The 72089-nt window shown below is 40.9% G+C and overlaps 2 protein-coding genes and 1 long non-coding RNA gene across 3 annotated transcripts in view; all 3 read right to left on the reverse strand.

Annotated features, from left to right (window-relative positions):
• Positions 1–9100, reverse strand: part of LOC145451596 (uncharacterized) — a 16603-nt gene extending 7503 nt beyond the window's left edge. Inside the window, exons 1-3 of the mRNA XM_080329805.1 lie at positions 8910–9100; positions 8173–8338; positions 4977–5083 (exon numbers count right to left, since the gene is read on the reverse strand). Of these exons, the coding sequence (XP_080185931.1) occupies positions 4977–5083; positions 8173–8338; positions 8910–8985 (349 nt within the window). The 5' untranslated portion in view covers positions 8986–9100. The remainder of the gene's footprint in view (positions 1–4976; positions 5084–8172; positions 8339–8909) is intronic.
• A 10083-nt stretch (positions 9101–19183) lies between these two features.
• Positions 19184–51987, reverse strand: LOC145451588 (cytochrome P450 26B1-like). The gene is made up of 8 exons (XM_080329798.1): positions 47369–51987; positions 45592–45699; positions 45330–45521; positions 37485–37688; positions 35287–35459; positions 31556–32012; positions 28253–28392; positions 19184–20421 (listed from the first exon to the last, which is right to left on the reverse strand). Exons 1-8 carry the CDS (start codon positions 47579–47581, stop codon positions 20193–20195), a joined length of 1716 nt encoding a protein of 571 aa, XP_080185924.1. The 5' UTR covers positions 47582–51987; the 3' UTR covers positions 19184–20192.
• Positions 51988–54044: 2057 nt separating this feature from the next.
• LOC145451605 (uncharacterized) lies at positions 54045–55124 on the reverse strand. Its single transcript, XR_013918963.1, has 2 exons — positions 54733–55124; positions 54045–54243 (listed from the first exon to the last, which is right to left on the reverse strand). It is a non-coding gene; the product is annotated as an uncharacterized LOC145451605 (long non-coding RNA).
• Between the last annotated feature and the right edge of the window lie 16965 nt (positions 55125–72089).

Consider the following 72089-nt stretch of genomic DNA (forward strand, 5'->3'; position numbering starts at 1 on the left):
GTGACGTCATAATGAGTGATACTCGAATACTCGACTCGAAGCGTAATACGTGATTCAGAATCGAATCACTCAGGTACTCGATTTTGCCCAGCCCTAGTGTTGGGTACTATAGCCAATAAGCGAGACCCGCAGAAAAGTCGTTGCCACAACATGACTTTATCATGAAAATCTGCCTATATACCTTTGTATTAAACAAATTGGTTTGAATTCATGAAAAGATTTGTCTAAAATTGGTTTATCTGTAAAATACCGCCAGAGACCTGGGACGCTTTAGTTTTGGGGTGTGCAACCGGCGTTGCCGGACTATGAGTCAAATGTATTTCGAGGCCAACCCCGTCCACGCCGGGACACATGAACACATGAAGTTTTGGCCAACATCCGGCTGGGCAAAGCGCGGTGCCAAAAAGATCGGCGACGATGGTTGGCCAAACCCTCCGATATTGACATGTGTGGTCGTCGAATTGATCGGTACCGAATAGCCCCATCCTTGCAATCTGAGTACACCGTATTACAAATCCAGAATAAATGTGAGGCGCAGAAAATAATGCACCCCAATTTGTAATCTCGTCCGTCAGACAAGTAGAGTAGAGCTGCGTTACATACAACTGTTTTCTGCGAGTTCTCTATGTCATACATGCCCCTAAACTCGTAACATAGTAATCTTATGAATACGTTCTTTTTGGTGGGTGCGGCCTGGGTGGCGAGATACCACTAAAACTCATATTTGAGTCGCAGTCTAAAAACCCTAACCACAGAGCTAAGATAACGTCGCAGACCGCATCATTCACTTACCGACATCAGCGTCCCAACCTGTCCAATCACTGTCACAAGGCCAAATTTAGAGAAGTGAAACAGAGACGATTTTGTCGTCTGATATTCAGCACGTGAAAATAAAGCTTTGAGATCAACAATAAAAATCGCGCCAGCGCAGGCGTTAAACAATTTTACATTTCATAACTTTTATTGAAAATATTGTTGTTCGTGGTGTCAGAGACTATTATGTTTGAAGATTACGGCGAATAGGTAAATCCATGTTTGTCTCCTTATGTAATTCTGTATGCAGCGGTTGTGATAACCTTTCACTCGTGAGATGACATGCAGGTGCTTTGGTCAACATAGGCGGTGGGACAGGTCTACTTTTGGAAACTACATACTTGAGTACTTTTCATATTAGTCATTTTTCTACTTTCATTTGGAGCAGTTATACATGTCTTGTGAATCGCCCCTACTACTTGGAATTGATTTGAAATTTACGGCTTTACTTTTATTTCTACTGGAGTAGCGATGGTGACTACGTTGACCAGTATGACGACCTCTGTATACGATCCTAATCACTGCTACAATACGGTGAAAATTAGTGTGCGGAATAGAACATTGCAGATATAAAGTACTGCAGCAGAATAAGGAATCTGATTGTATTCTTGATACATTTTCGATCGATAAATCCGACTGTCGAAAATCATATTGAATGTTCGCAGATAAGCCTGTAGTGTACAAGTACAGTGTACTATTCGTGTAGTATCTTTTATCTCGGTTCGGTAAAATGCTCTTTTACAATATTCAGCGTGACCAGCACTGTGTTAACTAAAGTTTTGGTGCATACTTCAAATCAAAATGAGAGAGTACTTAAACTACTCCCTACTGATAAGTTGCAACTGTGCTCCGTGATTGGTCCGATTTTCCGGGTGTCCTCCCTGCCGCGAACACATTTCCTTACCATTCAGAAGTGACTGCTTATTGGGGACAGTCAGATCCATAACACTGGTCAACACATATTTTTAGGCGGACAAAGTAAGAGTGGTTTTGGGGGTTCTGAAGGGCACTGATTCCGAATATGACCTTAGTTTTTTCAAATTGGCTCTTGTTGTGGAGATAACCCATGGAGCTGTTTTGACCAAAATCTCCCATTTTCGCGGTAATGACTAGATATAAAATCGGCTTAGTGGTACCATAAAGTTTAGAAATTCAATATATTTGTTATTTTTACACACCGAAGACTATATTAAATCAAAATACAGCAACAGCACTATATTTTGGGGTATTAGATTTATCATAGTTACAGACTTTCACGGATATCATGTACATAAATAAACTCCAGTCATGTATAGAAGTATTTACATAGATACTCATATAACGTGGCAGTAATTCAATCAGTTTTACGTCAACCACCTATTGTAAATTTGAAATAATCAGTTGGAATACAATATTATTGATATATTTTAAATCGAAATTGTTTTTTTTTTGTATGATTTTCCCCTGTAAGCTATTTAGTGCAGTTTCTGGAAAGGCTCTGGCAATGGTCTGACCTAATATGATCAATGGTTCATCTCATCTGCCCTGGTATCTTTCTATTGTTGTTCTGATGTCTTGTTAGAACCTCTCCCCTTGCTAATCAACATGATGATCGGGAAATATATCAAGATGACTGAACAGGAAGTGAACTTTTATGCTCATGTTTGTTTCAAGTTTTCGATATGCAGATACGAATTTTCGGACCAACTGTTTGTAGTTGGGTGCTTTGTGATCAGCTAAAAAGTTTTATTTACTACATCTTAGGAGAAATTACATACTGTGAACTCCTCCGAATGTGAAATTGGAATCTTTCATCGGTATTTGAATCAGCGATATCTAGAAACTAGATATCCCTGATTTGAATATACCAGATACCAGATTAAAGCTTCTCGTTTGATAGGGTTACTATAGGTATACCCAATTTGTTGACTCAGAGGAAAATTATCCATTTACCAGTAAAAAGAAATGAGACACATAAAAGTATTGTAGTTAAGCCTTTCAAGGATAAATTTTATAGTTTTATACTCCTCTTTAATCTTGGTAGAATGACCAATTGATACAGGAGAAGATGAATTTCCGTTTTGGAAAAGTACAATTTTAGGCTTGACAAACTGCTTTTTTGACAAACAAATATTTCGCATCATGCTATGTTAATATTGATAGAATGACTGAGAATGACAGGGCTGATGTCGCTGTTAGACCCAAATAATTTTTGGCTAAAGTAGCAAGCGTGGGAAGTTTGGAGTTGTGAGTGCGGGATATTAGGGTGGCGGTTAGGGGAAAATAGGGTTGAGGGTTAGGAATATTAGGGTTGGAGGTGGGTTAGGGTTACAGTTGGGGTCAGGGTATCCTAAGATTAGGGTTGTGGATGAGGCGATATTGGGGTTGGAGGTATATTAGGGTTGGGGCTGGAGGTATATTAGGGTTGGGGTTAGGGCAGGGGCGGGCAACTTCTCTGGTCGGCGGGCCGGATTTAGGAAAATTGAGTACTTGGCGGGCCGGATTGCTGAGTCGATACATTATTCGCCCATTTATCCACATATACAAGGAATAAATCGTATTTAATGATTCTATTTTAACGACAGCAATGTCACTTCAAAGCCATTTCTCGCCAATAATGACGGAGACAATGTGGATTTGAGAACAGCATTGTCATACAGGCACCACCAAGGTGGCGAGATAGCGCAGTGGTATAATCCACGGCTGCAACACCAATGGGTGCGGGTTCGAGTCCGACTGAGGTCGACTTCCCAATTCCGATACCTAAGTGTTGGAGGTTTACCTAGGCTCCTCCTTCCTACCTCATCCGCGTAAGCGGTGTCTTACAAAAGCCTAGAGGTGGGCCGTGCTATAAGTCGGCAGTAACGGAAAAATAAGAAGAATATCGGCCAGGTGTAAATGACCATAGTAGTCGACAAACACCATGAATAAACCAAACAAACAAACAGGCACCACCATGTCTGCTTCTCTCTGATCAATCTACACATGGAATCCTTAATTAAGATTTCAAGGCGTTCGATAAGCCCGGTACCCCTAATTTACCAAGATATCCATTCATTAGGGTTGAGTAAGTGACGGGATAGCGTCGTTGTTCAACTGTGTGGCCAAATTAATCTCGATATTGAATTCATGCGGCCCGCGTCCCCTACGAAATTGGAAAGGTGGCCTGCGACCTGTTTTGAGTTGGCGACCCCTGGAATATGCGGTGCAAAAAGCCTAGAAGAGTGCCGTGCTACAAGTCGGCGGTTACGGAATCAAAAATAAGAAGTACCAGCCTGGTGTAAATGACCATTGTAGTCGACAAAAATCATGATTACCACAGATGACATTAGGGTTGAGTGCATCGTAAATTCTGATAATGCAAGTCTTCTCGCTTCGACGAACTTCCGCGTAAGCTCCACTCTCGCAAAGCTCCTCAGTCCTCATACATGTATTGTATATATTAACATACAGTCACTAAAATTTGACGTAGTAAGCAGGTAGTGGGGACTCTCGGCAGACTGAGGACGCGGGCCACATTATCATGCAAGACGGAAACTGTCCGCGGGCCGGACAAAATTCCTTCGCGGGCCGGATCCGGCCCGCGGGCCGTTTGTTGCCCGCCCCTGGGTTAGGGTATTCCCAGATTATGGTGGTGGGTGAGGGAATATTAGGGTTGAAGGTGGGTTAGGGTTACGGGTGCTGGCAGATATTAGAATTGGGGTGAGGGATACGATACTTCCAACCCTAATCTTAGGATACCCGCATCCTAATACTATCCCACCCTAATCTTCGGATACCCTAAGTCACCTACTACCCCAATATCCCCACACTCGTAACCCTAATATCCTCCCGCCCTCAACCCTAATATACCGCAACCCACAATACCAATCCCAACTCCAAAACAATTTATTTTACCGTTTATAAATTTTGACATGTTCATAGGAAATAGTTATTGGTGTCACGGTGAACACTAGTTGGTCGTTGATCGTAAAACGATCTGGTTTTAATGACAACGTAGGCCTACTGTAATTGAAATTGTAATTAGGTAAAAATTTTATCAAATTACCATTACAATTACAATTACACAAAATAGAAATGCTTCAATACAATTACAATTACAATTACATGAAAAAATGCAATTATTGCATTCAGCTCACTTACAGATTACAATTGATCCAACTCTGATCTTAATGTATACTTACCTGGACATATCGTCGGAGATAGTAGTCTTGAAGAATCATTCCCAAACATATCATCGTATATCTCGATGTTGGCTTGCGTGCAGTCGTTTGGAGATAACGTAATATGACTGATGTATAGATCAAGACAGCATAAAGCGTGTTAGGTTGAGAACACAGTGTTGTTACGACCATAGGCGCCGAGTTACGGGGTGGCGGGGTGGCGCAGCCACCCCATGCCACAATTATGGGGTGGCGGCCACCCCATGCAAAATGCGTCTGCGCTGTCAATTAGCGAGTCCGTACATCGCGTAAATGCCAACTATTTACCATTAACCGACACGCGCGTGAATAATTTAATACTCAGCTTCGTCGGCGACAACGAGCTAGTGCTTATAACGCCCCAATAAAGTGTAATCCGTGATTAGTAATCACTAAACATACATTAGAAGCGACCTCGTTGACGGCGTCGATTTCGACACGTTGCGCTGAGAAACGCACCATCTCCTCTCTTGACGAGACGAACGAATTCACGTTCTACTTCTCTCAATTAAATTGTATTTGCGCTCACATTCGTTTACAGAATGATTCTTGAGTTAGCTTCGTGATAGTCTTTTTAATTGGAGCGCGAAATAGGAAAGTGTGTTTGTGTATGCCTGCGAATAGAAAGTCATTCCTGCACAAAGTGTGCATATTCATTAGGGGTCTTCAAAAATGACTTTCTTTCTCACATTGTACTGGCTACTTGATAAAATTGTTAGGTTAGCTAATTCAAGCCTACACACCAAATTTAGTTCAATTCCAGCCAGTAGCCGCATTGCTACAGGAGAACAAAGTTTTTATTTATTATATAAAAATTAATTACCAAAAAATTTCGAAATTTTCTGTTCACCCCGTGAAAGTGTTAGGTTGTCTATGGAAACGGTGTTCACGAAATTTGGTTCAATTCCAACTAGTGGAAGCGGAGTTTTGGATTATCAATAAAATAGTATTTACGGTGACCAATTCTTTAATTATTTATTATATCTGTGCCCACCGTAAATACTATTTTATTCAAATCCAAATTTTTGACGGCAATAACTCCGCTTCCACTGATTGGAATTGAGCCAAATTTGGTGGACATCGTTTCTATAAACAACCTAACACTTTCGTGGGGTGTACAGAAAATTTTCCTAATTTATTTTTATATAATAAATAGAAACTTTTTTCTCATGTAGCAATGCGGCTACTGGCTGAAATTGAACCAAATTTCGTGTGTAGGCTTGAACTAGGTAACCTAGCAATTTTATCAGGTAGCCAGTACAATTTGAGAAAAAAAAGTCATTTTTGAAGACCCCTAATATTCATTACTTTAACAAGGCTTTGCTCACTTTTATCGGGACATGCAGCAACGCAGCTCAAACGTCGTTATAATGAGCAAACAATTGTCGCGACGTCAGACTCGGAACCTTATTGTGCTGTACGCAAGTTGAGGAATTACTGATAGATGCGCGCTTTCTCGTTTGCTATCATCCGTATAGGCTACTAATTCTTGTCTGCTTTATACATTCGTATTTCCTCGATGTCACTTGTCATTGTCTGATTTGTTATTAATGCTGCGCATTGTGCAGTGCATGGCGTTGAATTATGTTGTCAAATATTGATGCAACAAGAGATTCTCTGTGGCGCAAATTCTGAATTTATTCGATTAGTTTGTGCGGGAACCTTCTACGTTCCAATAAACTTCATTTCTGGACGGACTCCATCGGGCGCAACCATATCGCGGAGCGAATTTCAAACTATCGGGATTTACATTCCCATTAATAAGGTTGCGGCATGCGCCCATATTGCTCTTGCTGCAATAACACCTTGATAATTAAAATCGCACCATTTCACGATCAAATTCGACTGGCTGATCGGGACCTACGTAGGCCGCAGCGCGTTGTCGGTATTAAAACACTACGTGCGTAGCTAGTGAGTTTCTCATTTAAAACTAGAAATCCCGTCCTCACAGTCATTCACAGTCAATTCACAATTCGTATTATCGATGCTGCGTACTGCAAATTAGCGAGAATCATTTGTATGCGAAATGGTTCATCGATATCTCATGTGTACTATCGTCGGATATTTGATTTAGCGCGTCCGCATGCAGGCCTGCTACACGTCCGCAGAAACACTTTCGCCAAACAGTAACAATCTCTAAGTGTAATATTGTTTGTGTTTATGTATCTTTTTTATTAAAACTTATGCCCGCGTCTAAACAAATTGTGCTCGTTGCCATGGCCGAATCTAGGTATTTAGGTATAACTAGCGCACCCTGTAATTGTAATTATTGCGGGTTTGCGCAATGTCTGCAATTTCGGTATCAGCGCAACCTTGCCGGCCGATTGTACAGTCCGATAAAATTGATCACTACTATATAATTCGCACAGCGTACTGATGCCGATTTCAGCAAACTAACGATCGTTATGAGATGTAAAAATTCGACCTCATCGCTAGAAACTTAGATTTCATCGCGCGCCCTGACAAACATCATCTCCTATCGCGATTTGACGACCAAATATACGTTCACCTCCTACAAATTGTAGTGCAATATTTGCATCGATGAGGGCCGCAAGCCGTATTTAAAATATTTTGTGAACCATTTTTGTCATAAATATTCTCCGAGCGCAAAGTTGAACAGTGTTTTATCGTGTGTGCCTGGTAGTTGGAATTTGTTCCTGTGCCCATAATATTAATACAATTATGATTTGCGAACGTAAATCGGGAAATGCAGCAATGCAGTCAAAATCGATGTTTTAATCAGCAACCAATCGTCGCGATGCGAGCTACTCAATATTATGTAAAAACCCATTGTGTTGGCGGTACTGATTGGCCGCGCGTTTGTAGTCATAATTCTTGTCTGTCTTTCGTGTTTCAGAATTGTTGCGCTGTGTTACTGCTCAGTCCAGCGATGAATGCCGAGCGCTCGGCAATCAATAACCTAATTTCGCAATGATCTCAGCAGGAGATGGCGTCGCGTGCACAGACGAATCTCGCTAATTGGTCGCGGCCGCGCGTGTAACACTGACATACGACTTGTTGAATTGCAACTGAATATTAGCATCAAGAACGGCCATTTCAAAAGGACGGGGTTTTTCGTTTCAAAAGGAGGGGGTTTCGCCACCCCCTGGCTACGCGCATGCCGCCACCCCATGCAAAAATAAAAGTCGGCGCCTATGGTTACGACTATATATCTCACTCGAAGACCAGTCTCGCAGTTTGTCGCGGTCTAAAGGTGCGGATGGTGAACAAGCACGTGATGTCATTGGAAATAGGGATGACCGCGTCGATCGGATCGTGAGACACGACCACGCCGCCTGGCACTTGTGTGGATCTCCCGCAGTCTCCTCCGTTCAGAAGTACGTCTGGAAATGACAATGATTTATCATGGATCTGAATCGATTAATTTGAAAATTCAAAGGGGAATTGTGATTTTGATTTACACATTTTGCGAAACTAGATTAAGGTTCCCGTTTGGGCATTCTGTTCCGAGTTATTTTGTTTATCCATTGGTTTTTGCATATTATGCAATAACTTCAGGATTTGAAGTATAGTACGTCGGCTCATCTCCGATAAATAGTAAGCTGAAATTTAAACATTCTTCATGCTGAGTGCAAGGAAATTGAATAAAGAATTACAGATTTATTTTAGAGGTTGGAATAATGTAATCCTTCCATCGTTAAATCACATGAAAATTATGCTTTAAGTAAGTGCTCGTTGTGTTCGCATCATGAAGTGCTACTTTCATTCGCATTGAGTACAGCAATATCTCAAAATTATGATTCGATTGGCCACGGCTGATAAGGAATGAAATCGTAGATTTTCATATACATGGTTAATTTCTAATCCACATAAGGAAACTGTAGCTGAACAGTCAAGTACGCGAGGATATCCATCAGAGTGGGGAAATTGATTTAAAATGCAACCTTGCCTTACTTCGTTGTATCTGTCCTTGTGCTATCCTCGAGCATAGCATAAATACTATGGCGCTCAGACATACTCCGATTTCCATTTCCGAACGTTAGTGTTACTGAAGTCTTGCTCGTAACGACTTCACAAGAATGATACAAAAGCTTTGAATCCAGTCAATCCCGAAACAACAATTTGTCGTGAAACAGAGTCTATACACCTCCGTTGATAACGACAAGATAACTTTAAGGTTTCGCATTATCCTCTGAATAATTGTTGTTTCAAGCAATGCTTTATCCGCGTATTGAGCAACTATACGTCATTGATCCAGGAAGTGGCATGACAATGTTTTCTATATAAGATGTTCTTACTGAATAAACAACTACACATATAGGGGTTATACAGTTCATAACATATATACTTTGATTTACCACAATTTTTCTTGGATTACAAATAGGCAATTTGCAGGACTTGTGATCGCGTGACTGGTTGCGCATAGAAACGATAGCAAGCATAACAATCAAGTTTCTGTCTTCAACGTCAATCTGTGCTTATAGTAAAGTTGCCATTACGTTGCAAAGTTGTAAACGTGTCAAAATCGACCGGTCAAAGTGATTTGAGACTTAGCTTTATTAGATTAATCTGCTCTGTAAGTGGTACTCTATTTGACAAAAGCTCATAAGTACGGCACGCGCGCGTCAACGAAGAACAACTACCATATGATCAGGACGGAATACAAGAAAACGCATTGCTCTATCATGTATGCCGGACCCCAATTGTGCAACAGCATCTCGCCGGCTATCCGAGAGTATTCGAGCATGTGCGCATTCAAGTCGAAATACAAGCAATTTCTGTTGCCCTAAATATGACTTTCATCGCTCATTTCTTATCGATAAATGTGTTCAATTAAAAGTGAATTTCTGTATTGATGATTTGCTCACTTATTCTAGTATAATCCCGGATGTCCTTGAATTTGTATTATCTTGCTAGCGCTATTTATAACCGTAGTCCGTAATTTATTTCTGTTATTCTATTCTGTTATGTTCGTACGAGCATCAATTTGTGTTATTCTGTAATCGCCATAATATCTCACCGGATTGATTCTACCTCATTGTGCTATTGATCATTATTTCGTGTTACCTCCTTTATTTGTGTAGCCTACTATGCGCAATGACCGTGGTGCAAATGGCCGTCAGGCGAAAAGCGCCAAATTTTTTGTTAAATAAACAACAACAACAACAACAACAAGCAATTTCTTCATCAACGTAAGTATGCCGGATAACTTTAAGAGACTCACTGAAAGGCTCACTCACTCTTGACTCACCCCGTGAAGCTTAAGTCCGAACAGGCAAAGGCCATAAATTCTACCATTTGCAAACATTTATTGAATAATGCGGTCTGTGCGAAAAATTATCGGGACGTCAGACTCCGTGTTGTCGGGAGAGGCTGTTCAGACTTTCATTTGAGTGCCTTGGAGGATTCGACTTTTCTCAAAATACGCCAACCAAGTCTGTGCTTACAGAAGGAGTTTGTGTACCATTTAAAAATAGTGCATTGAGTTTCTGAGCTATCCCTACCCCGGTTATTCAATTTCATGCTGGTGACGTCATATTTTGTGACGCGATTGTTGATAAACAATGTTCCTTCCAATTCTCTGCTAGTTACTGATGACTGCCCCTGACGAGTGTCAGCCGAAACTATTCGGGTTCATTTCAATATGGATATTATATTCAATTATATAAAAATTATGAAAATATTCCCAGACTAGCAGTCGTAGATTACACTTGTCAATACATATTTTTAGGCATACAAAGTAAGAGTGGTTTTGGGGGTTTTGAAGGGTACTGATTCCGAATAAGACCTTAGTTTTTTTCAAATTTGCTCTTGTTTTAAAGATGATTTGACTAAAATCTCATATTTTCGCTGTATTGGCAAGATTAAAAATTGGCTCAGTCGTACTATAAAGTTCAGAAATTCATCAACTTGTTATTTTGACACGATGAAGACTCTTTTAAATCAAAATACATCAACATAATTATATTTCGGGGTATGAGATTTATCGTAGATGGAGACTTTCGCGGATATCATGTACATAAATAAACTCCAATCATGTATATAAGTATTTACGTAGACACTCAAATAACGTTGCAATAATTGAATCAGTTTTATGTCAACCACCTATTTTAAATTCAAAATAATCAGTTTGAATATAATATTAATAACTTATCTTAAAGAAAAAGTGGTTCTTGTATTATTTTCGTTTGTAAGCAATTTAGCGCAGTTTTTCGAAAAGATCAAGCAATAGTCTGCCATAATATGTTCGTCGCATCTGCACTGATATGTTTCTTTTGTTGTTTTGATGTATTGGTGGAGCCTTTCCCCTTTCTATTTCCTCTAATCAACAATAATATCAGAAAATATATCAAGATGACTGAACAGGAATTGAGATTTAATGCTCATGTTTGCGCAGATACCAATTCTTCGGATCAACTGTTTGTAGTTGGGTGCTTTGTGGTCTTCCAAAAACTTTTATTTACTACATACTAGAAATGATTCCATGCAGTGAGCACCTTTCTTAATATGAAATTCTAATCCTTCATCCGTATTCGAATCTGAGTGCCATCAAAGAATCCAGATTTAAGCTTCTCGTTTGATATGGATACTATAGGTACACCCACTTTGTTGCAGTGTTGGGATCAAGTCACTAACTTCGAGTCACGAGTCATTGCACATTTGGACTCGAGTCAAGTCAAGTCAATCGATTTTCAAAGGTGACTCGAGTCAAGTCACGATTCAAGTCAAAGTGAATTTTCGAAGTATGAATGATGATGCAAAGTCAGTAAATTTTGCTAACTGGATGAAGGACAGATTAATTTATCTTGAATCAAACAGCGAATATATAGTTAAATATGCGTGCAAAAAGGTGTTGTATCGCTCACGCACACGTAGAACTGCTAATAAAATACGTGAATGATTGTATAATGTATAGCTAGCTACACACAGTCTGTTATCATCAGCTAATATAGAGGATCGAATACGAAGCCTCGAGGAGTTGAACAAATTGATGTCAATGATGTGGTACAATACACTACCCATCTATACATCCGTGAGAATACAAACAGATAAACTATATTTGCTCCATTTAAATCACACATGAGGGTTGGTTAAGGCGAGCCCTGCGCAATGTAAGCACTGTGCCGTCTAAGAAACAAAGATACTTTGCCATCAGATTAATCTACTGCTACTACGACAACTTACGATCAGACATGGGGTGATTACTTCATGGATTGCTTTCACAACTACATTCATTGCAGTAAAGAATTTATTAACTCGAAGACTTTTCGTGTGCCCCTTATCGAGAGTTAACGGCACAATAATAAGCATACAGAGAGAGATTCAAACGAAAACCAAATTGGCAAAGTATGACGTATTAATGCAATAATAAAAAAATTAACGCTAGGCAAAGTCAGCTGTACCGGTAGTCATAACAAGAGACGAGAGAAAATCAAATTATACAATAATACACGGAAGACAACACACAGACAAATAACGGTATATATTAATGGGAAATTTTGAGATTATCTAGAAACTCTTTCTGCCGACATAAATCCGGATTGGTCAATTTTATTATAGTTAGGCTTACCATTTTTTGGAAATCTAAAAAGGGGACACTTTTTCAGAAATCCGAGGCTTGCAACAAAACCGGAGAAGAATTTTCAAAAACCGGTGAATTTATCCCACTTTGTGATCGGTTTACTAAAATAAAAAAGGTCTTCTTTCCGCTCAGAGCTAAAATCACCGTTTTTCACTCCGAAATACCCGTCGGCCTTAAAAAGCGGGACGTTTGGCTGACTGGTCGGGACGCCGGGACAAGACGTTAAAAAGCGGGACTGTCCCGCCTAAAACGGGCCGTATGGTAAGCCTAATTATAGTTGACTCTAAGACAGACAGATGGAAGGCAGATCTGCATTTAGCAATCATAGTGAACATACTGTCATTGTAATGACTGGCACACACCGGGTAGTTCATTAAATGTTGACCAATTGCAGAGTTGAACGCTGAGACCTGGTTATAGGAAGTAGAGTCAACCGCTTCCTTACACCGACGAACAAGTGCAGAACGATCGACAGGTTTGGGCACATGTTGGTTCACTCGTTCAGCCAACCGCAAAGATGTGCGACCCACATACCGACTATCACAGTGGCATTGAAATTTATATACAATATTACTTGTTTCTAAAGCAGGAAGCACATCCTTGCGAGTTTGAGGCATGAGCGGTCTAGTCATGAACACCACTCGGGTATTTAGCATAAAATAGCACGATTGCACTGATGACCGGATTTCATTAGAAAAGCCGACTGACACTGACCCAAGCCAAGGGAGATGTAAACGATATGTATAAAAGACGAAGTGCATAGTTGTAGGGCGGAATGAACACTATACTCTAGTCCGAACGCTCGTGTGAATAAAACGGTCTTGATTTTGCGTTTGAAAACATATAGCGAGTCACATAGTCTGATAGAAATTGGATGATTGTTCCACAGAATGGCGGCTGAGGAAGAAAAGGTTCTCACGCCGTAGGTCGATGTTCTGACTCTTGGAACTGACAAGAGCATTTGCGACTGAGAACGTAGCGCTCTTCCGGGATTATACATTGTCACTAGCTCACGAAGATACGCTGGTGCACTTCCCTCCATGCATTTGAAGACGTACAGAAGAAGCTTGTATTCAGACCTAAATTTCACGGGTAACCAATGAAGGGATCTAAGAATCGGCGTTACGTGATCACGCTTCCTTGACCGAGTTACAAAACGAGCAGCGATGTTTTGGATCTTTTGTAGCTTGTCGATGCAATTTTGGTTTACCCCGTAAAGCAGAGCATTTCCATAGTCAAGCCGTGATATCACCAGCGACAGTATTATGGCTTTGCATGCATCCTCAGATAGGTAGTTCCTGATTCGACTGATCTTGTGGATATACATGAAACAGATCTTTGATGTATAGTCGATATGTTTTTCCATTGAGAGCATGCCGTGAAAGTGAATACCTAGGTTACGTACACAGGTCTTGGCTTGGATGGTGTCTGGTCCGAATCTGATGGTGAATTGATTGTGGTCGATGGGGCGTCTGGTTGGCGTAAAAATGATGAGTTCAGTTTTCTCTTTGTTCAACTTGAGACGATTTTGTGTCATCCAGAGACCGCTCATGCCTCAAACTCGCAAGGATGTGCTTCCTGCTTTAGAAACAAGTAATATTGTATATAAATTTCAATGCCACTGTGATAGTCGGTATGTGGGTCGCACATCTTTGCGGTTGGCTGAACGAGTGAACACACATGTGCCTAAATCGATTAGGTCAGTAAACAAACCTGTCGATCGTTCTGCACGTGTTCGTCGGTGTAAGAAAGCGGTTGACTCTACTTCCTATAACCAGGTCTCAGCGTTCAACTCTGCAATTGGTCAACATTTAATGAACTACCCGGTGTGTGCCAGTCATTACAATGACAGTATGTTCACTGTGATTGCTAAATGCAGATCTGCCTTCCATCTGTCCGTCTTAGAGTCAACTATAATAAAATTGACCAATCCGGATTTATGTCGGCAGAAAGAGTTTTTATATAATCTCAAAATTTCCCATTAATAGGGTTACTTGTCTGTGTGTTGTCTTCCGTGTATTATTGTATAATTTGATTTTCTCTCGTCTCTTGTTATGACTACCGGTACAGCTGACTTTGCCTTGCGTTAATTTTTTATTATTGCATTATTACGTCATACTTTGCCAATTTGGTTTTCGTTTGAATCTCTCTCTGTATGCTTATTATTGTGCCGTTAACTCTCGATAAGGGGCACACGAAAAGTCTTCGAGTTAATAAATTCTTTACTGCAAAGAATGTAGTTGTGAAAGCAATACTCAAGTTTAGTACTTCATGGATGTAATCCAGTGGTTCTTAACCTTGCCCCCAGCGCCCCCCAGGGGGCGCTGGCGATTGTGAAGGGGGGCGGAAGCGCTCAGGGGGCGATATGGGGGGCGCTGGGCTCAAGGGGGCGGTATGGGGGGCGCTGGAGAAAAATGGCTTCGCAGTAGATGATGTTGTGATAGGACATATCCTTAATGAGTATTCAGAGCAAATTAACACCGAAAACTTCGTTACATATAGCCTTCAAAATACATATAGGTTTAATTGTCCATGGGCGCCTAAATGACTGACACCGAATGTTCCTGTCTTGGCAATCTGAACCCCAGAAGACGAATTCCATCTGGCAGGGAAAAATTATATGTCAGTGAAGAAATACCAATCTGAAATCGTGTGCGTCTTTTAGCTTAGTACGATTGGGCGACAGGGATATTCCTGTTGGGCGATATCCCCGTTGAGCGATTCTATATTTTTTGATATTGCAGACACGGGGGTCACGAAATAACATCATGCAACGAAGTCATACCAACGGGTTCGCCCGCCCGAATATGTTTAATTATTAGTAACGGCCCTACAGTTTTCAAGAAACCTCACAATGTTCGCTTTAAGTTTTGATGAGTCTGCGCACACTCAACAACTCACTGCGCTGACCCTTGGACAACAGTGCGTAACGACTAAAAAAAGGTAATAACTTTGGATTTGTTGTGCGCAACGTAGATTTTCTGTGCGCAGAGACCGTGTCAGCACTGCGCACGTGCGCAGCTCAGAGGGAACATTGCACCTCACTCAGCTCTACCGGTAAATGTGTTTACGTGAGCAGAGAGAGGATAAAACTTGATCTCAATTTACATGCAATTCCCGATGATATTGACCAATTTAATCATTAATTAGTGAAATGCTTCGCGCGACTTGGCGAGAATAGCTGCCTCAGTAAATGGACACCCAATGTAGATACCTAATAGTCTATCAGCAAATAGCGGACAGCCTAATGGGGGTCTGGGAGTAAAGTCCCCCGGAAGTTTGGTTTATCACCTGATGGGGGCCCTGGACCAACGTTTCTTGTTTGGAGGGGGCTGACGAAGTGCTGTTACGGCCCTGGTAACGAATAATTGTACCTGCGGACACGCCCGAATATGTTTAATTATTAATTACGTGCCCTTTATTTTCCTATACAACAGCTCACTCAGTGCTACTGGTAAATCTGATTACGTGGGCTGAGAGGATAAAAAGTTTATAGCGACTTATATATGTAGGCTAATTACCAGCTATTCATTCATGCATTATAGAAAATTTTGGTACGTAGGGCGACCAGGCCACACAAACTTTGCTGACCATCAAAATCACGATATGGGGTTCGTGGTGGCGAAGCCCTCAGAGGTTCAGTTTATCACGCTATGGGTGCGCAAGGCAATCGTTTTAGGGGGGTTGACGAAGTGCTGTTACGGCCATCCATCTTACTCATTGTCTTTATTACATTCCTTACAATATGAAGTTGGGGGGGCGCTGGAGCACGATAATTTTTGAAAGGGGGCGCTGGAAGAAAAAAGGTTAAGAACCACTGATGTAATCGATTGCGATTACGATTACTTCTGAATCACGCGATTACGATTACGATTACAGCAAAATCAGGAAGTAGTCGATTGCGATTACGATTACATTGGAAAAGTAATCACGATTACTGACGATTACATTTATTTTGCTTCTTAGAACTATAACATTATAAGATATATCGGAAGACAACATAAGGCTTTCGATGAGGCTTAATGAGATAACAACTTTCTGTATACATAATGCTTCATTCACCTATCACGTCATAATGTACCAATTGCCCAACGTTATAGGGGACGATTTATCGCACCAAACGATTTGCATTCTTGCCAGGTCTGTAACTGCCGCTCCCCAAATACCCCAACATAAATTATGCAGTATTTTCGAGAGAATAAATTATTTCTTGAAAATGTTCTTCGAGCTTCGCGATTTAAATGTCTCTAGTACAGGGGTCACCAACGCGGTGCCCGCGGGCTACCGGTACCCCGCGAGGACCAAGTGAGTTGCCCGCGGTCGCAGTAGTAAATATCAAAATGAGAGATTTGAAAGTTGAAGTGGGTTTCATATGAGCAGCAGTTGAACATGGGTCAGGCGACCCTTAGAACATACGAACGCGGTCGCTCAGGGCGTTTCTCGTCTTCACCCACGCGGAGTATTTTAGTTAAGCTTTCCAGGGAAAGATTTGATAGCTTTTTACTCCTCTTTCATCTTGGTAGAATGACCAATTGGTACAGGAAAAAATATATTTTCATTGTGCATAAGTACAATGTTTAGGCTTGCGAACTGCTCTTTTAACGAACAAAGTTCTCGCATCAGGTCATGTTAATATTGATGGAATAACTGAGAACGACATGAATGTTCATCATAGTCAATTATCTATTCATGCGCAGTAGAAAAGTAGAAAAATTTAAGATTTACTTCCTACCAAGTGAAATATTCCAGGGTAAATACAGTGATTTTAAGTTTTTTTAGGTGCATAAATATATTCTTTTCTAGAGCCAATCTGGCAAAACCAATGTGATATTCGTAACCAGCAACCTTGAAAACCCCAGAAACGACTCCTAGAAGTTCTGCTAAAATTTATTTTTCATTTTGTTGACCAGTGTGATCGCTTTCTGACGCCCTAGTAGTGCTAGTACTATTCTGTGACTCACGAATATTGCTAATAATTTTATCTCAAATGGCTCGTACTGATATTACTTCAAAAATATATTCGATATTATTGGGGACATTAATTTCATTTGGAAAAATTTTGATGGATTAATCTCGGGTTGCCATTGACCCAACAAAACGATTGTAAGATATAATAACTCTTGATTAATATGTCCTGCCCGATATTGATTAATATGTCCGTCATTGTCAAAAAAAAATATGCCGGACAAATGTATATTCAAACAATCAAATGCTTAGCTGTAATTTCCAAACTGTACCTTCGTGACCCTGTTATATTTTATCTTCTTCTTGTCAGACTTGTACAAACTATCAATCTACCAACTGGTTTGTTGATAGCCAAATAAATTCTGTTATATTTCGTAGTTCTAGCTGCTAGTTCAAATTGCGCGTTTTGTAAATTCACGTGTCTTGTATCCCCTAGCTCAGGGGCGGGCAACTTCTCTAGTCGGCGGGCCGGATATAGGAAAATTAAGTACTTGGCGGGCCGGATTGCTGAATCGATAGATTGTTCACCCATTTATTCAATTATACAAGGAATAAATCGTATTTAAACAATGTATTTTAACGACAGCAATGTCATTTCGAAGCGATTTATCGCCGATAATGACAATGTGGAGTTGTGAACCGCATTGTCATAAAGCAGTAGGCCTAGTTCTCAAGGTTTTTAAACACGCCTCCTTTTTGATGGTGAAAAATTCATCGCCCCGCTTCCATATCATGATATCACAAGATATTAAAGACATAAATTGATGAGAGAGTTCTCAAATATGAAATTCGTACAATATACAGAGTAATGACCATAAGCTGAAGGTAAATCGTGCGGAGCGCGAAAAATTTTCAGTCAACTGTGACTTCCCGCCACCTTCAGATACTTTCCCGTCCCCCAGCTTGAGAACCGCTGTCATACATGCACCGCCATGTCTGCTTCTCTCTGATCAATCAACACAAGGTGCAATCCTAAATTATGATTTCAAGACGTTCGATAAGCCCGGTACCCCAAATTTAGTAGGTGGCGAGATAGCGTAGTTATATAATCCACAGTTACAAAACCAATGTGTTGTGGATTCGAGTCCAACTCCGGAATTCCTATCTATGAGTTGGAGCTTTATCTAGGCTCCTCCTCGATATCTCATCGGCATAATTATTAAGATGTAGGCCTATCTCCCAAAAGCCTGACTGGACGTCTGCCGTGCTACCAGCAGTTGGCGGTTACGGAATGAAAAGTAAGAAATATATACCAGGTGTAAATGACCATTGTGGACGACTAACACCATGATTACCACAAACAACATTAGGGATGAGTACATAGTTAATGCTGACAATGCAAGTCTTTTCGCTTCGACGAACTTACCGCAAGCTCCACACTCGCACGCTTCGCAGTGGGCACATCAGGATATAATAACACACAGTCACTAAAATTTGACGTAGTAAACAAGTTGTGGGAAATCTCGGGAGACTGGTGGGCCGCGGGCCATATTCTCATGTAAGACGAAAATCTGTCCGCGGGCCGGACAAAATGCCGTTGCGGGCCGGATCCGGCCCGCGGGCCGTATGTTGCCCACCCCTGCCCTAGCTGAATCTACGTATTAATACTGCTTCAAATATTCGTAATCCCCAAACATAATCGGTGGGCGAGACATTAAACCAGAATATGTACCAGACAGCGTGACATCGGAAACGACTATTTATTGGTTGAAGTCATTAAACAAAGTACAATTTAAAAGGCACAACTATAGGTAAATTTAAAATGGAACGCATACTTTATCGCAGGAAGACGACAACGCCAATACATAGTAAAATTCACAATATTGGAAAACCAAGCACAATGTTGCTTGGGTGGAAGTAGATTATATTCGCAAAAGTTAACGACGCCCGCCAGCGCCATCTACGGATGATTGTTATTTGCAATTCGTAGCCGATAGTAGGAGCAAATGTTTTGAAGGAATATTTGTGGGCGATGGCCACTGGCCACTGACCAGCAGACTTGGACAACTAAATATTTCTAGTTGTGTAATTTGACTAATTAGAGCGAAATGCTATAATCTAACTCAAATCTAATTTGTGAAATTTTTATATACTACAATCTTAATTCTGATCGAATTTGTGGTTTTCTTGAAAATGCTACAGGAGAAATGTTTTGTGCGAAATGAGCCCAGCTTGAGGTACACGCATTAGCCAATATGGTGCTGACGGGAATTAACTCTGATTCGCTAGGAAATGAACTTGATTTTGTACTTCTTTCGGATTTTATTACAATTTCCGAGATTTTGTGAATTCAGTAATTCTAATTCTAATCTAAGTTTGAAAAATGTGTAGTTGTTATTATATTTCTAATCAAATTTGGATACACTGAAAATTTTATAGTTATCCAAGTTCAGTCGCCAGGCGGCACCGATCGAGAGTTTGAGTTCGCTGTGTGTTGAGGCCAGCAGCGAGGTTGGATGTGGTTCAAAGCCTTTTGAGGTATATATACACAAAATATATCTTTACGATTACAGAAAAATCGGTGTCGAATACTGAAACCGTGAACATTTCACATCGCACCCAACTCGCTCGGCTCCGTAAACTGCAAAACGCGTTTTCACGCTGTGATCATGAGAAAACAGTTTAAAGAAAATAACTTAAATAATTTACTGTCTCTGTTGGACCTTAGGATACGTTTATTAGCGATATGGTCATTGATTCTTTTTCCTTTCTTCAGTCGCCGCGTGTCTCGCCGTGAGTTTGACCGGCAGGCCGTTGGTCGGATGAAGAAATGGGATAGCGAACATTTTCGGGGGCTTCCCGTCGGCGAATTCGACCTTGCGGAACGTCCGAACGAATTCGATGATAAACAGTTTGAATTGCATCCTCGCGAATTCCCGGCCGACGCAAATCCGTGGTCCTCCACCGAACGGAATCCACCTGAGAAAGATTATTTTTTATATTATTACCATCTCCGTGTACAGTCGACTTTGCTTAATCCGGACGCGTTGGCTCCGCCCACTTTTGGCTGACAGCGCATTGAAAATTCATTTATGTTGCGTATTTAATGAATTACAGCTGAGCTATACTGCGTAATCGGCACTGGTCGCATTAACACACGTGAGTTATACATTCAGGTTAGTCGTATTGTACAGTGCTGTATTCGATACCAAGCAATTCAGGAATTACCATATACTATGTACTATATTACAGTGAAAACACACATGTAGGGTAAACTGTAACAATAATTCTTCAAGAGCGCGGAAGACATTTTGAACCTGATAAAAGTACTCCACAAAACAGTGGGAAATTAAAAACAAAAATCTTTAGCTAGACATAAAACTATGCTGTACCATTCTGTTCTACAAGATGGACGCAATTGTACGGCAATAAACGCGACTATAAGGCTGAAACGGTCTTATATGATTTCATTTTCGCTTGTTAGTGGATGGATTGACTTTGTTTCACCAAAGCATTGTGTTAAAACTAACGAAAGGCTGTTTACTGTCTCATAACCTAATAATAAGAATTACGACCCTGTGTCCGAACTAACCGAAGTTTTTAACGTGCAATGTTTACTTTTGTCTAGGACCTGGGAAAAGTGTATGTTTTTGTTTATATTGTTGTTGTTGTTGTTTTTAGTGCTCATGGTTCTTCGACTACTATGATCATTTAAATCAAGACGATATTCGTTATTACGATTCCAGACCTGTCGACTTATAGCACACCCAACTCTCGTGGTGATGGTCGTTTCGAATCTACCATGATCGGTCAGGAGCAGGAGTCACTATAAACCCCACCTGAATTCGGTATTTGGGGCATTGTGACGTTGTTTCCATTACGAACATTTAATTTATTGTTGACAGTTTCCACGACTCACGAGTTTTTTTTTCTGGCTGCGCCACTGGAAGTCACCAAAATGCTGACAATTCAATAGTGTGATAAGACCGTGTAATACACATACATAGATTTAGCTGGATAGTTATAACGCACCGATAATGAGATCTGACGAATACGTGCTGGTGTGTGTTGGCTCTAGTTCATACGCTCCAAGACCGACTCAAATATAGTGATTATGAATTTACATCATATTATTAAATAATGCACTTCACTTATTATGATTGACGGAATACCACACGACATCAAACACATTCCATAGATATCAAATTTTCAATGTGTTCATATATATCTTATGATATCATTGACGTGCTCAGTAAATATTGGGATAATGCAACGGATTATTGCAGCAACACGTAAAAATTTAACTACTAAACAAATCATTGTACACACTTGCCGATCTATTATTTCGAAATAGTCTATTACTAATGGTTTTGCTAAACTCCTTTAATTTCGCACACATACTCTGATGTTCAGTACATTATTATTAAATCACATCTCGAGGTGCTAAAATTTGGCACACACTTCCTAACTACGTGAAAATAATGTTAGATCGAAGAAATTTTACAAGATGCAGTATAATCGAGATTACAAATGATGAAGAACTCACTCATTTCAATCTAACGAATCCGACTACGATGCAGGTACTATGACACAATCGTTCGCAAATATCCATCGCGTATTGAACTGATCGTGATCAATAAAATAGATAAATTGGTTGCTGCACGAAGCAATTACAGCACGAACGAACATGATTTTGAGCAATGAATACCCGACACTTCAATAGGTTGCATTATTACGTTCGCGTTTCATAAAGAGATCTCATGTTCGGAGGACATGGCGCAACCATAGCATGGCAATGAAGCCCCATTGAAACAGGATTTTGGTTTACTATTTTACAATGTTGTCGGATTTAGAGGCTACATCGATCGCTTACAGGAATACGCTTCAGTCTACGTTTCATGTGCTACAAGTGTAGTGCAACCAAGTATACGCCAGTCGTATTCGCGGTAGTGATATCCCATTGTAGGTAAATTTTCGTGTGATATCGCCAAGATTAAATGAATGGTACAGCGATCGAAATAGTCCGTGCGTCATACCTGCTTTCGAGTGGCTTGTCACATGCGATCAATCGGTTAGTTAATTGGAGTTATTTACAAATATCAGGATGTGTTTCCGGTGAACTCTCAATACGGGTCACGAATTTTGCAGATTCCACTACACAGTGTGATTTCTATTCAAAAATCACAATTTTCAGAGGCTGGAATATGAAAGTTATGTTCGTATTTCGGCGTATTGTCCATTGATAATTACATTGAAGATTACATTCGAGATTTGGAAGCGTGGTTCGTGATTTTACTGATACTTTTACAACTCGATTTCCTAGGTTTCACGAACGTGGCAATTCAATTCTATAATTGTAGAACACAGTCAGCGGCATGGTTAATGAATGGTTGGTTATGGTGGTGACTTTGAGTACCTTTTTTTAGTTATCCATAAACTCAAGCATTGTTGATTCGACACAAAGTGGTTACGGATGAGCATACCCGTAATTGCTCAACTAATCTTCTTAAATGGCGTTGTGTATTCAATGAACGTGTTTGGCGTTTTTTCAATTTACTTCGGTTAAAATGGCAGGGTCGAAACCAATCTTCTATTCGACATTTGGAATTCGCTTCAGTCCCGCGTAGAAATGGGCGAAACGAATCGAGCACTCGTACTGACTAGAGCGATGCGCGTGGTGATAGATACTTTTCAACTCCCTCGAATGCATATAAATACTGCGTTGGAACCGGAGCTCGGTGATAGCTCGACTTCATGCGCATATATGACACTATCAAAACCCACACCATCCATCGGACTTGAAACAATTACAAAATTTACAGCTTTTCCACGTTAGATTGGAACTAGAATTACAGCTACAATTTTTTTCCCGATGTAGAGCAGAATTAGAGTGAGCGTTGCACAGTGCACAGTTATATCTAAATTGGATTAAAATTAGAATTATAGCTACACAAATTAGATTAAAATTACAATTACTGAATTCGCGAAAACTTGGACATTGAATCCAGTTCCGTTGATACGAAACATGGTTCATTCTTATGAGCATGACCATAGCAAATGACTCCACAGCAAGCTTGGCTCGTTTCGCACTATACCGTTCTCGTGTAGCATTTACAAAAATACCAGAAATTAGATTAGAATTAGAGCAAATAATAATTTCACAAATTAGATTAGAATTGGACTATTAAAATTATCTAGTTGTCTGAGTCTGCACACTAGAGATGGTGTGAGCCCCTGAAAGGTTCTGATTCGTGTGTTCGCGAACCTTTTTAAAGGTTCTATGTGAACGCGAACCTATGAAGTCACGTGACGTCATATTGCTAGCACCATTCGCTGCCTACCTACACATAGTGTATTTCTTTCACGGTGATAAGCATACCGAACATTTTGCGTACAATTATTGATACATGGCAACATGTTATCATATTAAACTCAATTGCGATGTCGGGAGTTAGTCTACAACAGGGGTCTCCAACACGCGGCCCGCGAGGTCCTATTTTGCGGCCCGCGACCTGATTTGAAAAAAAATTCAGAAAAACGCTTAGTAAATCATGTTGAAACGCTAGAATTGATTTCAGTTGAAACATAATGTTGCTGTTTTTCAAAGCGAGCCATTCTATGTGCCCACTATCACTATTACTCACTAGTTGATACGGCTTCGGCATGGTAATATCATTCCATGGATGAAGAATTTGCTGGTACGAATGGGCATATTGCCTTGACGTGCAATGGCCCACCACTGCCAAGACCGAGACGCCTGCAAAACGACTTCGGGCGCTCCAAAAGACAATGCTTTACGAGGAGATAGTTGTCTAGCAAGTAGGCCTACCGTGTATAGCTAACCCCAATATTGATTCTTCAATCCATGGGTGGCCAATCTGCAGCAGTAGAAGGAAAATTATGCGGCTGTCGACACTTGTAATAGCAACCCTAAGTTTTCGCAGATACCCCCTGCATCAGCTGTATCTGGGAATCTGATCACATTGGCCGAGAAAGGATAAATATTTTATAGTAATATGTGAAACTATACTAATATTTATTGACGAAATTCACTCATGAACATGGAAAATTTTTCGCGCTTCGCGCGACCACAGATTGGTTCTCTGTGGCTATTTACAACGTAACTACTAACGATTTGGTGCGCATAGTAAGCCGATATGTGCATATAGATTAGTTCGGAGTGTACCGGCAATGGACATGGACATGATAACGTGGGTATTTGGCCCCAGCTAGTTTATCACGACTAACCACCGGTATGCGGCCGCAGGCTACATGAGTACGCGAAATGCGGCCGTGAATTACAAAAATGTTGGCCACCCCTGTTTTAGCGGCTCAAGAGTGTTGTCATTGTCAGGTATCGTGTACAGCTCATAGTCCAAAATATAATGACATTGATGATCATGATACCTTTTGTTGTATTTGTGTTTGTTCAATAAAATATTAGTTCTTTTGTGGTGACTATAACCGTCGCCTATGTTAGAAAGCACAGCGTTGTAATAACGTAGAGTTATCAGACGTGGTTGTTGAACTGCGTTGCCTACTTTTATATCGATATTGATGTCATGCGGCCCGCGGCCTCCAGGAATTTGGAAAAGTGGCCCGCGACCTATTTTGAGTTGGCGACCCCTGGTCTACAAAGTACAGTTATAGAACTAGAACAGTGTGCGAAGTATACCTGAACTAACATACGTGTACATACATACAGTAAGTTGAATGGAATTGCAGACGCGTGCTTAGCATTGCTAAGTCGATTGAAAGGTGAACCGAATGTCAAGCACTTAGAGATTACCATGTAATGTAGAAATTAGTCAGGGCGGGGCGTACAGACCAATTTGGAACGAAAACCAACGGTTACAAGTTTGAACTGTAACGTGCATACAAAATATGTGTCGACGAGAAAATTAGCGGTTACAGACGAACTTCTTAACTCACGGGGAAATGATATAACAGTTATTAGCCGAACCACAAAGCGAAGCATATATTTTTGTTTGACGAATCGATTAAGGCTTGGGTCGTTATCAACAGTTTCATCAGAGCACACGGCTAAAATTTTGTTGCCGTACATATCTAAAGTCTCTACATGTTCAGATTGTTCACACTTGATTACAGCAATGCTTTAGCGGTTTACATTGTCTGCGTTGCACACACCACACACGACTATCGCACGGGAAAATTTAACTCGGGAGCAGGGCCTTCGCTAACCTACAAAATAGTTGGCAAGTAACACTCCAAATTCCTTTAACATATCAGTTTAACGCCAAATAGTACATCTAATTACACTTGGCAACTTTGGACTCCAGACAATGATTCAACTAGTTCGTACGCGATCAGTGATCCGCGAGTGACGATGTCAATAGAATCCACTGCTGCTACCGGTAGACGGATTACTCCATTTTTATGGGCTTTAGCTTGTTAACATTAGCCACACATTAAAACTATAGTATATATTCTGGTAGCCGCAAGTTACATTACATTTATCTTATGCTACAAGCTGATAACAGGTGTTCAGCTTTCGTTAGGCATAATTTAATATTAGTGCGGAGCGGATCGACAAATTCTCTGATCCGGCCGTATCAGGAAAAAGTACTGATCCGGCTCCGGCCATAAATGAAAAAGTCCGGCCCTAAACGGTACGGTGGTTCCGTGAATTTATAAATATGGCTCGTTTATTTTCGCACTTTACTTTAGCTCGCAGTTAGTAGCGTGTGGTTGGTTGGTTGGTAGTTATTTAGTTACAAAAATCATGCTTCGCAATAAAGACTCTGGCTGTATCAAAAAAGTACTGATCCGGCTCCGGCCGTATAAAAAAAGTACTGATCCGGAACCGATCAGGTCCGGCCTAAATTGAAAAAAATCCGGCCGGATATCCAATGCGTCTATGGTCCATGCTCCGCACTAGTTGGTATATACCTCATCATATAGTGGTTTTGTCCGTTATTCAATCATTGAAAACCTGAGTTTTGTTCGCATCTACGGATTAGTACCATTTGACCGTAAACAGAGCATGGTATTCTTCCCTATGCTGGCTAAGAGTGGGGGCAAAGGGTGAAAGTCATGATATAAGTATACCGCGGGCTAATGAAATCATTAGTTAAAACTTATAATGCTAGGCAACATCTATGGCCTGGATTTTAGTCCAGAATTGTAAGTTAGAAAATTTTAAAAAAGTGTCCTATTTTCACATTTCCAAAATATGGTTACCCTAGGTCAGGGGTGGGCAAACTACGGCCCGCGGGCCGCATGCGGCCCGCAACACCGTTCTGTGCGGCCCGCGAGAGTCTAAAGAAACTTTTCTTTTAATATTGATAAAATGCGTACTAAAAATCGAATTAATGCAGGGACTTGATTAACTATTTCTTAGTATATTTCACCATGATAATTCTAAGACAGTGGTTCTCAAACTGGTGGGCTCGCTCCCCTTGGGGGCGTGAAAGCATCTGAAGGGGGACGCGAAGCTGAGCGTAACTGAAAAATTTTCGCGCTCCGCGCGATTTACATCGAATTCAAAGTTTTTGCTCTGCATTCAGTCTGAATTACATATATTAAAAATCTCTCATCCACAGTCGCAACCTTCCATGCCATCAAACTATCCGTTAGGTTTGCTAGCATCCTGGTTGCGTTTTGTGATATGACGATAAGGGGGCGCGAAATCTTTTACCATCATAAGGGGGGGGCGTGTCTTAAAAAGTTTGAGAATCACTGATCTAAGGTAAATACTTAATATCACAGCGGGATAGCTGCAACGAGATTGACATAATTTGGAGCACGAGTGGGATTTCAGATTGACCACTCCATTTTTAATTATTTCAGTGTTGTGCTCATAAAAACGATTCGGGCGTGTCTTAGGTAGATTCGTTTGTATGCGTAGAATTGGGGTATTTATATTTTATCTACACATAGTAGAAGCGTGTTTGAAGCTAACATGGTTATGATGATGTCAGCATTGTGTGTCCTGGAACTGAACCAAAAGTGGAATTAGTAAATCTATGTACAGATCGCTGCTCACAGATTTAAATTTCAATCATGTTCTAAGAATCGGGCCAACCGACTTTCATCTCATCTCTATAGTTTTGACAATTTGGTTATTGAGGTCCGCCAGCCTATGAAATCTCGCCACTACATGTTTCTGACGCGTGTACAATATCATCAACGCAATGTTTGGCTTGTTTTAAATAAGCACTTACGTATATTAAATCATGTCCTCACTATATAATCAAATATCAATATTGTGTTTTGGTTAATAATCCCAATTTTATATAGTGCGGCCCGCGAATGGATTCAGATGTTGAATGCGGCCCGCGAGCTCAAAAGTTTGCCCACCCCTGCCCTAGGTTATCGTGGCCTCGGTCACGAGACTATTCATGAATCGAATCATTTCAATGAATACTCCAGTTGGATTCGAGTTCTCGAATCTTTGTCTTTAATTGGAGATCTGCTATTCCAGCGAATCGCATTGGGTTTTAAAACGCCAAACCAATATATGCTGGCGGCGCTGCGTTGTCTATGCAAAATCTTTGACTTTCTTGTTCTTGGAAATCAGCAATGAGTGGTTTCAATTTTCGGTAATAAATACCACTATGGAGATAAGTTAAGATTCGATTTGATTACAACACATATTCGATGTAACGGTGCTACGCAGTGAGTAATTATAGCCTAAATCACAGACACATTGCATTGACTTGATGTTGTAGCGTTACACTTTCAGTTTACTGTATGAAAATCTGCGGCGATTGCCGATCTTATTCGTGAATTTACGCGTCATTCATGTCGTTAGCACCATATAAAGAAACGCATCGTGTATCGCCATTACCTGTATTTCAAGTCTCTGTCTGCTTTGCATTTGTCATTTGCAAATCGATCAGGATTGAAGTCTCTGTCGTCTTCCCATTCCGCTTCGTGAGTGTCTCGGATGTTATAAATGATGGTCCATCCTTTCGGAACTCTGTATTTCTGAACAAGAACATAATTACTGCGAAATCAGCAAACTCATTGACATCAGGCCCAACACGCCATTGCCGACCCGATAAGAAATATAGAGTTGGGTATTATGAGTCACTTAGTGCGGCGGTTCTTAACTGGTTTTCCATGGAACACCCTGGAGGCCAAGATGCACGGTTACTTCATGCATATGATTTATGATGATACGCCCGTCCTGGTCATCATCATTGGTCGCAGATACGCGATCACTAGTCGAATTGCGACTGTTGTGGTTGTGAGCCATGTGCAGTGGCGTACGCATGGAGGTTGAGATTCGAAATCGAAACCCGCCCTTCTGCAATGCCAATTCTATCTCCAACAGCATTGTGACAAAGTGATGACCGCGCTATAAAGTGCCTAGCACGTCTTTATATTGATGCATATACGAGGTATCTTGGATACTTTAAAAATGTTGCCCGACATATGAACGAGCGACACATTGAAAAACGACGGATCAGCATGCGTCGCTTTGGCATGTGGTTTCAAAACCTCAAAACTTACCCTAACCCGCCATAACCCCGAAATCAACCCTTATATCGATCCTAACACCAAACTTAGCCGTAACCCAGTCCGGTCCCAACCCCCAGTATCACCCACATGCTCAAGTGTCGCGTGCCCAATTATCGCATGCTGAAGTGTTGCATGTTCATTGTTCATATGTCCACGGACCGTTTAAAAAGTATAGTAACCAGTAAAAATATAAAAGAGAGATAAATAAGAAACGATGAACACTCTATGTTGGGCGCTGTACAATAACATATTAACATATGTGTTGAACAGGGGAGGTACGAAACCACTACCATACTGGTTTTGCCTCAAAAATAGTCATTTCGAAATTTTGCCGAATTTATACGAGTAACTTGTGAATCGGAAGGGTTGCTCTTACGGCTTATAGAACGACTATTGCGAAGCAGATGCATATCGGAGCATATCACGAGTGATGAAGAATCACCGACAAGTCACACAGAAAGTTTAGGCTATGAATAATATTATATGGTATGAATCTAATTAAAAAAGACTTACAGGTCAAGACAAAACCGGTTTCGTAACACACATGAAATGCCTGAATGTAACAGTCACAGGATAATCAAGTTATGAAGCATTTCTAAAATCATCACAATATCATCAATTGAACCAGACTATCGAATTCGAATGCCTGCCACGTCATTGGAGATGTAGCGTACCGATCGAGATGAGACCATTTATAAGTGCCAGGTGTTAAATCATGCATCGATGATTGTCAAATTGAATGTGAACTTTTCATCTTTCGGTGAACTCTATTACTCGATCTGCTTGCATTTACCTCGCTGTCAGCAGGTATAGCGCATTAGCCGCTTGTCAAGAGTCAAGACGGTTACGCATAACGCTGCAACCAATTGATGAGAAATATGCACGAGATGGGTAATTGGGTATGCATTATGCAATTACGCATATCAGTAGAACCAGGCACAAAATGTAGGCGTTCCGACACACGCCCACTTCTCGTGATCACGCGTATTCGATTAACACCATAATTTCTTTCGTACAGCAAAGCAATTGCTTCAGAGATGCCCGTGATATTTTCTATGTTGCTACATTGCAACACGGCACTTCTTGGAAACCATGCCTCATATTAATAATAATCATGAGTGGGCATGAGCAATGAGCATGAATTTGAATGGTTTTCTATTGTTAAATTTTGCTTCGCTAGATTTGCATTGCAGTACCGGTAATTTAAATTTTTTATGTGACTTTCGGTAGTGTCGTCAGATGTGACACTGGATATGGGCATTGGGTATGGTACAAATTAAAATCAGGAATTAGATAGGGGCTTGAATTTCATGCTCGAATTTGGGACGCGATTGGAACATAGTAACCCGCTCTTATACGAATCCCGGATAAAATCTAACGTGGCTAAAGAACGATAACAACGACTGATTGCTACAGCTTACGGGTGAAGCTTGTGCGCAATATAATAATTCACCCATAAATTACACAAATAGTCAGAGCATATAGATGTTATATATGTAAACAATTTACTACAAGAACTCAACAAATATCTAGGGCATATCTTAGCTAGTCACAATTGCATACTCGAAGGAATTTTTAGACAAAAATACCGCGTTACTTGGTATTCGACTAAGAATGCAGTAAAATTCCCGAATAGCGAAACGTGATACTTTCATCATTTTCGTTTGCTCAATCAGTAGCCGATGGCGAAAACATGCGCGTTGCGCATTGTAGTCGGACATCACTCCCCTATAAATGGGCTCTGCATATAGTTCAGATCACCGCAAACTAATGCAATGCATGCCGCGATCCAGTCCAGGTAAATGACCACAGTCAAAAATAGCGGACCTGCAGAATTTTGTTAATCTGAGCCTATACACTTAATTTTACGAAGGTTGGTTTACGACCAAACATGTACAAACTAATGGATTTTTCAAATGCATAACTAGAACTAACGTCCTTTAGAAATCAGCGACTAACTAGAACTAAGAAGTATTGGAGGTAGAATGGGCATTTCGAAAGGTTTCTAGTTTGAACTGGGAGGGTTTCGACCCCCAAAACAAACCCCCTAGCTACGTCACTATCGGTAGTTATGTCCCTGCGCTAGAAATGCTGCAGGAACATCACACAACAGAGCACCGGAATCACGATTCACCACAAACGACGAAAAGTGCAGGGGTCACCAACACGCGGCCCCCGAACGGATTTAAGATTTCGGAAGAACGCTAAGTAGAGCATTTTGAAATGTTGAAAAATGTTGTTGTTGTCGTTCAAAACATGATCACTAATCACTATTCCTCACTATCTGATACGGCTTCAGAAATAGCAATCGACGGAGGAAGAATTAGCTGATATGAATTGGCATATTGCCTTGACGTGTAATGGCACAGACACTGCCAAGACCGAGACGTTCAGAAAACGACTTGGGGCTTTCCCCACAATATCAAGCTTCACGAGGAGATAGTGCTTAGATATTTGTGCTTACTGCTTATGCTAATTTGCCAAGCGTCAATTCGATTGTTTGATTTATAACCGCGTAATATTTCTGAGGACGGTACTGTTTTCATGTACTGTGCAACCTTTTGGGTTTGACGATACACTCTTCTCGTCTATAGTTTAGAATCAACCATGAACATTGCGCACCTACCCCGAGTTGAAAAGTCTTCATGGCCTTTCTGTAACCGCCGAGAATTGGCGGATTGATACGCAGGGTCTCTTTCATAAGCTGCTCGAGATAGGGCATTCTGGAAAGCTTTTCCAAAGTTACATCATCGCCGGGCAGGCATTCCGTGAAATCACCAGCCCCCTCCGTTGTCGGGTTACAATTGATATCGCTCTTGACTTGTTCGTTCGAATAACTGTCTGGATTGTTCGATTCGTCGCTCATCAAGCCGAATTCTCGCATTTCCTCTTCGACTTTGCGGAAGCACTCGGGATGCTTGATGAGATTGATGACGGCAGACGTGGCGGAGCTGGCCACCGTTTGATATCCGGCGAAGAGCATTTCTGTCGTCGTCTCTTTCAGCTCGGTGTCGGATAGATCCGTGTCGGGCTCGGGTTTCGCCTCTTCGCCGGATTCCATTTCTTGTCGGCCATTTTGTTTCCTGGTGAATCAGCGAGAAATTGAGGTCGCGGTTTGGGATGGTCACAAATGACACTTCGGTAGGAATTCTGGTGTCGACCTCGGACAGACCCGAACCCACAATCCATTGGTGTTGACGAAAATGTGACACAAAACCACCCGACGGTAGGGTTGCCGTTTCACTCTAGTCACCATTAGGAACAAATCGGTGAAATTGACAACAAAATCCGAAGCGTAAAAAAGGGCATACTGAATTCATTGTTTTATGGAGAAAATGGACCACCTAGTTATTCACAAAAACGCCAATGAGAAACAATTATATGCAGGTTACCTAGGTAATATAACAGTTCACAGAGAATCATTGGGGGCACCGCTGTATATAGAAATATGCCAATTTATATTTCCACTAGGACCACTGATTTAGCGATTTATAATGTATTCAATCGACCAACCATCGTATTTCGGCCAATTCCATTGCTTGCGAATAAAGGTGTGGCTACGATAGAGCTCTTACGTACGATTATGTGTATAGGTTTGGTAGGAAGGGGAAGGGTATGGATATGGAAGTGACGGTTTGGATCCATTTGACTGGTCCGGCCCGCGACACAAGTTGAGTTTGACGTCCCTGGTCTAATACAAAGCTCCATGCGTTAGTGAAAATCACATATATGTGAATTCGTGATCAGCCCACAACATTGTCACAAAGTGCAATTAAATATGTGCGGTTAGAGAAAATAACGAATCATCTTTAATGTCATGTACAACTGGCATTATATTCTTTGCGGTGGCGTATAAAGGTATATCTGAATTTTCCACATCTTTCATAATGTTATGACGTCATAATGAGTGACACTCGAATATTCGATTCGACTCGAAGCCTAATGTTTGATTTGGAATCGAATCAATTTGAAACAGACATGTTTAAAACATGACCCTTGTTTTTTTTTATTACAACACCACCTATTAAACGTTGGCAGCCGAAAACAATTTGACGTTGCAACTATTCGAGCACAGTATCCAAACAAAAACGAGAACAAACCTAGTCAGTCCTTAAAAGAGGGATTCACAATAATCCAAAAGAATTAAAAATGAAATCTGGGAACATAAGACAAGATGCTTTTCTAAGGAATAATGCCATCGTGTTTCAGTCGTACAGTGCCAAGTCTACTATATTGAAGTTGAGATTCATCATGTCGAAGCGCTCACATGCGCGATGACCTTATGACCCGCCAAAATTCGTCACTTCCGCGATGTAACGTCTGCTTTAGAACCTACCTGATTTGAAATTTCGGAAGAACCCGCCGAGTAAGGCATTTTGAAATGCTAAAATTGATTTCGGTTTCAAAATATTGTTGTGGTTGCTGGAAAATTAGCTATTCTCCTGTGCCGTACATCACTATTCCTCATTAGCTGAAACGGTTTCGGCGATGGCAACAGCATTCCATCGAGGGAGAATCGGCTGGTATGAGTGGGCTGGACACCCAAGCATTGTCAAGACCGAGACACTTAAAAGTCGGCTTAGGGCTTATCCACAAGATCAAGCTTTACAAGGAGATAGTATGTCAGCTAGTACCGTGTCTCGCTATCACTAATATCGATTTCTTAGTCGCTGCAAATCGTCATCAGGTATCGTGCGCAGCCCATAGTTCAATATAAAATGAAATTTATGATCATGATATTTTTTGTTGCATTTTATTTCTTTAATAGTGCATTTCTTCTTTTGTGGTGAGCATACCCGTCGCCCATGTCAGAGAGCACAGCGCTGTACTGACGTAAACGTGCGGCCTATTTTGTCTCGATATTGCGGCCGGCGAAGTCTACGAAATTTGAAAAGTGGCCCGCGACCCGTTTTGAGTTCGCGACCCCTGTTCCATCCCTCTTGTAGCATCACTGCATCAGCTTTGGCTGCATTTGGTCACAGAGCCCGATTAATAATATTTGATATTGCGATGTGTGGAAATTCCACGTGTCAATCTTCAATTACCTCGAATTAACCGGTCACACAGACTTGAAAAACTAGATAATTCCAATTGTATAATTAGACTAATTAGAACGAAACGCCGGTAGTATATTTCTAATCTAATTTTTGAAATGTTTCTTTGCTATAAATCTAATTCTAATCTAATTTGTGGTGTTTGTGAAGACGCTGCAGGAAAACTGCATCATGCGAAACGAGCCAATCTTGGTGTACAGACATTGGCTGTTCTCGTGTTTATGAGAACGAATTCTGATTACTTATGAACTGAACCTGATTTTTGTTGCACTTCATGCCGATTCGCAACTTGATGCAATTTCCAAGTTTTCGTGAATTCGGTATTTCCAATTCCAATCTAATTTGGAAAAAGCTGTGTAGCTATAATTCTAACTTGAAGAGCTTCTTGGAGGTACAGAACTTCAATATACAATTGAATAATATATTCATATTGAAATAAACCCGAATATTTTCGGCTGACACTCGTCAGGGGTAATCGTCAGCAACTAGTAGAGAAATGGAAAGAACATTGTATATCAACAATCGTATCACAAAATATGACGTCACCAGCATGAAATTTCATGAATGAGAGAGCGTTCAATGTACTATTTTTAGGTGGTACACGAACTCCTTTTGTTGACAGAGTTTTGGTTGGTGTATTTGGATAAAAGTCGACTCCAAGGCACACAAATGGAATTGTGAACGGCCTCGCCCAACGATTCGAAATCGAATAATTATCGAGACGACCGATTTCGAATCGTTGGGCGAGGCCGTTCACAATTTCATTTGTGTGCCTTGGAGTCGACTTTTATCAAAATACACCAACCAAAACTCTGTCAACAAAAGGAGTTCGTGTACCACCTAAAAATAGTACATTAAACGCTCTCTCATTCAGGAAATTTCATGCTGGTGACGTCATATTTTGTGATACGATTGTTGATATACAATGTTCTTTCCATTTCTCTACTAGTTGCTGACGATTACCCCTGACGAGTGTCAGCCGAAAATATTCGGGTTTATTTCAATATGAATATATTATTCAATTGTATAATTCTAACTCTAATCTAATTTGGAAAAAACTGTGCAGCTGTAATTCTAATTCTAATATAATTTGGAAAAACCTGTGAAGCTACAATTCTAATTCTAATCTAATTTGGAAAAACCTGTGAAGCTACAATTCTGATTCTAATCCAATTTGGAAAAACCGGAGAAGCAACAATTCTAATTCTAATCTAATTTGGTAAAATTGAACATTTGATAGTTGTCTATTGTAGCTCCGCGGGCAGAGCATTTTAAATGTCTGTCGAAACGGCGCAAAACTTACCTCTTCTCGTCCATAATCAAAGATTCCAAAACGATGTGCATAGAGTTTTTCATCGACTCGTCCGTGCTATCTGCCGCAAACTTGTTGTTTTCGACGTCACGACGGACTTTTTCCCGTTTCTCCCTCACGTGACCGTCGAGTAACACGTGAAGTTTCTCTTTGGCTTTCAGTGCCTGTAGGAGAGGACGCGTTATGGAATGCGGATTATCGAGCCAAATTCCACGTTTACAAATACATTACATGGTCACATATTCGTAGCACTGCACTATAGCGAATAATATAATATCTGAGTTCAATTGAGAGCTTCGTATCCAACCACCGTATGAATAATCCTTATTTTACATACCGTATGTCAACGGATATGGTTTTTCCATTCAGCTTTCCAACAGTCTCAAACACACTGCATTGCCTTCAATTTAACTCATACTCTCTGTTGAATTTGTAAATACGCAAACAGTGTTCTTTTTATAAGCAAAATTCATGGAGGCTGTACATTAACTCGGCATATTAGGCCTAGGGAGTAGACCAAGCATGACACTACATGGGTTTTTATTTGATACTGATTCTTTCGTCATATATCATGTAGTTTGATTGTGATTTTAGCACAGTGAAACAGTGTAAAATATTTGTGGTCTTTTTTATATATATTTAATCTGTCTTGGTATATATAGGGCATGAAACTTTAACAACCGTAAAGTATGCTGATTTCCTAGATTATACGCTTATTTTATATTGCATGATCTGTGTTATAACCAAAATAATGGATCACTCTCTCTCCCCCTCCTTCTCTCTCTCTCTCTTTCTTTCTCTCTCTCTCTCTCTCTCTCTCCGATCGCCTGTAATAATATTTAAGCTTCCCCGATCGAATAGCTGGGTGACTGGACAATGGACATATCTGAACAGGCACGATATAATTTTTGGCGGTCTTGCCAGAATGTCCGTGAAATGGCAAAGTAACAAATTGGACAGCTCTGCAGGAACTGGATTAGACAACGAAACCTTTCGAGTATCTCATACCCTACTAATTCAACAAAAATTTTGAATGCAACTTTTTACTGCAACTTTTGTCAAAATTAAGTCCGGATTTTTCTCGCGATTTTTGTGCAACAAAAACTTGCTCTAATCGTCATATATAACTGAATTTTCGAATACACCCGCTCCATCAACTCTATATAGCTGGGTGACTGGACATATCTGGACAGGCACGGTATCAAAAACCAGGATTGATTAATGATTGCGACTTTATGTTCTCGAATAATCCGTGGACATATGAGCATGCGACACTTCAGCATGCAACAATTGTGTATATGCCACTTGAGCATGTGGGTAACATTTGTGGTTAGTGCATGGTAAGGTTTACATTGAGAATTGGGTTAGGAAGAGATTTGGGGTTAGGATATATATAAGGGTTGATTTCGAGGTTAAGGTGTGGGTTGGGGTAAGTTTCAGGGTTGTGAAATCGCATGCCAAAATGACGCATGTTAGTTAAGGTGTCGCGTGCTGCTCCGTCGCTTTTCATTGTATCGCGTGCTCATACGACGGGCAACCTTGTCGAATGTATTTGCGCCAACAACGAAGCTGACTTCCGACGGCTTGTAAGTTTAAGGTAACAAATAATTATTCGACCAATTTAGAGTGTTATGACGACATTTCAGCTTGCCAAAATACATGGTACAAATGTTCAGCATGAAAATGAAATTGAGGTCAAATGCGTACAGTACTCCCAATCTTCTATAATAATATACATGCTATGAATTATGCCATGTTGACCTGATCAACGCACTCCTTTAACTGCTCCGTGTTACATTCCAAGGAGTCCACGTACCGTCTATGTAAAGTTCTCGCCGCAATACCAGACGATGGAGGAAAATCAAAACTTTGTAAGCACGACAATCTATTGTGTTACAATGCTACCTTGGTGGTCCTTGTAAAACTTCGCAGCGTTCGAACTCCTTAGAGGAGGATAAATTATAGAAACTGGATACCACAATACGAACGCAATTGCCACAACAACATGGTGAACGAAAGTTCAATGGTTTCAATATACGGACATTCGTTTGTATTTTGGTAAGACGCCGTTACAAAATAAGAGAAATTGTGATCGAGATACTTCAGAAATATCGTAATCCCAAAACGCACAGCTAAATGCTAACCAAACAGTGCCAACCACAATCGTTACCTACATTATATAGGCATACCTTTGAAAAGCTCGACCCGGGGAACTCAATGGGCAGAGAGAAGAGATTTGAAATCATGGAGTCGAATAGTTCGAAAATGGTTTCTTTCTCCGACTCGTCTTTGAAGGCAAGGCCCACGATTATTGTGAATGCGACTTCAAATGTCATTCTTTTGGTGCTGGGATAAATGTGAATTATATCTTCTGACGACGACCAGCTTCGCATCTAAAAACAAATTGAATTCATTATCGTGATCAAACCTACCAACAATACTTTCTTAAAGCACAACGTAACGAATGGCGAGCACGGAATCAGATACGGAATAAAAAAATAACGAATATCGGCCTGGTGTAAATGACCATAGTAGTCGACAAGCACCATGAATACCACAGAAACAACAACGTAACGAATACTCAACCAAAGTCGAGCATTGATTGTGATGATTCGAGTCGAATGCTGAGAGTTCTGATTTCGAGTACCGGTATCCCAATTATGGCTGTTAAAACTATGATCAGGCACTTTCGTTTTAACATGGTCGACTGGTCGCGCACGGGTACGCTATACTCTGCAATCTGCATATTGCATAAATCCGCCCTCGAAAGGAGATTACAATACATGACGACATACACGCAGTGACATAATGTTCTGGGTAATATTTCTGGGTTGTTGAGTACGGGATTATTTTTAATGCGTGTAACGGGCACGACATTCGTTGGGATGACGTGAGAGGCAGAAATTTCAACTATTATAGGCGCTCCTTCTTACTTATAACATACTCGTGACGACGCTGGTATTTCGATTTTGCACTTGCCTATTCATAAATATGTCGAACAAGAACGATTCGTAAGTACACCCATGCTCATACCAACAGAGGTATTCAGTAGCCACGTAGCCTACTTCTACATTTTCGGAGGTTTGGAGGTACCTCTGGATACCAATACGTGTGAGGAGATGCCTGTAGCGTGGTGGTTACATGAGATATAGCGTCACGACACCAAGCGAGTGGTTGAGACCCGGTTCTGCCTATTTTCTAAGCGCCGAAGGTTTAGCTGAGCCCGCCATCGCTAACGCCACCGCGTACTGCGCACGCAGCATCTTGAAAATCCCACAAAAAAAAATTGACCCGATTTTGAAGTCGACATCAAATTTAATATGCAGACGGGCGATAGATGTCAGAGAGATTCAACAACGAAAGTGCGCGAGAATGAAAAAGAAAGCAATGAACTGTATAATCACGAAACCGGTGTCGTGTGCACACCATGCGTATGCTATACAGTGCACATGGCTGTTCCAGGCAATAAGCACGGCTGATGTTGTGACAACGGTGATAATTACAGTTGGTGTAAACGAGTCAAATACGCCCCTACATTTAAGGTAATATTTCTTAGGAGAGTTAGGTTCTGTTAATGTGTGACACTTGCTGTGTGGTAATACCCGCCTTTTTTTATCTATAAGTGTACGACAACATTCAAGATTGCCACAAGCATCTTTGCACGTACGCAAAACGGTTAGTGGTCCTACATCTAGGTCCGATTTCGAAATTGTATTTGATGGTGCTCATGTAGGACTTGGCTGTCAAGTATTTGTGGCTATTTCATGATGTGAATCTATTCCAAAACTAATATCTACTACTGTGAAAACAGAAGGCGAAGTTGTCTACAAACAGCTTGGGGACGGGACGGTAGGAAAATGCGCTTGTGAATTCAGATAAAGATGCAGAAACAGATATTGACCATCTTTGGTTGTGTTGATTCTGTGGTTAGCGGCATTCACTAGTCAGAATGTCATTACATGGCCTATAATAATATAATACAACAATAATATGCACCTGCACCCTACTATAGTAGGCCATACTGTACAAGTGTACATTATGTTCGGCCAAGCAATATTATGTGATTATCTCATATGCAATATATATGTCATGTCGCCTAATCTACGAACAGCGCTAAGTGAAATGAAGAACTATATCATAGTGGGAAGTGTAGATGGAAATTCAAATTTGCAAAAACATACCAAGCTCCAATTTGGGATTTTATAATCCACGTTTCCTTGTTCATTACCGAGATTTATACACCATGCTTTTACTGAACTTACATAGTACTTTACAGATCAGTATACGCACCATAAGCCAACTGATCAATAAAACGGGATGGCATTTTTGTTTAGATTAGTTACAGGTATAACAAGCGCCGGTGTCATAATATAATGAATGTGATCGACTTGATCGAACAGATTGCAAGCTAGAAAACCAAATAAAGTATACCGGTTACAGCAGTAATTCAATTAGTAAGTCTTGGCGGCGGAATCGGCTCCCGATTTGATGAGACGATTTAACTAATCTTGAAATTTTCTTCGCGCTGTGTGCGATTCATTGCGAGTAGATTTTCCGATTTTAATATAGTATTGCCCTTTCCAATCTAAGCCTTACATTTGAGAACAGTAGAGACAAATGATGCGCGCCATGAAGAAATTGTGTGGAATCGCATTCGTCTCGCGAAAGAAATTTATTTCTGGTTCGTTTGAGCGATTCCATAATATTTTCACTATACCACTAATGCTGATGAGAGGTCAAGAAATAACACCATGTAACAAAGCGACCAATAGCAATTGGCCTAACTGAAGATACATCATCATTAGGGCAAGATTTTGCAACTTTTTTTTACAGCTTCCGACAGCTTCCTAGATACTCAGAATCTATGTACTATGATATTTTAAGCTGTTTGGAGGGATTTTATAGTGCAACTTTTTGCAACTTTCCTCTATTTTTCATACCAATTTTGACTGCAACTTTGATCAAATATTGCGTTACAATGTAAAGGAGTGATTTATAAACTATAAACTATAAACTATTTTTAGTATGGTTCTATTATCTTTGATTTGCATAACAAAGAGCTATGTGACAGGTTAGCTGCATCTTACTATTATCTATGACACAATGTCTCGCAAGCAAGAAGTTCTACTACCCCTACCAAGCACGACCGTGTCCGAACAATATGCAAATGGATCGCTTTATTAATTCTGTCGTTTAAGTTTGATATAGTTTCCCATTTCACGAACGCCCAGACGAGACCGCCGAAAATTACATTTTCATAGGGACACCTATTATTGATGTTGTTAAAGTCGCCCAGAGTGATTGTTTCTGCAACGCCTTGGGTCAAGTTTGCAGACCTAGGTGGTTTGGGGAGTGTTATTTGATTTGTTTTAGAGGGAGGGCGTCATCGCTATGCTGTTTGGCTTTTCGGGAAAAATTATTCCCGTATTGCGTAAATTTCTTGCTGTGTGTCAGGAAGAAATGTAATTTTTGGCGGTCTTGCCAGAATGTCCGTGAAATGGCAAAGTAACAAATTTGACAGCTATGCAGGAACTAGATTAGACAACGAAACCTTTCGAGTATCTCATACCCTACTAATTCAACAAAAATGATGAATGCAACTTTTTACTGCAACTTTTGTCAAAATTAAGTCGGGATTTTTCTCGCGATATTTGTGCAACAAAAACTTGCCCTAATCGTCATATTTCATATATAACTGAATTTTCGAATACACCCGCTCCATCAAGTCTATCGGTGAATCTGATCAGATGGGCTGAGGACGTATAAATAATTGATAGTAATATGTTCAACTACTAATATTAATGACGAAATTATTTCATGAATCTGGCGCGACCAGAAAACTAATAATCCCAATGACTATTCATAATATGACTACTCGCGATGTCGGTGCGTATAGTAAGCCGATATGAAGAAATAATTGAGTCCGCAGCTCAACGGAAATGGACTAGGACAATTTAACATTGATGTTTGGAGTCCAGTTGGTTGATTACGACTACGCACTGAAATGCAGCGGTAGGCTACATAAGTAATCGAAATGCGACGGTGAACAGCAAACAGGTTGACCACCCCTGGTATACAGCAATCAACCACATCAGTCGACATTCAAAATCACAAGGCATAATGATAAGGAAATACAAACAGTTTAACACGTTTAGTATACCGCATTGCCGTTATGTTTTCGGTATACATCGCCATGCGTTTTGATCGTCATCTGATGATAGATGCATACCAAATGACGACGGCATCGCGTATGTGTGTTTTGTTACCTATGCAGACTCCAGACTGGAATGAGGACTGATATCGCGTCACCATTCAATCACTCAGCTATGGATGGCTAATCCTTTGAATAAACAGCTGATCTCTCGCTACAAAGCATACCGAGATATCAAGCTCTATATCCCAAAAAGCAGAGAGGTGAAATTGGCGGACTTCATACCATTCCTCATGCCGAATCTGTTCAAATATATTAGGGTTACCACATTTCTGTGACCCAAATTCCGGACACCATTTAGCGCCCACTAGTGGATTTGAAAATGAGTTATGACGTCACACTAGCAAAGCTTTGCTCATAGACCAGAGGTGGTCACGATCTGGTTCGGGAGTATGTGGCTGTGTGTTGTGTAACCGGGACCGCAAGCACATGTTTTCAGCCCCTTCCCGCCCAAATCAACAATGATTTTGAGCCCACCATAGGGTAATCGATGCAACTTCTGGGAGGGGGCTTGCTATATGAATCTGGTTTCTATATGCATCTTGTCGTTAAATTTTTTCAATGAATTCGGTCAATAATATTGGTTGTTCGGTTGTTTCATATCTTACTATAGATAGTTACTACTCTCCGCCCACATGATCAGAGTTAGCGGTAGAGCTGGTGGAGGATGATGAGTTCGAAAATACAGGGAGCGTAATTGTACATCGTTAAGTCATGTTCATGCCCAACCGATAAGATCGTTTATCTGCCTTATGTCGGTGCGCACCACGGAGCTTTATAAACACCCCACATCCAGTGGTTTCCAATCTTTTATGGTCACGACTCCCTCTCCAATTTAAAGTGTTCCGTGGCCCAGACGAAAATTTGACGAGCTGATTACTAAAAGAAGTCAGCACCTTTGCCCGGACTTACTCACGGGCTATATTGGAAGCTGATCACGTTCAACATATTCGCGAACCCCAGAATAAAGGAAAACGACCCCACGTTTGGAACGACTATCTTTGAATAAAGCATTTAAACGGCCTTAACGAACTCTAGGAATATAGCCTACCGTTCTCCTGTAACTGCGATTACAATTAGGCTTATTCCAGTAAATTAAGGTTGTTTTTATTTATATTTTATTGCAGTTTTTGCGAGGGTGTGGTAGTCTTCATATTAAATTCAATAAATGTGATAGTAAAACGCGCGCAGCGCGAAGAAAAATATCATGCATCAGCATAAATATTCCCAGAAACAATGTTTTTATGTTCATTTACGAAAAAATTATGAGCATACGTCGTCAAATCTTCAAAATTCCGGACATTTGGCATATTTTAGAAATTCCTCCCGGACGCTAGTTTGAACAGTGAAATTCCGGACATGTCCGGGAAATTCCGGACGTATGGCAACCCTAAAATATATAGCTGCGCTACCTAGTGCCTCCTGCACTTTTGGCCACTGTAGTCGAAATGTGTAGTAAAAAAGTATACAGTCCATACAGCCAATGTAATTCTAGCGATGATGACATAATCTGTGTACCCTATTCCACGCTCGTATGTGTTCTATTCTTCAGTGTGATTGTCATTGGCACAGTGCTTATACTAAGCGCAGTTGATATTAAAAATATATATACATTTGCGAAACTTGACAATCGAGATTGTGCAGTATAATAGAAGATAGTTGTTCTCGACCTTTTTGACCCTTTGGACCAGTAAAACTGCAACACAGATGTTGCGGACGGGTGAAACGTCTAAAATCCGAATCAACCATAAATTTGATTGCGACAAATGTATGTAACTCAAATATATTATTGGTAACGTCATGTAAAGCTGCGGTTTTGATATTAGATATTTTAGGCGTGGTTCTATTGACGTTTCTGCAAGGCGAAGCTCGCGACATCCTATCAAAGACCACTAACTTGATAGTGATTGTTCGATATCATCTAAAAAATGGGGCTTTGCTGTTTGCTATAGCATCTATAGTCTATTATATACTGTAATGTCGGAATTTAAAGAAGTTTGTTTAAAAGTCTCCGTTCTTGTTCGAAAAGAGTTGTAGTCTACTTTTAAACAATTTCGTACGACTCTTACGCCCAAAGTAGACCGAGAACTCGCTATTACGACACCATGTGGAACAATACAGTCGAACATACTGATTCAATTTAAAATTTGGTTTTTATTTCTACAATTAATAGACAAGCGTCAACTTCTTGAATTCGGCATTTAGATATAAAATGAAATATATTACGTGGACTGGCAGGCAACTTGCGGTTGAGAACCACTGATCTAGACTAGCGGTTCTCAACCGGGGGTCCGCGAAGCAATTTCAGGGGGTCCGCGAGACCTCTAAATTTTTAAAATGGTTGAAAACCTAATTTTTATTTTATTTTTTAATTTGAGAAAGCGTGAGGCAGTTTCGCACCACAACTGCTTAAACCTCATGACTCATATCATCATCATAATCGTCTGACATGAGCTATCGTAGTGTGGAAATTCATTTTAATTGCCAATTTTCCGATAACCTGCTGATACAAACATATTGCTGTTTAGAGACGTTTTGTTGGAGTTTGTGGCAAAAATAAAAATATGGAGATAGAAACGTCAATCACGGTGACTTCGTAATGTCTGCGAAACCTTCTCAATTTGAAGTTCTCAGTCTCATCAAATGGGTGAACAGTCGTTTGAAATAAAAATTTCCGAAGTATTTCCTTAATTTTTCCCAATGCAGGGATTGAAACCTCGCCACGAAATCCATTTCATCCTGTGATATACATAACCACTATTTGAAGAGCTTCTTGGATGTACAGAAATTCAATATACAATTGAATAGTATATATTCATATTGAAATGAACCCGGATATTTACGGCTGACACTCGTTATAAATCGGACAATGAAATACCTACACTTAAAGCTCGGCTATCAGATTTGGCGCATTCTTATTGCGGATGCCCTATCGACAAGGCTGGTTTTTTATGAACAAGGAGTGTTTCGTTGCTGTCAAAGCATTGCGCTCCAACCGTGAAATTCATATCACCAGTTATGTTGGTACGCAGCCTTGTCTTGTTAATGTTCAATTGTTCATGGTCGAAAATGTTTGCTCGTAAATATATACGTAGACCCGAACAGAACAGGTCGTTTCATGACAGTCTTTCTCAGGTTGGAAAACTTGGATCCATTCTTTGGCGCATAAAATTTGTCTATACTTTTAGATTAGGATTTCACTTTGACGGTAGAAACTCTCTGCGGGCCGATCAAAATGCCGTCACGGGCCAAATCCGGCCCGTGGTGCGTATGTTGCCAGTCCCTGCGCTAGATGCTGGGCGTGATATGTTCATAAAATATATATCTTTCTTAATTTTGGTGCCATAAATGTTGCGATCACACCAAAAGTATCGTCGGAAGCGTTATGCGTTAATATTGCACTAGCCTCCATCTATCTTTGCGGAAATGGTTTTCGACACTCCTCGTTCATATCGAAACGAAGACGCGGATTTTCAAGACACGACCACGTACAGCAAGAAATACAGCAGTAAAATTAGCTTTGAAATATTAAAAGTCTACCAATTTATACATAAATAGTATGATGTTATTTTCAAGAAAAATCATTATTTTGCTGTTTATCACAAGCCTACATTTCATATTTGCACAAGACAGATGAAGGTTGCACCATAATAGAGCTAAAATTGATCTAAAACTTGAGGGGGTCCGCGAGAGTCCGTGACGGTCAAAAGGGGTCCGCGAAGCCAAAAAGGTTGAGAACCACTGATCTAGACTGTTATATAATCTGCGCCGTTATCCGCATTAAAAGAATTCGAACGTGGGCCCACTGCAGCAAGATCATTACCTGGTGTTTTATGATTCGATGTATTCGTGGCAGATAGCCTTGCAGAGCGTCGCGCGTGAAGCCTCTTAGAAATATCTTTCTTCTGTACTTATGCAACGCTCCGATCGAGTTGGCCATGGCTGACTCTCCCACCACGCGCCGCACTGAGTCAGGCCATATCGTCTGAATTTCTTCGGTCTTCCCCGTTAAAATCTGTCGTCATGAATCCATCGTTGTCATAGATACCAGAATCGCAATGATCGCCAATAGACAGCAAGCTTACTTGTTTGATATATTCGGGTCCGGTCACTTTAACCATAGTTTTACCAATATAGTTGCTTGAATATATATTTCCATATTTCTTTCGTCGTATGATATTAAAGTCGCTGCCCTGTGAAATATAAATCTTAGTATTTGAACTGTGCTTCACACATGTGCTACGTATGATCAAAAAGTAGTTATTTCCCGCACCGACCAAATCAGTGAGCACGTAATGATAACATTTATAGCTATGGCTCATAATTTCTATTAACCTAGCTAATCCACAAGTGTTTGGGAACATCAAACTTTCGCCCAGTAAGACAAAACGAAAACAGTATAATTAAAATGGATAGCAAATCAGTGTGACTGTTCACTTACAGGGTTCTATACCAATACCGAGAAAACCATTACCGAGAATGGACATTACCGAGAGAGGTCATTATCGAGAATGGACACCACCGAGAATGGACATTACCGAGAATGGCCAATGCCGAGAATCTGCCTTACTGAGACGGACGTTGTCGAGAATTTATACCCGAGAATCAACACCGAATGTGGCAAAACCGTGATACATTACATTCTCGGTATTGTTCATTCTCGGTGGTTTCCATTCTCGGTAATGTCCATTCATCTGTCGTGTCCATTCTCGGTAATGTTCATTCTCGGTGGTGTCCATTCTCGGCAAAGGCATTCTCGGTTATGGATTTCTCGGTATTGACAGGACACCATGCAGTTCAGAAATGCGAGGCATCACATTGGAAAGTGTCATCATAATGTCCTATATGGTGTGGACGCAAGCAAATGTCACGGCTCAGTGAAATTGGTCTACGTCACACTTTCCATTTGGCTAAAGACAATTCGACGGTAATTTATTACCGGCTTGCCGAGCGCAAAATTTGATAAAACGGGCATCAATCGAAAGTTACTTCTGTAGTGATTGCGAAAATATAATTTTTTTTGCTCGTTGTCCTGGAACCCCTCCAAAATCATCCTCGAATGTTGCATTGTAACGGAGTTTGGTATTGTGACGCAACCATGCCGTCTGAGCAGCTCAGAAACGCGAGCACGAAAGTGAGAGTGTGAATGCTCAATCCGTTGCGCTGCAATGGCCAATCCGCTTGCAGTTTGCGCTGCTCATCACCTGCTCCCAGACGGCATGACATGGCTACGTCACAATACCTAACTCCGCTACAATGCAACGTTCGAGGCAGATTTAGGGGGTTCCAGGACCACGAACAGTATAAAATCTATCTTTTTGCAATCAGTACAGTGGTAGGTTTCGATTGATACCCGTTTTATCAAATTTCGCGCTCGGAAATTCGGTCAAAAATTACCGTCAAATTGTCTTTATATAAATGGAAAGTGTGACGTACACCGATTTCACTGAGCCGTGAGATTTGCTTGTGTCCACACCATATTGGACACAATGGTGTCATCGTCTTGTTCCGTTGAAACGCAACAGTGTGATACCAATTGCTTAATTGCAAATAAGTTCATAATTATTGGATATAGAAAGGGGATTTTCAAGGTCAGGGTTTCGATTGCGTACCCTAACCCCCTTCCCCCGCATACGCCATTGGACTATTCGACTAATGTTCGCACCTAATTGCCGGCAACCAATGAAGTTAGATACCAGCGTGTCATCGCCAATAAAACCTATCAGTATAGAATGTGTATCGACTTACAGGAGACGCCGGTTAAGAATCGCTGATCCATACACACCTAATGTATGTGTGATCGCAATGGGTACAAATATTGGTGAGATGAATACAAACTAATCACAATAGTCGGAAACTCACCTGGATCGCCCATGTCATCGTCTCTCCGATTATCGGCAGTCCGAAATCTCCCGGCGGTATTGGAAGGTGCGAAAGGTCGGTAGCAGGATCGCGAGCGCTTCGAAGGATATACGTCCGCCATAAAAGTTTCGATAAATAAAAAAGCGATACGGGTACCAACGCCATCAGAATCGCGTTGTACGCCGTTTCGTGAAAATATATCCAGGAAATCATTTCCGACACCGTCAGTTTCTCAATAATAGTAAATAATAAAAGCGGACGGCCCGCATTTTTATATCGAGTTCTAAAGAGAAACAACACGACATAATTACGAATGCATGCACCATTGTTGAAACACGATGTTGAAACACTAGATGACTAGATGCTGACGATTACCTCTGACGTGTGTCGGCGTAAAATATTCGGGTTTATTTCAATATCAATATATTATTCAGTCGTGTACTAAAATTCTGTACCCCCAAGACCCTCTTATGCACACACATTGCACAATTAGATCGAAAAATCCCTGACTCGTTACAAAGAGCTGGAATTCCAACGAATGTGCTCAGTCTCGAACACAGCTTCATGTTGCTAACTCGCTTAACATGGGCTGCCTTCTTCTCAATTCTCCCACCATCATTTTGAGCTAATATCAAGTTATCATTACTACGCAAATGAATTCAATGTGCATCTGACTGTGCAGCATTCCTACAGTTTCCGCGCAACCTTGCTGACCGCGTTTAGTAATAATCCCCGTATCCGGTAAAGCAACTGTTCTTACAAGAGAGGACCGTCTTTTAAACAAGCACGGGCACTTTAAAAAGTCTGCGGTCTGATTACAATGCCTTTGTGGGCCTTATCGATCCTGCTTTATGCATGCGACTGTGGAAATATATTATAATCTACGCGCGATCTAAATATTGCCGAACAGGTGAACAGCAACAATGTCATACCAATCATCTTGTTACCACGCATAGACCACCGAATCATACGGGCTGCTGACATTAAATAAAACCCTGGATTAGTTTCAACTTACTGGCACTCTTTTATCTCATGGAATTTGTGGTTTCTTACAGGCCAACGCAGCGGAACAAGAAGGGAAGATCATGTTTACTAGACCAATTAAAATTTGCGCTGAGATCACTACATACCATATATAAACACTAAACAGTCATGCGTTAGAGTTGAATATCTGCAGTGCTCTGTTTCATCCGGATTCACGATTAGTCGAAGCGAGGTGATAATTACAGGTTTATGCATGAGGTAGAATTAGGTTTCGCTTGTATGCGTAGGAATATTTTCATGTGTATACAATGCATCATCCGGTATTTACGATTTGCGATTGACGAAAATGCTTCCCAAATAGTATCATACCCCTATTCAATAATTCTATAAGCCCAGATGTTCGTGGTACGCATCGCTATGAAGACCGCAAGAGCCTGTCTAGTAAAAGAACAAGTTAGCATTCCGCATTGTCTTAGTATCACAAAGTTCATGAAGTGTGCAATTAAGCGCTTACGAGCAGAATTTCCAACGATGACTCTGCCTTACCTATTATAGAAAAGGTCAGATCCCAGCGAACCGTAACCGTGACTATGTTAGAGGTTATCATACTTATTTTGTCGCGGCGGGACTTCATGTCGAAAGTCGGCACGTGATGGTTCAATGCTCGTGGTACAAATTGCGGTTTAATAAGAGTAAACAGCGCGTTGAAAGCCGTTCCTATTTTATCATTTTGGATGAGATACGATAGAAAACAGTTGGTTATTCAACACAGAAGTCATTTTATAGTTGCCTGGTAGACAGAGCAGTGATACTTGTCGGCGAATTGACACATAAGTCTATCTAGGACACAGTCCGCCCAGCTGATAACGAAACCTTTTCAAGTATACCGCGCACAACGAATCAAGTTACCAGAAGCCAGCGTCGGTGTTGACTTATCAATGCGATACCACGCAATTTCCATAACTTAGTTTCGGATATCCGCACGCACACTGCATCACAGCCGTACAATTTCCTTGTAAAACACGCACTGCAGTTAACGTCAATATGAGGTACAGTAGCATAACTCCATTTTGTCCTATCATTGCTACGCATCACCCTGCGCAAAGCTATATCATCCGGGAAATAATCTCAAAGTGTACCGGACACCGATTATTTCGTAATAATTTCAAACTGTTATGTGTTCGTGTCTTAAATAAAATTCGACTCCCGAAACATTTTTATCTTCTATCATGATTAGGCGTTATGTTCCGGTGGACACTTAATATGGAAAATCGGTATACTAAATGGCTACAGCGTATTTTCGATGACCCGGACGAGACGGTGTCAAATTTATTATTTTCCGATAATCGTTTCAAGAAGTGTTCCTCAACTTTATTTGATCTCTCGCACCACCGATGAGCTGATTAAAAAACTGATCAGATTTTATTTTGATTCGCGAAGTCCTTAAAAGTACAGCGTAGTGATTTTAGAGTTGGCATGCTTGATAAGGCCAAAAGTTCAACTGTTTCGTAATCAACGATTTTAGCCAATCGCACATGTCATTATGCAATAACGTTCTGCCGCTAACACTTATTGCAATTTCGTGATTCGAATTACTGTAAAAGGAAACGGGATTGTATGGTACGTTATGTCGTTCGCATGTATGCTAAAAGTATACCGTCATATCGAAACGGATGGGAGTCATATTACCGCAATTAATACTGCAAGATCACAATAGGTTACTTTTCTTGCTAGTGAGAAAGACAATTTGGACATTCCGTAGCATTCGATTCTAATGGTCGATTTCCCGATGTTCCGAAAGGTAACGTAACCTTTTATGGCACAAGACTGGCGGGGAAACTTCTGAATACCGTTACGACTTGAAAGTCGGTGACACATGACACCCTGAACTGCAAACTACCCTAACATAGCAGAAATAATCGCAACCATCTTAAATATAAGCCATGAAAACACACCCGAAACACAACGTGCAACAGCGGTTCAAGGAACGTATTACTCAAATCTTGGGAATAATTTGCTGACCTTCTTAACCTTCCGCTAAAATGCAAACCAAACAACCTAACCTGTCCGCCCATATTCGAAATCATAACAAACCTATGCCAGTATGCTTGGGCACGGTCATCAATCATAACAGTTTGAAAGCAGTTTGAGATGTCGATTTAAGCCGGTCATGAGCCGAGTGAGGTGGTGGGAAGAAATGTAACGGTACTTCTCTCCGGACGCGCTCTCTTGACTGCTTTGTTTGGATACCACCTTTGGATCGACATTAGGCCAGTTGCTCGCCAAACACGGCGGAGACAACAAGCCAATGTAAGACTCTGATTGACAGACAGTTCTACAGGTACGCTATGCAACCTGATCCTGGCGTAAGAGCGGATTTATTCCTCCGACTGGGCATTTTGCGTAACTGTGGTGTCCGTGGTCCATTAATATCACCAACTTTGAATGATACCGGTATGTTATACGCCGTATGTTTACTTAGTATCGCACATTCGTATGTATTACAATTAAGTAATATACCAAATCATATCCCCACAATTACTAGTGCGCTTCAGCCAGAAAAGAAAACCGAATGATGATTTCAATTTTCTGTGTCTTCTGACATCCGAGCAGGATTTGGCTTGATTCAGTAGGCCTCTGTTATATCAGCGGTACGTAAATGATATAATTAGCGAGTGATGGCATTCGAGAGTTAGTTGAATCGATATGGCGGCCTCTTCAGAGAGAATAATGAATCAATTGAAATAACGATGAAGGTTCATCGCAAGTTCACTGAATTGAAACGTAATGTAAATAAGGGCCTTTCTATCCCATATCTTCTCTCTCTTGAACAGTCGCATACTCTCGCGTGCTCGGAAATGGTCAAAATATCCGAAATCACCTGCAGCTATCTCGCAGAGTAAGCAGAATTGGCTAAATCCGATGTAGTAGAAAATTCTCAAAAAGACAATACACAACCTCCCGGACTGTTGTATAAATAGGCGACTAACATATGTAACTCCTTGGGATGATATAGCAATCGTCATCAACAACCAATTTGACCGTTCTATTCGCAGTAAGTACTTTAAAAGACTGTTGATGTAGAAGCATATCGTATCGATGTTGTACAATGCAGCTACTGGCATTAAACTATGTACCAGAATGACTGTTGAGTTATTACACGAAGTAATCCCGCAGATACCATCAAGTATAGTATGACACATGGCGATCAATTCGGATCGGACGGTTCCATTTTCTTACTGAATCGTCCTGTACTGCATTCACAACTACACAAAAACGCCAGCTTTTCTCGTTGGTTCTTGACATAAGGAGCAATAATACACCAAGATATCCATCTGTGGGTACTTGACACTGAAAGCCTCTCACGGGTTTCAATTGGCGTCGTTGCCGAATTCTACTCGCCATAAAATTTTAACACTGAACTTGCGGTTATCAATATCCAACGACAAAACGCTTGGGACAAATGAATCAGAGCTCAACATGAGTGTTTTTGTTAATAATTCTTCTGAATCACCAGAGTATGATCCATGATTCGCGTTTGTGGCAGATTGTCGCCGCGTTGTTATGAATGACACAGTTCAATTCTTGTGACTCAACCGACAAGTTTATTCGTTGCAAATTTAAAATTCTTCAACGAAATTTTAGAATTAGCGGCAAAATTTCCGCCATTCACCAATCCATACCGTGAATTAATTTATGAAAAATATGTGTAACTACCAGATTTTAGCATGGAGCGGTGAGGAAAGAAAGGAAAAGGACGTTTTGTATTTATGTCCTTGATGTTTTTGCGGCATATACACCAACTCACGATATACACACTCAAACACACTATCTGTGCACATGCATATGCATATTGCATACCATGAGTGCCTAATGTGCATATGCCGCTGGGCAGTGGGCAAGGATGGCGCGGAGATAGCCTTATACGGCGTTCTAAGTCTTGCACCACCCCATCACGCTATCTCGGTAATGCTGAGCGCCAAGCGGCGAACTCATAGCCGCAGATAGCCATCACTTCGCAGTGGTAAGGTGGAATCAAAATGTCAATATAACTTAATTCCATTGCCATGGAAAACCACCGGATAAATTTCCACAATTACGCGATTATGGATGTCATCTCATCTCATGAATAAGCTCGATTTACCTGACGTCTAACTATGCCTTTGTGTAAAATGACCGCTGATGTCGCAAATCCAAGAAAATTGATCGGCGAATACACGAAGAGTTATTATACTTCGCACGGGATGGGCCTACTCTATGCCACCTTCCTGTGTGCGCCCAGCTAGATACTGTGCATTTCCACTGGATTGCCTGGAATGTAGCTGCGGCCGCTGGAAGCCCTCAAATTCCACACCTGATTAATCGCCTACAGACTGAAATTTCTGCACGTGTTCAGATACAGTGCTCTGCTGCAGAAGTAAGCTGACCCAAAGCGATGCGTTACTTCTAACCGTCTATAATCTTCCATCGTTTTCTTGCATCACACTTAAGCTGCTAATGACAATGCAGACCGGCCATCGTCGTTCCAGTTAACCGCATTCCACCGTAAATAAGTTACAGTAAATAAACAATGTCGGGCTGTCAAGTGATAGATGAGTCACCGTCGTTTGGAATGCTTGAACTTAGCGCACCTTCCACTAATACCGTAGTGAGATTATAACTTCTTTCCTATCGATTGAAAACTATCAATTTGCCAGGCGGCGTAAACAACCTTTTCGGTAGCTAGATTGGAGATGGGTTTGTACGTTGGCGGCGACAAATGAAGCATGCGCCCAGGCGCTAGGGATCATGATTCCTGCCAATTCAGCGTATAAAATCCTGGCCTTCGTGAATGTGGAAACGGCATACCCAAACTTGGGTTAATTATCGATCGCGCTGTATAAGATCTTGTGCTTCCATTATGTATAACACAAATTGTGTCACGAAAGCTTCCCTATCCTTGTCGAATAGCTTCAGAAATGGCACAGTGACCAATGCTCTTCCGTATAATTATTAGGGCTGGGCAAAATCGAGTACCTGAGTGATTCGATTCTGAATCACGTAAAATGCTTCGAGTCGAGTCGAGTAATCGAGTATCACTCATTATGACGTCATAGCAGAATATTATTTGTCAAAGTTCAAATATGTGCCTTTTAAGCGACCACAAAGAATATAATGCCTGTTATCCATCATATTAAGGATACTTTGTTATTTTTTTCGACCATACCGATTTCATTGCACTTGGTGACAATATTGTGGAATGATCATGACTTCGGAAATGTGCTATTTCCAGTAACGTTCGTAGCTTTGTACTTCATGTTTCGTATGCTACACTGAAAAAAAAATTTACCTCGATTTACCGCGAAATGTCTGGAAGCAGGGTGGCCAGCCACTTGGCAGTAATATAACATTACCGTCACTCAATGTAAATTCAACTTACAACCGTCCGGTAATCTAACTTTACATGCCAGACTGTAATGTTACAGTCACCTCTGGTATATTCAATCTACATTTTCTTCTGTACATTTATCACCGAGACTGTAATTTTACCGCCTTACCTACCTACCTACCTATAACAACCCTACAATGCCTACATGCTGTCCTTGTAAATCAGATTACATGCCAGCTTGTAAATTCACGTCTCAGCCTACATCCATACCTATCCCAAAGCAACGCGATACCGCAAAAGTTTCTTCACGCTCTCAAGACGACATTAGGACAACTGTATATTCATTCATGATTCACGATGAAAAAGTATTGCTGCTGGAGGTATAATTCTTGTTTAGGAGGCATGCAAATATAGCACGAGTGGTCCCAAGAAAAGGTGAATTAATTCCAACGCCGGATAATCTTCCAATTGTTTCTTTTTCTCGTCTTCATTCCTGCTGTGTGACTAGTATCTTGCAGTTCCACTAAAAATAATTCATGCGTAAGTCGCTATACTAAGCCAAGTTGCTAACCTAGACATGACTTATAAAGACTAAGACAAATAGGCTAACAAAAATATAACAAGTTTTGAAGTACCGGTACTGGTACATTGTGTGATGCCGGCTCCTCATTTGACATGATCTAGCAGAGATTCATGACTTAAATGATCAATGTGTTGAAAGAAAAGGTGCCCCATTTGATGCGGCATGTGAGCCAAACATCGAGCAGTGGATGAAAACATATCTAAGCTATGACCCGATAAATGTCAATAACAAGCTAACAGTTTCAACTCCTCCGCGGCAGAGTATGTGGTGTCGCAGGTCATTATACAAGTCGACTAACATCCCAAAATAGAACTGAGAATGGGGCGACTGAAATATTTAAATCATGAAACCTAAGTCATACGGGTGGTGTGCACACTGCACAGTCGTAGATATTCACGGTAACTAATACTATACAGTTGGCTACTGTACCTTTTACGATGCGCATCCCATTCATCAGTCCTGAGAATCTTCAACGAAAGTCTCTACTTTCCTCAATCACAAGTCACAAGCTTCGCACCGTCAGCATTTGCATGCCCAAAGCTCCATATTAATGGCTGACCAGTCGGCTACTCGGCTCGACACGCAGACGACTTTGAAAGAAGTCATATTCATCCGCTCACATATGCCACCAATAATATTTACTGTCCACGTTATAATGTTCAATCCAGGTTGGTTTTTCATACAGAAACATCTATCAACACCTATAGTCCCTTTCTTTTGCATCTAATTTCGTATATATTGATATTTATTGGTCCACGTGTGGTTCCCTACTTACTTACCTAACCGGACGCTATTTGTGATGTCACAGTTGATTGTTGGTTGTTTACCACGAATCTCAGAAAAACCCGCAACGCGCAACCTAAGGTAACCTATTATAGCTCGCCGTGTCCGCCATTAAGAAATGGTCAACTGAGCCTGCTGCTGTGCTGATATTTCTAGTTTCAGGAATGAGATTATATATCCTAAACTGATTTTTGTAACTCATTACAACAAATCTAACCGCCGAGACCGACCGTGTAGCCATAGCCTTATAATATAATGTCTATGGTGTAACTACATTGTCGGCTGCTTCTTGCACCCAACTATGCACTATAGCGAAATTGGTACTAGGGTCAACCAGTTCCGTGTGGCCTAATCCTGTCTCGCGAACGAGGTTGAATCAGGTCAAATCGCAACGAGAATGATACCACAGTGACATGCACTTCCACGTATCCACTGGTTGCTGGGGCTTGGAAGCTAATCAATTTTGCCAATAGCTTGGTAAAATGCCGTAGCGAGTAGCTGTCAGTAACCTTGCGAAGAAATTCTGGTAACTTGACTTAGCAGCTAAATTAATGTAATATTACATATCAAAATGTAAAATGACAAGCTACACGCTGCTATTGGCTGCGACCGGTAATTCGTTGTAAAATTTACAGAAATTTCTTTGTAAATCTACCAGATTTTTTTGTGTGTACGATACGGCCAATCAAGGTTTCAAGGCTTCAACAGTGAAATTAGCATAAACTCGTTGATCGTTGATAAACTCCTCGTTGATAAATCAACTTTCAGTGGTGAGGAGCGTATAATTTCGGTACTCGAAAAAATCGTATTTTACTACTCGACTCGAATCATTAAAATTAATACTCGATTCAGATTCGAGTACTCGAATCATTGTGCCCAGCCCTAATAATTATGTCTCTGGTATCGGATTATGCACGCCGAGCATGATGGCATATGATTTCTCGTAACGTGGACCTGCTAGTGCTCACTTTACAATAAAACATAATACCGTATCTGTTAACTGAAGGTCAGACCTGTCCTAAGACGAATAGGCAAAATCGACCCGAAGCGAACGATATGATCTCGCGTCACTGATAGAGTGTTGGTCTACGAGAGATACCAGCAATAGGGGTCGAAGTCGGGGGTAAGCAACCTTTTTAACTAGTGGTCCACATATAAATCATGCAGTGCTTATGCTCGCTGCAAGTCGAACCAACTCACTGCGAATTGGTAGCCGTGATCTCAAGACTTTTCAATAAAATTTGTTATTCGACACGACAGCATGTAATAATAGTGAAAACCTGAAGGCGAAGCCTATCAAGCCTAGAGCGAAACAATATTTCAGGATATCGAATAAACGATGTTAAAAGAGTCATGTGCAAATTCAGCATGTGGAGCTTTAGGAGATTTTGATGTTATTCAGGCCCTCATCTTATCCCGCCTTAACTCATCTCAAAAGTAGCACACTGAACTACATTACATAGGCCTACGGTACCTATCTTCGCGGGCAGTACTCCATTAAAAATTGGCATTTCTTCGTGGGCTGCAGGTAGCATACCATCAATATGACACGCTCTGATCTCCGATCTTTATGATCGAAAACGCTCGTAATACAAAACAACTTGACTGTATCGCTTTTCTGTGAAATATAGGCTTATTAAAAATCGAATGCGTAAAATTATCACCCTCCCTTGCATACTTAAGACCTGCGGCCGTCGCTGAATACGAAACTGATTAATTGTGACCTGAGCAATGGTCCTTGCCTGATTCACATGTTATCCGCGACATATTCCAGTGATGAGCCGTTCCAGTCATACGGCAAATCCGAATTGAGGTGGCCGGTGACAAAATTTTACGATAATAGGGCAACTTTGTTGGAAATATCCATTTCACTTGTTACGTCACGCGGACGTCGGGTATTCCCGTGTAAAAGTGTGCCGTGGTGACGTTAGGCGGTAGCTAAAGTATGTCAAGTGGACGTTCGGATATGAACGGTCAATGGTATATTATTCTCTGTGGTATCGGAGAAAGTCCGAATAATTGCAAACACTATTGCAGTTGGTCGATGGATAATATTTCAAGACTCCAAGACCCATAGCGTTCAGGAAGTCGAATGGTTTGTCAAAACTTGACTTAGGGCACCATGCCGCATACTAATCCTGATATCAGGTAGATTTCAAGTGACGACTGAAGACTGTTGACGACTATGCTGGGGAACTTTCCCTGTCATGCGAACAGTTACGCGTACTTACTAAATTCGTTATGTTAGTCAGCTTGAGCGCTTTGTATAGCGCCTGACGAAATGTTAGCAACTTCCAATCGTGTAGAGACAACGTAGCCGATAACTAGTCTCATTGAACATCTATATCGGATAAAATTAAAAAGTTTATGAGCATATGATCTAGTATCCGGTACGAAGATACTGGAATTCACAATCCCGTGCCTGAAGTGTAAAAATCAGGCTGGATCCGGCATTATATCGCAGTTTCTCATTCTAACCTGCTATACTATTGATTTAGATCGGGTTACATCGGTCGCAGTCTACATGGGGAAACTTGTGTCTGTCCGTGGCGCAAAAAGCCTTCAGTTGTGATAAGCACCACTCATGCCAATGTTTTTACCTATAGGCTAATAATAATAACATGGGGAAATGCAGGTTGGCAGGTTCCCTTTCAAACCATACGGAAGTCCCAATTACGCTCGAACAGTATCTGGTACGGAACGACTTCGCGATCCCCAATCATTACGACTGACTCGCTCTCCTTTCGTGTTACTAGCAGCAATGAGATTTGCATTGGACGTCTGACAATATGCAATAATCGAAGACTACTTCATTTACATAATGGCCATTAGTAATTAAACTCAATAATATATCAGTAACTCGATCATCGGTTTGCGTCACCGATGCATGACAAAGTCATTAAAACATGTTCATTCGAGGTCTTCTTATAGATGTATGATATGAAATTTGTCATCCAGAAATAACTGAGCTTACTTATCGGCGCTAGTCAGCAAGAAATCGAATATGCTTGGACTTGGACAAATTATTTTGACAAGTGCATATGATGAAGTAAATTTGCTACGCTCTATGTTAATTATTCCAATGAATATATGGTAAATGAATCTATATCGCTGTGATTCGAAAATATGTTACGATCCTTTACGTAACCTCACGATGAACTCATTCGATGCTACTTGACTTCTCTGTCATTAAATGCATTCATCAAGCATAATGACTAAAAGAGAATTGGAAGCTCTCGACGTCCGCTTCTGGCACTCCAGGAAATTCCAGACTAATGTCAAGCATCTTTAGTGACGTAGGCTAAATTACTGAATCTTTCGCTCTTGCATTCTGCGCGCACCGCACACGTACTGATTTCACTTCAAAATTGGATTAGTTTTGTGCTTCTAATGTTTAATCGCAACAATTACCACGCGAAACACATACGAGCAGGGATCCTGCTAACATTGGCGCCGGGGAATCGGTGCAGTGGCGGAGGATTGTAATTTGTTGCGAACACAAGCGAATGTAAACAGTTGCTTTGTTTTGAAAGTCACTAATGATAAGAAGCTGTTCATAATAAACAAGAATATTATATCTTGACGAAAATCCAACGATGAACTCTTATCGAACCATGTGAACTTTCTGTCCGCTAGGTATGTTTTGCTTTGTTGAGTTACTGTCTGTAAATGTATAGTTGACTATCGGATTGCGGGTTGTAAACGTCGCTTAGGAGCTCCTCCCTATATCCGACGATTATAAGAAAAAATTGCGTGACACCGCGGTTGAGTTATTCTGGAATACTGATTTGGCAGATCCTTTACTACACACAACGCGAACAATAGTGTTTCTTGATAGTTCCACGTTCCATCTGCTCACGAAAAAATGAATATATTAGCTTCTTTCCATTTTACTGTGGCTTGTCATAATATTACCGTTCACCAATAGTTTTCTGCAAGATTATTTAACCATGAGCAAAGTATGCCAATGTCAGACCCAATTCAAAACACGAAAATTGACCACCGACTGAATTTAAATAGTTTGCGATGCATGGATCTATGGTCTGTACCGCTATCAACTAGTCATGAACTAAAAAACTTATCGGGTAACCCTATATACACCTCGCAAGCTCCTATGAAACGACACTTGTGTTGATTGCCTCGTCGTACCCCGCGACGCTTGTTGTTATAATTGGGATTGAGGGATATATCGAAACGATGAGATATCGTATAAATGATATAAATTTTACCCAGTGATCGGAATAAAAAACTTGTTAGCCGGCTTAATCATGAATGTCATATTTTCCTGCCGTTTCTGACACTAACAGTCATTGGCAGTGACCAGCAATGCTAATCGGTTCGCTGTACTAATGACATTTCGTGACACTGTTCTGTAGATTCGGTGCGAGCTGGCTAAATCCGATCACTGACTTCACCTTCTCATGTTTTTGTGGATCAGATCTGGGAATTGTGTTAGAAGATATCATTATATGCTGATCATTTAGTTATGTCCCTTCGGTGAATGGTGACCAAACACAACTTCTTTTCTTGTCAAGAGCCTTGAGTCGCGTGCTTTTGACAATGACAAATCGGTGGCTGGTTCCCCGAAAGTGAGTTCATGGAAGGTTACGCGCGGCGATTTAAACTAAAGTTGACGTAAGGAATTGCCTTCTCGTAGTCTCGTTATTTCGATGTTTTTGACTATAGATACAATTTATACGTATGGATAGAAAGTTACATGTTTATGCCTAGCTCTGAACATTACGCGGACGACCAGTACAGTGCCACTGTAGGCTATAGTAAATGTCTATATTGTGTGACTCCCAGTTTACCTTCATTCAGATCGCAATACAAACGAGTATTTGCGATTCTGGAGTGTTTTTTGTTGTTGTAATTATATCCCAGACGCGGAGTGCAACATAATATTTGTTAGAAAGTGCGCCATTCCAAATCCCGTTGCCTTTTCTCAACGCCCGCCAGCGCAAGCTATATTTCTGTGCAGTGGCATCTGATTTAAAGTTGGTCGCAGGTCACATTGCAAGCTAATATGTGGAGGTGGTGATGGAGGATAATCCTATCCGACATGAATGTTCGAAACAAATTTGAATGATTTTAAATACGCTTTATACTTGCTATACTCATTTACTGCAACGAAATTACTGTTTTCTTCATAAAACTGATGTAAGCGTTAGGAAATGTGAGTTACACCGTTGTCCACTCGAAGTGCGTATCATTTCAAATTACCGTCAATTTTACTGCGGTAAACGCGTTTGCGCTGATTGCTTCACATTTCTAATTTCAAGACGTTGCTTTATTATGGGTAGCAAAAATTTCAAAGTGCTGTTGAAAAGTCTCTGACTACAGCACGCATAAATTTTGTTTCGTGTGTTATGTCTAGGCCGAACCATGTCATTCAATGGCGAGATAACGTAGTGATACGTTCCACAGCTGCAACATCAATGGGCTGTGAGTTCGACCAGGTATTGGAAGCCAGTCGGATATGCTTGGAAGTACAAAATTAAATCATTTTCTTCGCATGAAATGCGTTCATAATTTTACAATTGGCCTCCTACAGGGGAGAGCATGGCTACTGGCCAGTGGAAATAACTGGACATGAAGATTTGACGTAGCACGTTCGTTGTTCGATGTTCGTGCATTCTATGTCTCAAATTCAAATTAATAATGTCTGCACAATGATAAAACAATTTGTGGGAGATACGCATCGCTGTTCTCTGATAAGTCCTGAACTCTAAAGTCGCCTTAGATCGTCGCTAATTGGTCAGAGACTAGATAAGTGGATATTATTCACAATTGCGGGTATATACCTATCATCATGAGGTGTAATTACTCCATTGATTAAGCGAGAATCATTCGATATCTTTCCGAGAATTAGCGACAAATGATACAGAAAACATACAATTAAGAAACGTTGTTTAAAGTTCATAGGTTTGGATATTTTATGTTCGCAACCTCAAGTATTTTCGAACTGAAAAAAGCGCGGCAATATGCTGACTCATTTAGCAAACGATGTTAGGATCAAGTTCGGCGTAAGGACAGCAGGATGATTTCGCGTATAATCGCCTTTGGATTATGCCACGTTTTACGGCTTGCGACGCAACAGCGCAGGAAAAGATGACTTAATGCCTGTCAATCCGGCAGTGATTCTTTCGGATAACTCCATGATTACACTATATGGATACATTTTGTTTGTTTGTAGTTTTCAATAATGCTTAGCAGTTATTTATGTTTTGGCTCTACGTTGTTAATTCTGGTTCCATCATACATTGGCCAAAATTGGAAGCATGCAATCTATTTTGTAGAAGACGCCTAGATTCATATGAGACAGAGACTAGAGACAGGAGTGCTCGCGTGCCAATTTCCTATTTTCTGATGACGCCGCAGGCCGCTACATCGATATAGGTATTCAATGTATTTTCAAGTAGTCCTGATTCGACGGTACCTTGCAGACTCTTTTCACGCAAACTATTGTTGCAATTCGCGACTCCCACGAAAAAATCATTTTTTTAAATATTTGAATAACATTGTTGTTGTACTTAGTAGACAGTAAGCATACCATGAGATATAGGCTAGACACCATGCGAGAGGAGAAATGCATCATGTCTTCATGGAACCTGTCGCGTTATAATTTTGAAGCTAGCGGACATTATGGGTATATAGCTAAAGTATTTTAGGAATTAAAAAAAATGATATCGCAGCATTTAAGCTGCGCAGCTTGATCCAGGTTTGGTATGAGCTCCTGTTAACTATGTGCTATTTATTGATCATGTCATTGCTCTGGTTGAATTAAAATTTGAATTAGGACAGCGTCAGAGTGAATTTTAATTTTTCAATTGGAAAAAAAGATCAGTGGCACCTAAATATTGTCAAATACTTGAAAGTGCAAGATTTCGACGTGGGCCGCAAAATAATGTCGTCGCGGGTCGTCCGTTTGAGACCCTTGATATAAGATGTATGCAAGCGTCATAAACATGTCAAAACTAAACTTTTGCCCCTCCATGATACTACGTTTAATTCTCATTTCACATCATTTCAATGCGTGCGGTTGCGCTGTATCTACAAGACGGGGTAATTCAATCCCCTCAAAGCAACGGGGTAGGACCTTCGCGAATTCCAAGCGCATAGCTAACCTTATAATCTCTGCATCAATCCTCTTGAAAGCTGTCGTTGTTCTTGAAAACCTCCGTCGCGTTCGCGTGACAGTGAATAGCTTTATTTTGGTACTGAGGTATCTACCGTGACGGGCGACCTAAAGTTGAACCATATCTGTGGTATCGCAGGTATTGTGCTTTTGAAGTGCGATTCCTGAATAGTTCAACGAGAGTTTACGACAAGATCTATATGCTTCCCCTTCTCTGTATCTTACATGATATACAAACTTTTGACCTGTAGCTAGGCGACCTCGGTATTATTGGCGCCTCACCTCTAATGATATTTCTTGAAATTCGTCTGCCGAAATCGCTAAACCCCAGCCGATAGAAATCACATACTAAAACCACATGTAACGCGTATGAAGGGTGAAGGTGAATAAAATATTGAACAAAACATCACAATATGATGAAATAGTGATTACATTTACAATGTTCGGCAAAGGTTCGTATCATGTTACCCTGCTAGTGATGGACAGTAGAGATTGTATGAACCTCTGAAAGATTCCGGTTCGTGTGGACACGAACCTTTTTGAAAGGTTATGTGTGAACGCGAACATGTACGTGATACCTAGTAACTACTCAGGTCACATTATGCCACAATGCTGAAGTACATGTTGACATTTTACACGTCACCAAATGTATCAACTGGAGCAAGAAAATGCTTGCCGCTTTGCCAACAATTTCGACGAGGACTGGAATGCGAATATGAACTTACGCCTCAACGGTCTAGGCCAGTCCGGACAAGGTTTTCGGCATCTCATTTATTGCTACATTGATATTGAGCAGAGTGTAAAACTATAGATAATTAACCCAGGGTTGTGACCAAGTCACAAGGCTCCGAGTCTCAAGTCAATCTCACTTTTATAGTTTGGACTCGAGTCAAGTCGAGTCATTTTCAATTTGCCCCGAGTCAAGTCCGAGTCCAAGTCATCGAGCAGAGGTTCGAGTCCAAGTCATGGGATAATGACTCGAGTCCGAGTCCACGGCATTGTGTTGACCGCTCAGTTTCCAGTTAAAGTCTTGTTAAACCCACTGTTATAACCCTATTCGGTAATATCGAATGGTTCGCATTTATAATATACTAATTTTCCTCACTTTTAATAGTTTCTGGTCGCATTTTCAAGTACCAGTACCAATAGACGAAGCCCCAATAGGGTGGTTGCTTTACTATTCTTCGAAATTACAATGAAATGTCGATCTTGGCCGTCTGAGTCTCGAGTCATATGACTTGGTTCGAGTCATGCGCAATGACTCGAGTCCAAGTCGAGTCAATACACATATTGACTCGAGTCGAGTCGAGTCGAGTCATTTCCGTATTTTGAGAAAATGACTCGAGTCAAGTCGAGTCATCAGAAAATCGTGACTCGAGTCTGACTCGAGTCATTACAACCCTGAATTAACCTACGGATAGATGCGCATCACGTGATTCACGGTCGAGTGATGCTACATTCGCAGATTTGCTGTCGCTTCATAGCATAAGACGGCAACGTAATTGCTAATCCCATAGATGACGACACCGATTGCTTTATCTACAAGGATTGGATATTTGTCAGGTTTGAATGATTCATACGTATTAGGGTATTAGAATGCTCATGTTATAAAAACTTATAAAGAAATACATTGTATAGAAATGCATTCTTCCATGTTAATTGCACAGTGAGTAATTCGAGCTGTGCCACAATGAAACAATTTTGCATGTCATCGTTGACATATCTGTTTGCATATGTTTAATGGTTATATGATATTCATTTAAATGTCTGGGTGGGATATAATTTTCGAATTAAATTGGTAATACTGTTGAAGTCTGAGTTCTCTTAAGAAAATAGTCGGAGTCAGTACGTGTAAAGACTCGGGAGACTGAGTTGGAGTCGGTGCATTGAAAATGTGTGGAGTCGGAGTCGGAGTATGAGTCGGTGGTAAAAGTTACTGACTCCACAGCCCTTCGTGTAAGTATGCGGCGAGGGTTTAGTACAGTGGTTCTTAACCTTTTTTCCTCCAGCGCCCCCTTTCAAAAATTATCGTGCTCCAGCGCCCCCCAACTTCATATTGTGAGGAATGTAATAAAGACAATGAGTAAGAGGGAGGGCCGTAACAGCACTTCGTCAACCCCCCTATAAACGATTGCCTTGCGTACCCATAGCGTGATAAACCAAACTTCTGAGGGCTTCGCCCCCACGAACCCCATAGCGTGATTTCGATGGTCAGCAAAGTTTGTGTGGCCTGAATGATGCATGAATGAATAGGTGGTAATTACATATATAAGTCGCTATAAACTTTTTATCCTCTCAGCCCACGTAATCAGATTTACCAGTAGCGCTGAGTGAGCTGTTGTATAGGAAAATAAACGGCCCGTAAGTAATAGTTGGACATATTCGGGCGTGCCCGTAGGTAAAATTATTCGTTACCACGGCCGTAACAGCACTTCGTCAGCCCCCCCCCCAAACAAAAAACGATGGTCCTGGGCCCCCATCTGGTGATGAACCAAACTTCCAGGGGACTTCACCCCGAGACCCCCATTCGGCTGTCCGCTATTTGCTGAGACTAGGTATCTACATTTGGTGTCCATTTACTGAGGCAGCTACTCTCGCCTAGACGCGCGAAGCGCGAAAAATTTCACTAATTAATGATTGAAATTCGTCAATATGATCGGGAATTGGATGTAAATTGAGATCAATTTTTATCCTCTCTCTGCTCCCGTAAACAGATTTACCGGTAGAGCTGAGTGATGTGTGATTGAAAAGGTAGGACCCCCAATAATAATTATACATCTTCGGGCGTATACCCGTTGGCAGGAACGAAACGTCACTTCGTCAGGCCCCCGAAAAAACTTGGGTCTTGGGCTCCCATAGGGTGATAAACCAACCGCCACCCACCCACCCCACCCACCCCCCGCCCCCCCCCCCCCCCATCACGTTGTTCGCTTTTGCCACGGAATCAGCTGTACTGTTTAGCGAGCCAGTGCGAAGCGCGAAAACCTTTGATAATTCATGCTAAAATCGGTCAGTAATACCGGGGATTGCAAATATATTGCTACCAATTTCTTGTCCTCTCTGCTCACGTTACCAGATTTACCGGTAGAGCTGAGTGAGATGCAATGTTCCCTCAAAGCTGCACACGTGCGCAGTGCTGACACCGTCTCTGCGTACAGAAAATCTACGTTGCTCACAACAAATCCGAAGTTAGGACCTTTTTTTAATCGTCGTTACGCACTGTTGTCCAAGGGTCAGCGCAGTGAGTTGTTGAGTGTGCGCAGACTCATCAAAACTTGAGGCGAAGATTGTGAGGTGTCTTGGAAACTGTAGGGCCCGTAACTAATAATTAAACATATTCGGGCGGGCGAACCCGTTGATATGACTTCGTTGCATGATGTTATTTCGTGACCTCCTGTCTGCAACATCAAAAAATATAGAATCGCCCAACAGGGATATCGCCCAACAGGAATATCCCTGTCGCCCAATCGTACTAAACTAAGAGACACACACGATTTCAAATTGGTATTTCTTCACTGGCATATAATTTTTCCCTGCCAGATGGAATTCGTGTTCTTGGGTGCAGATTGCCAAGACAGGAACATTCGGTGCTAGTCATTTCGGCGCCCATGGACAATTTAACCTATATGTATTTTGAAGGCTATATATAACGAAGTTTTCGGTGTTAACTTGCTCTGAGTACTCATTAAGGATATGTTCTATCATCACATCATCTACTGCGAAGCCATTTTTCTCCAGCGCCCCCCATACCGCCCCCTGAGCCCAGCGCCCCCCATATCGCCCCCTGAGCGTTTCCGCCCCCCTTCAAAATCGCCAGCGCTCCCTGGGGGGCGCTGGGAGCAAGGTTAAGAACCACTGGTTTAGTATTTGGACATTGGACATTGTATTCACATTTCTGCTTCGGTTTGTCATAAATACTTTACGGGGATTGGGTCCGTTAGTCTCGTATCAAAACAAGTTCTCAGACTAAAATATAAGGATCTTTTCGGCTATACTGTTGAGCAGTGTTGGGATCAATTCCCTACCTTCGAGTCACGAGTCATCTCGAGTCATTGCACATTTTGACTCGAGTCAAGTCAAGTCACGAGTCAAGTCACAATTCAAGTCAAATTGAATTTTGGAAGTATGACTGATGAATGATGATTCAAAGTCATTACATTTTGGTATGAAAGATTGGTCATATAGATTGAATCAAATAATGAGTATAACGTTTAATATACATTCAAAAAGGCGTTGTATCGCTCACGCACAATTCGAGCTGCTAATAAAATACGTGAGCCAAAATAGAGGATCGAATACGAAGCGTCGAGAAGTTGAAACAAATTGATCTGGTACAATACAATACCCCTCTACACATCCGTGAAAATAAACTAAACAAAAAATAAACGCATAAACTATATTCGTTCATTCAAACCATACAAGAGGGTTGGTTGAGGTGGGCACTGCGCGATGCAAGCACTGAAACATATAGATACGTTGCTGTTAGATTATTCTACTGCTAGTAAATAAACGTATTCTGTTATCATTTCGCTTTCGGTCAATCTATCTGTGATGTAACAATACAGGATTAGTGAAAGGTACAATCCGTGAATGACCGGTATCTCTCACAAGTCACACCTGCGTATCGAAGACAATGCGAACATAAATAAGATGCAGAGATTTAATTGACACCGTTTACTTGAGGACTTGAAATTGACTCGTAAATTTTGCTCCGAGTCACGAGTCAATCCACATTTCTGAAGCGCCGAGTCAAGTCAAGTCAAGTCATACGAAAAAAAAGTCATGACTCGAGTCATCCCAACACTGCTGTTTAGTTGCACACAATAGGCGTAATTGTAATTTTGTTCAATTTTTATTATTGAAGGTTCGCCGGTCTGCAAAATTTACTTTGATGTTCTACCTGTCCGTAAATTCAGGGTTGAGAACCACTGTTTTTTGAAAGACTTTGTTTAACACACGTTTTATCTAATGCCATAGGAAAAAGTTTGCTTTTTCATAAATTGTATGCTGAGTATGTCATAATAGTGTAGCTATTTTCGAGCACACCTCTATTATTTTGTGCAAATGTTTCATCGCCGTCGATCTCGCTGTGAGCGCTCAGGCGAAGTTTCATATAGGACGACACCTTATCTCCTAATTGCGCATATAGTTTGACTCATCTCTGTAAATTATGAGTATTTATAATTTTCAGGAGGGGGCTCCCTCGAGTGACAACAAATCATGGGAAGTGCTGAGAAAAATTTAAGTCAAATAAATCTGCTACGAAATATTCCACTTTATGGTCATATACGAAGAAATGCGATAAATGAGACTGGTTTCGTGGTCAGGCTAATCATATTTTGGTTGGCCTTGTAATTTTACCTGATGTTATTACTAATCTCTCGTGGGCCACGGGTTGGCCGCCCCTGCTTTGGGGCGACTACACAGGGCACGGGAGGCTCTCAGGGGGCGCGAGAAATTGACAAAGTATGTATGAATTCTGACTAAACATGTGTTTCACAACCATTCTGAGAAGACGATTGTTGAAGATGAAACTTATTTCGTATTCAAAAAAGCTCGCCTAATTCAAACTCAAGCAGTAGCCCTCAACGGAGTATATAGGCTGACTTCAACTCCATTTCAGCAAAATTGTGATATTCTTCGAAGATGTAGAGAAATTCCTATGTGTAAGTCATTCATTACTTCAGAGCTTTGGCAGTAGCCTAAAGATCGGTGCGCTGGATAGCTGTTGTTAATAGCTGGCGAACTGCACAGCCTAAGAGAGACTTAGGTGCAATATAGGTTGCCCGGTTTCACCCTCAATTAGGCTACTCTAAATCAACACAAGTTAATTCAATTACAAAACTGATCATATTTAGCATGGCGGTACAGAACGACGCCCTGCTATTTGTAGTCACTACCAGCATTGGGATTATTAGTCTCAATGCAGCCTACCACGAAATAAATTGATGTCCTGTTTAATGTTTTTTTTGCTATTTTCAAACAAGTTTGGGAAAATTTGTCAGAAATGTTAACGACTCAACAGCTGGAATGTGGATTCAAACTTGGCGTAAAACATACAATATGTATAATATTAGGTCAGGGATGGGCAACATGCGGCCGTAGAAGGGAATTTGTACATCTAATTCAATTAGAATGTGCTGGTGGCCGTCGACATGCGAATTGAATTTACGAATTCGCTCCCAAATTTTTGAGAGATTTTAATTAATCTTGAAATTTTCTTCGCGCTCCGAGCAATTCAACATAGCTTCATTTTTCGATTTTAAAATAGGAGTGCCCTTCTCAATCTGATCTGGAATCGGAATCGTGTGCTCCTCACGGAAGAAATTTGTTTATGGTACATTTGGGAGATTTGAATAGATTCCCACTATTTCCACTACCGATACCATCGACAATCCTGATGGGGTGTCAAGAAATAACAGCATGCAACAAAGTGGCTAATAACAATTGGCACACCCGAAGATGCATTTTCATTTATAACTTGCCCTAAATTTTTGAAAGCACTCCCTCCATGAACTCTACCGGTGAATCTGATCACATGGGCTGAGAAAGGGTAAATATTTGAAAGTAATATGTGATACTGTAGCTATTAATTACGGAATTCATTCATGACTCTGAAAAATTAGTAGCAACTGTTCATACCATTGACACTCGCGATTTAATAGCAAAATGTATGCTTCTGCTCTCACCTTAACCAAATCTCTTGTTTTAATGAAATTGAATTCCAATATATATTGTCCTCAACCATTGGCGCAGGCTCGAATTTTATCATATCAAATTGTATATGGATGTATCGCATCTTATCAATTCGTTTCTCTATTCTCTATTTTGGCTGGTAACTACGAACTGAGGCTATGAAATTAGTTACGTAGTTTAACAGTTCTACGTATATGTGAGTGAGACAGCGCCTTTGTGCGTGTATATTTAACTCTATATTCGTTCATTGTTTTGGAATCAATGACCACTCAATCTGTATTCCAGACAGCTGGCAAAACGCAATGACGTGATCATGCCTCATAGTTCGAAAAGGCAACTTGACTTAGGTTATGACTTCACTCGTGACTTGACTCGACTTGACTCGACTTGACTCGACTTGACTCGACTTGACTCGACTTGACTCGACTTGACTCGACTTGACTCGACTTGACTCGACTTGACTCGACTTGACTCGACTTGACTCGACTTGACTCGAATTGACTCGACTTGACTCGACTTGACTCGACTTGACTCGACTTGACTCGACTTGACTCGACTTGACTCGACTTGACTCGACTTGACTCGACTTGACTCGACTTGACTCGACTTGACTCGAGTCGCCTCCAAAAATCGAGTATCTTGACTTAACTCGAGTCACTTTCGGAAACCGATTGACTTGACTCGACTCGAGTCAAAATGTGCAATAACTCGAAATGACTCGTGACCCGAAGGTAGTGACTTGATCCCAACACTGACTCCGAATAATGAACCGTTAAGAAAAATAATTAGGTTGATATAGTACAGTGGTCTCCAGACTTTGTTCAGCTGCCGCCCCCCGGACAACAAATAAAGTACCAGTGGCGCCCGACCCCCCACCACCACATCTAAATGATAAAGCGAAAGCTGTTCTGTACAATTAACAGTAGGAGCTGTTGCATATGTCATCATTCTCATCATTATATTGGGTTCGATATTTTATAAGAACAATCTGAAATCCTCACGCCCGGCTATGACAGTGGTTCTCAACCTGGGGGCGCCCCCTACCCTTGGGGGTCGTGAGAGCATCTGAAGGGGGGGGGGTGCGAAGCAGCGGTCAACTGACAATTTTTTTTCGCGCACTGCGCCATTTACTTCCAATTCACGCGTGTTTCTCTATTTATAGACCGAATTTCAAATTTTTGAATTATCTCATCAGCAGTCATAACCTTCCCTTGCCATCAAACAATCTGTTGGGGTTGCTAGCATCCCGGTTGAATTTTGTGATATGACGATATGAGGGGCGTGAAATTTTCACGATCATAAAGGGGGCGTGTCTAAAAAAAGGTTGAAAACCACTGGGCTATGTGAAGTGGGTTTCTGCGGCGAGTCAGAAGATTTGTCACGTCACTGAAATCACGTTATAGTAAATATAAGCTGGGAGGGGCAATGAGGAAAAATTTAACCCGACTCCATGGAGACTATTTCTATATGACTCAATTGTGTATCCAAAACGATTGATAGTAAGAGATATTGAACTTTGGTGTGAGCGTAAAATTTTTCTGCAATGTTTACGGCTCTTAATCATTTCATGTTTCTTGGAAATTTCGCTGAATGTAGCCTACTGATTATCCAGCAACGAACTTCTGATTGAAATATATCCTGAAATCAAATTACGATAAATCCTTGTGCAGTTTTTCGAGATGATTGCCGTATGCTACTATACGTCAAAATTATGATATGCCTATTCGAGCAAGACCGTTATCAAGCCCGGTCAAACTTCACAATTGGAAAAGTCCACGTCTTAGTAAATCTTTCTGATCAATCACGGGCTTATTACTGAATCCAGACAGCGCCATTTTCACCAGATTTTGTCATTACCAAAAAAGGATAAATTCGACTCATGATACTTGATGAATAAGCCTATGTCCGTCAAATAAGCGATATCTTATCTCGCAACCACAACTATTGTGGGACAATGCATATGTCGCATCAGTGTGAAAATTTCACGACCGTTCGAAACGGAAAGTAAATTCGCTGAAGGCAGTTTTCTTTAAAGCCATCACACCTAACTGTGCAAAAGTGCATTAATGTAAGAGTTAAAATACATCGCAGTTCTCACCAGTGTTGGGATGACTCGAGTCATGACTTGACTCGAGTCACCTTTTTCGCATGACTTGACTTGACTCGAGTCACTTTGCTAAAATGACTCGACTTGACTTGACTCGGCGTATCAGAAATGTGGATTGACTCGTGACTCGGAGCAAAATTTACGAGTCAATTTCAAGTCATCAACTAATCGGTGTCGTTAAAAATCACTGTATCTTGCATATGTTCGGATTGTTCGCAAAACACTGGTGTAACCCGTGAGAGCGACCAATCATTCAATGATCGTGCGTTTCACTGAGCCTCGATTGTTCTCTCACAAATAAATTGACCGCAAACGAAGTGATCGAAGCTTACAGCTTACGTTGTTGTAATTCTAGTAGTAAAGTAATAAAATAGCAAAATGTATATTTCCGTTCTCTGTTGTTACCTTAACTAAACCTATTGTTTTATTGAAATTGACTTCGAATATAGTTTAGTCCTCAGCCATTGGCGCAGGCTCGAATTGTATGATATCTATTTGTAAATGGGTAATGTATAGAATCTTATCAATTCGTTTCTCCATTCTCTATTCCGGCTGGTAACTATAAACTGTGGCTATGCAATTACGTAGTTTAACAGTTCTACGTATATGTGAGTGGTACAGCGCCTTCGTGCGTGTATATTTAACTCTATATTCGGTCATCCGTTCGGAATCAATAAACACTCAAACTGTATTTCATACAGCTAGCAAATTGCAATGACGTAATCATGCCTCATACATACTTCGAAAAGGCAACTTGACTTGAAATGTGACTTGACTCGTGACTTGACTTGACTTGACTCGACTTGACTCGAGTCACCTACAAAAATCGAGTGACTTGACTTGACTCGAGTCACCTTTGAAAATCGAATGACTTGACTTGACTCGAGTCAAAATGTGCAATGACTCGTAATGACTCGTGACTCGAAGGTAGTGACTTGATCCCAACACTGGTTCTCACCCCACAATAGACCGGGCTTTCTCGTGATTCTGCCGACTTCTGGATCAGTCCATTGATGCGAAGGATCTATATATTTAAGAAACGATCGAATTTCCCAGTACTGC

This window comes from Botryllus schlosseri, chromosome 12 (genome assembly GCF_051294905.1).
Source record: "Botryllus schlosseri isolate E-star chromosome 12, Bs_hap1, whole genome shotgun sequence".
Lineage (NCBI taxonomy): Eukaryota > Metazoa > Chordata > Ascidiacea > Stolidobranchia > Styelidae > Botryllus > Botryllus schlosseri.

What these genes read in the sequence shown, in the direction of transcription:
- LOC145451588 (XM_080329798.1), bottom strand. Translation starts at nt 47,581, where the DNA reads ATGATTTCCTGGATATATTTTCACGAAACGGCGTACAACGCGATTCTG. An exon ending in GACCCGAATATATCAAACAA is followed by an intron (nt 45,522 to 45,591) that starts GTAAGCTTGCTG and finishes TCATGACGACAG; the next exon opens with ATTTTAACGGGGAAGACCGA. An exon ending in GACAGAGACTTGAAATACAG is followed by an intron (nt 20,422 to 28,252) that starts GTAATGGCGATA and finishes AATCTTTCTCAG; the next exon opens with GTGGATTCCGTTCGGTGGAG.